The 51,120-nt window shown below is 35.6% G+C and overlaps 3 protein-coding genes across 3 annotated transcripts; 2 read left to right on the top strand and 1 right to left on the bottom strand.

The window, feature by feature from the left end:
- Positions 1 to 15,181: 15,181 nt before the first annotated feature.
- LOC131597877 (uncharacterized) lies at positions 15,182 to 17,172 on the bottom strand. Its single transcript, XM_058870538.1, has 2 exons — positions 16,125 to 17,172; positions 15,182 to 15,921 (listed from the first exon to the last, which is right to left on the bottom strand). Exons 1-2 carry the CDS (start codon positions 17,170 to 17,172, stop codon positions 15,182 to 15,184), a joined length of 1,788 nt encoding a protein of 595 aa, XP_058726521.1.
- Positions 17,173 to 36,754: 19,582 nt separating this feature from the next.
- On the top strand, positions 36,755 to 37,366 carry LOC131597878 (uncharacterized). The gene has a single exon (XM_058870539.1). It carries the CDS (start codon positions 36,755 to 36,757, stop codon positions 37,364 to 37,366), a length of 612 nt encoding a protein of 203 aa, XP_058726522.1.
- Positions 37,367 to 37,432: 66 nt separating this feature from the next.
- LOC131597879 (uncharacterized) lies at positions 37,433 to 39,808 on the top strand. The gene is made up of 3 exons (XM_058870540.1): positions 37,433 to 38,298; positions 38,566 to 39,274; positions 39,356 to 39,808. The coding sequence occupies exons 1-3, from the start codon at positions 37,433 to 37,435 to the stop codon at positions 39,806 to 39,808; spliced, it is 2,028 nt and encodes a 675-aa protein (XP_058726523.1).
- The last annotated feature ends 11,312 nt before the right edge of the window (positions 39,809 to 51,120 follow it).

Consider the following 51,120-nt stretch of genomic DNA (forward strand, 5'->3'; position numbering starts at 1 on the left):
AAAAATCAACCGGCGATATTACAACATTGATTAATATTGATAAGTTCTACTTAACTATTCATATTGTGTGTTTTATTTTTTTCCCTTATATTTTGTAGTAACATAATAATACAATGAATACTCTTATATTATGGAAGATTTTGACATAATAATCGGAAAATATATTTATGCTATAAAACATTCTAGTTTGTAAATAACAATTCTTTTTAATAATTTTTAGTATAAATAATATTTTATTTGCAATTATTACAACTAACTTCCATGTAATAAAATTAATTAACGCATTTTAATTTTTTTTTAATATTATCATTTTTTAACTAATTTTGAACTTAACACAAGAGTTAAATATTCTCAAGTTTACATGCTAATCTCTCATAAATATTTGATAATATTAAATTCTTATAGAAATGCATAAATTAATTTAAGAACTTGAAAGTTAGTTGTAATAATTTCAAAAAACAATTATTTATATTAATAATCATTAAAAAATTGTAATTTACATAGTAGTATATAGTAGAGCATACATATGTTCTCTATTCTAATGTAAAAACATCCCTAAATATAATAGTATTCATCATATTATCATGTCAATACAAAAGATAAGCGAAATAAAATAAAACATAAAATATGAATAGTTAGGGAGAACTTAGCAATGTTAATTCATGTTGTATTATCACCGTTGATTTTTTATGTTATCATTTTTAATATTTACCTTTTAAATTTTTTTGAAACTCATATTGAATCCATCTTGCGTTATAACCTTAAGATGAAAATTGTAACAAATATTTGATTAATTACATGTATATATTGACACAAAATCAAATAAAATAATTATTATATTTTTATTTAAAAATAATTTAAAAATGTTATAATTTAAAACATGGATTATATTATCTATTCAAAAAAAGAAACATGATATTATAAAATTATCTGGATCTGTAGACATTTATATCCATGAATGATAATAAAAGAAGCACATATGTTGTTATCAACATTAATTTGTTTTGTGCCAAATGAATCTCCATATAAATACTAATCTGAATTAGAAAAATTACTTTTTACTAAGAAACAAATTAACATGATAAAGGAGGTTTGCATCAATCTTATAAACTTCTTGATTGTGCGTTTCTTGAAGATATATTATCCTTTATAAAATGCTATGACATTTACAACATTTAAAAGAAGTATATAATTCCAATGAATAGATATTTCACTACTAATGCAGTTGAAATATATAGATGATGGTTCACATGCTTGCGATATATTTAATTCACAATCAAACATTGTTATTATTACTCAAACATCAAGAAATTTTATGTCTTATGACATATGTAGAGTCTACTATATTAAACCATGTAATTAAATATATATATATATATATATATATATATATATATATATATATATAGATATATATATATATATATATATATATATATATATAATATTAACTTAAAGAATCTATAAGTTAAATAAAGAAAGTCAAATACAAGTTTAAAGTGTTTCTGAATGGTGTATCTTAAAAAGAAAAACTTGAATCCTATATATAGTTTTAGGCTCTATTTTCCTTCATAAAAATAAGTGATGTGAGACTTTTTTAACACACACCACACACACACACACACACACACACACACACACACACACACACACACACACATATATATATATATATATATATATATATATATATATATATATATATTAATTATATGGTTTAATATAGTTGACTGTGTGCATGTCATAAAATTTCTCAAAGTTTGAGTGATAATAACAATGCTTGACTTTAACTTCAATTTACGGCAGACACATCAACCATCATCTGTATATTTCAACCGCATTAGTAGTGAAATCTATATTTCATTCTAATTATATACTTTCATTAGTCTTTACCTTTTCAAGAAACATACTGTCCTTGTGTTTATAAAACTGATGCATGTGTCCTTTATCACCTCCTTTATCATGTTAATATATATATTTCTTGATAAAAAGTATTTTTTTTTTCTATTTCAACTGAACCTTTAAGTGAAGATTCCTTTGGCACAAATGAAATTGGTATTGATAATGCAATATGTGTCTCTTCTATTATCATCCATGGATATAAATGTCAAGAGAGTCAGGTAATTTTATAATATTGTATTTTTTTTTTTGTGAGCAGATAATATAATTCATGTTTTAAATTATACCATGTTTAAATTATATATTTATAAAATTTTAATAATTCGTTTTACTTAATTTGGTGTGAATCTATACATGCAATTAATCAAATATTTGTTACGATTTTCATTTTAAGGTTATAACGCAAGATGAATTCCTTTTGAGTTTGTAAAGAATTTTAGAAGATAAAAATGAAATTACAAATGATAAAATAAAAATCAACCGGCGATATTACAACATGGATTAATATTGATAAGTTCTACTTAACTATTCATATTGTGTGTTTTATTTTATTTCCCTTATATTTTGTAGTAACATAATAATACAATGAATACTCTTATATTATGGAAGATTTTGACATAATAATCGGAAAATATATTTATGCTATAAAATATTCTAGTGTGTAAATAACAATTCTTTTTAATAATTTTTAGTATAAATAATATTTTATTTGCAATTATTACAACTAACTTCCATGTAATAAAATTAATTAACGCATTTTAATTTTTTTTTAATATTATCATTTTTTAACTAATTTTGAACTTAACACAAGAGTTAAATATTCTCAAGTTTACATGCTAATCTCTTATAAATATTTGATAATATTAAATTCTTATAGAAATGCATAAATTAATTTAAGAACTTGAAAGTTAGTTGTAATAATTTCAAAAAACTATTATTTATATTAATAATCATTAAAAAACTGTAATTTACATAGTAGTATATTGTAGAGCATACATATGTTCTCTATTCTAATGTAAAAACATCCCTAAATATAATAGTATTCATCATATTATCATGTCAATACAAAAGATAAGCGAAATAAAATAAAACATAAAATATGAATAGTTAGGGAGAACTTAGCAATATTAATTCATGTTGTAATTTCACTGTTGATTTTTTATATTATCATTTTTAATATTTACCTTTTAAATTTTTTTGCAAACTCATATCGAATCCATCTTGCGTTATAACCTTAAGATGAAAATTGTAACAAATATTTGATTAATTACATGTATATATTGACACAAAATTAAATAAAATAATTATTATATTTTTATTTAAAAATAATTTAAAAATGTTATAATTTAAAACATGGATTATATTATCTATTCAAAAAAAGAAACATGATATTATAAAATTATCTGGATCTGTAGACATTTATATCCATGAATGATAATAAAAGAAGCACATATTCTATTATCAACATTAATTTGTTTTGTGCCAAATGAATCTCCATTTAAATACTAATCTGAATTAGAAAAATTACTTTTTACTAAGAAGCATATTAACATGATAAAGGAGGTTTGCATCAATCTTATAAACTTCTTGATTGTGCGTTTCTTGAAGATATATTATCCTTTATAAAATGCTATGACATTTACAACATTTAAAAGAAGTATATAATTCCAATGAATAGATATTTCACTACTAATGCAGTTGAAATATATAGATGATGGTTCACATGCTTGCGATATATTTAATTCACAATCAAACATTGTTATTATTTTTCAAACATCAAGAAATTTTATGTCTTATGACATATGTAGAGTCTACTATATTAAACCATGTAATTAAATATATATATATATATATATATATATATATATATATATATATATATATATATATATATATATATATATATTAACTTAAAGAATCTCTAAGTTAAATAAAGAAAGTCAAATACAAGTTTAAAGTGTTTCTGAATGGTGTATCTTAAAAAGAAAAACTTGAATCCTATATATAGTTTTAGGCTCTATTTTCCTTCATAAAAATAAGTGATGTGAGACTTTTTTAACACACACCACACACACACACACACACACACACACACACATATATATATATATATACATATATATATATATATATATATATATATATATATATATATATATATATATATATATATATTTAATTATATGGTTTAATATAGTTGACTGTGTGCATGTCATAAAATTTCTCAAAGTTTGAGTGATAATAACAATGCTTGACTTTAACTTCAATTTACGGCGGACACATCAACCATCATCTGTATATTTCAACCGCATTAGTAGTGAAATCTATATTTCATTCTAATTATATACTTTCATTAGTCTTTACCTTTTCAAGAAACATACTGTCCTTGTGTTTATAAAACTGATGCATGTGTCCTTTATCACCTCCTTTATCATGTTAATATATATATTTCTTGATAAAAAGTATTTTTTTTTCTATTTCAACTGAACCTTTAAGTGAAGATTCCTTTGGCACAAATGAAATTGGTATTGATAATGCAATATGTGTCTCTTCTATTATCATCCAAGGATATAAATGTCAAGAGAGTCAGGTAATTTTATAATATTGTATTTTTTTTTGTGAGCAGATAATATAATTCATGTTTTAAATTATACCATGTTTAAATTATATATTTATAAAATTTTAATAATTCGTTTTACTTAATTTGGTGTGAATCTTTACATGCAATTAATCAAATATTTGTTACGATTTTCATTTTAAGGTTATAACGCAAGATGAATTCCTTTTGAGTTTGTAAAGAATTTTAGAAGATAAAAATGAAATTACAAATGATAAAATAAAAATCAACCGGCGATATTACAACATGGATTAATATTGATAAGTTCTACTTAACTATTCATATTGTGTGTTTTATTTTATTTCCCTTATATTTTGTAGTAACATAATAATACAATGAATACTCTTATATTATGGAAGATTTTGACATAATAATCGGAAAATATATTTATGCTATAAAATATTCTAGTGTGTAAATAACAATTCTTTTTAATAATTTTTAGTATAAATAATATTTTATTTGCAATTATTACAACTAACTTCCATGTAATAAAATTAATTAACGCATTTTAATTTTTTTTTAATATTATCATTTTTTAACTAATTTTGAACTTAACACAAGAGTTAAATATTCTCAAGTTTACATGCTAATCTCTTATAAATATTTGATAATATTAAATTCTTATAGAAATGCATAAATTAATTTAAGAACTTGAAAGTTAGTTGTAATAATTTCAAAAAACTATTATTTATATTAATAATCATTAATAAACTGTAATTTACATAGTAGTATATTGTAGAGCATACATATGTTCTCTATTCTAATGTAAAAACATCCCTAAATATAATAGTATTCATCATATTATCATGTCAATACAAAAGATAAGCGAAATAAAATAAAACATAAAATATGAATAGTTAGGGAGAACTTAGCAATATTAATTCATGTTGTAATTTCACTGTTGATTTTTTATATTATCATTTTTAATATTTACCTTTTAAATTTTTTTGCAAACTCATATCGAATCCATCTTGCGTTATAACCTTAAGATGAAAATTGTAACAAATATTTGATTAATTACATGTATATATTGACACAAAATTAAATAAAATAATTATTATATTTTTATTTAAAAATAATTTAAAAATGTTATAATTTAAAACATGGATTATATTATCTATTCAAAAAAAGAAACATGATATTATAAAATTATCTGGATCTGTAGACATTTATATCCATGAATGATAATAAAAGAAGCAAATATTCTATTATCAACATTAATTTGTTTTGTGCCAAATGAATCTCCATTTAAATACTAATCTGAATTAGAAAAATTACTTTTTACTAAGAAGCATATTAACATGATAAAGGAGGTTTGCATCAATCTTATAAACTTCTTGATTGTGCGTTTCTTGAAGATATATTGTCCTTTATAAAATGCTATTACATTTACAACTTTTAAAAGAAGTATATAATTCCAATGAATAGATATTTCACTACTAATGCAGTTGAAATATATAGATGATGGTTCACATGCTTGCGATATATTTAATTCACAATCAAGCATTGTTATTATTACTCAAACATCAAGAAATTTTATGTCTTATGACATATGTAGAGTCAACTATATTAAACCATGTAATTAAATATATATATATATATATATATATATATATATATATATAATATTAACTTAAAGAATCTTTAAGTTAAATAAAGAAAGTCAACAACAAGTTTAAAGTGTTTCTGAATGGTGCATCTTAAAAAGAAAAACTTGAATCCTATATATAGTTTTAGGCTCTCTTTTCCTTCACAAAAATAAGCGATGTGAGACTTTTTTAACACACACACAGATATAGTTGACTTTGTGCATGTTATGAAATTTCTTGAAGTTTGAGTGATAATAACAATGCTTGACTGTGACTTCAATTTACGGCGGACACATCAACCATCGTCTGTATATTTCAACCGCATTAGTAGTGAAATCTATATTTCATTCTAATAATATACTTTCATTAGTCTTCACTTTTTCAAGAAACATACTGTCATTGTGTTTATAAAACCGATGCATGTGTCCTTTATCACCTCCTTTATCACGTTAATATATATTTCTTGATAAAAAGTATTTTTTTCTATTTCAGTTGAACCTTTAAGTGAAGATTCCTTTGGCACAAATTAAATTGGTGTTGTTAATGCAATATGTGTCTCTTCTATTATCATCCATGGATATAAATGTCAAGAGAGTCACGTAATTTTATGATATTGTATTTTTTTTTTGTGAGTAGATAATATAATTCATGTTTTAAATTATACCATGTTTAAAATATTTATTTAAAAAATTTTAATAATTCATTTTACTTAATTTGGATAACAAATTTATGCTATAAAATATTCTAGTGTGTAAATAATAATTTTTTTAATGATTTTTAGTATAAATAATTTTTTTTGCAATTATTACAACAAACTTCCATGTTACAAAATTAATTAACGGATTTTAAAAAAAAATTTATATTATCATTTTTTAACTAATTTTGAACTTAACACAAGAGTTAAATATTCTCAAGTTTACATGTTAATCTCTCATAAATATTGTAAAAATATTAAATTCCTATAAAAATGCATAAATTAATTTAAGAACTTGAAAGTTAGTTGTAATAATTTTCAAAAACTATTATTTATATTAAAAATCATTAAAAAATTGTTATTTACATAGTAGAATATTGTAGAGCATAAATATGTTCTCTATTCTAATGTCAAAACATCCCTAAATATAATAGTATTCATCATATTATCATGTCAATACAAAAGATAAGCGAAATAAAATAAAACATAAAATATGAATAGTTAGGGAGAACTTGGCAATATTAATTCAGGTTGTAATATCACCGTTGATTTTTTATTTTATCATTTCTAATATTTACCTTTTAAATTTTTTTGCAAACTCATAACGAATCCATCTTGTGTTATAACCTTAAGATGAAAATTGTAACAAATATTTGATTAATTACATGTATATATTGACACAAAATTAAATAAAATAATTATTATATTTTTATTTAAAAATAATTTTAAAATGTTATAATTTAAAACATGGATTATATTATCTATTCAAAAAAAGAAACACGATACTATAAAACTATCTGGATCTGTTGACATTTATATCCCTGAATGATAATATAATAAGCACATATTCTATTATCAAAATTAATTTGTTTTGTGCCAAATGAATCTCCACTTAAATATTAAACTGAATTAGAAAAATTATTTTTTACTAAGAAACATATTAACATGATAAAGGACGTTTGCATCAATCTTATAAACTTCATGATAGTGCATTTCTTGAAGATATATTATCATTTATAAAATGCTCTTACATTTACAACTTCTGAAAGAAGTATATAATTTGAATGAATAGATATTTCACTACTAATGCAGTTGAAATATATAAATGATGGTTGACATGCCTTCGGTAAATTTAATTCACAATCAAGCATTGTTATTATTACTCAAACATCATGAAATTTTATGACTTATGACATATGTAGAGTCAACTATATTAAACCATGTAATTAAATATATATATATATATATATATATATATATATATATATATATATATATATATATATATGCATAATATTAACTTAAAGAATCTTTAAGTTAAATAAAGAAAGTCAAATACAAGTTAAAAGTGTTTCTGAATGGTGCATCTTAAACAAAAAAAAACTTGAATCCTATATATAGTTTTAGGCTCTATTTTCCTTCACAAAAATAAGCATTGTGAGACTTTTTTAACACACACACACATACACACATATATTTGTTATAAATTAAATAACGCATTTTTTTTTAATATTATTATTTTTTAACTAATTTTGAACTTAACACAAGAGTTAAATATTCTCAAGTTTACTGGGTAATCTCTCATAAGTATTTGATAATATTAAATTCTTATAAAAATGCATAAATTAATTTAAGAACTTGAAACTTAGTTGTAATAATTTCAAAAAACTGTTATTTATATTAAAAATGTAATATCCCATATTATAATCAAGCATGATTATGAAATACTAAGAAGATATTGTGGATTAATTATGCATTAAGAAAGATTAGTTGGAGTAAAAGGAATTTGGTTAGGACCTAATTAAGTGGCAATGGTGTAAATATGATATAGTTACAGGGTATCATGGACTTTAATCTTCACATGCATGGCATTAAGGAAGTTGGTAGAGGCTTACATTTTCAAATCAGAATTTATGTAAGTAAAAGAAGGAGTGTGAGCTAAAGGCATAGAAGAGAAAAGAAGAACTCATGCATCAAATTCCATTTTTCGTATTCCCATGGCAGCCTCCACTAAATTAGGTATAACTCCCTGCTCGTAACTCTAATCGTAACGGTTCTGGTCTCGTTGGAAAGCTAATGAAATTCTCTTCGATTTGATATACTAATTCGTATTCATAGGTGTTGTATTGAAGGAGAAAATCGAGTTTGAAGTTGTGTCAGTCATGCTGAAAGTGTGAAGAGAGGGATTACGGGGTTGTTCTTGTCAGAGAGAAAGTTTTGATCAAGAAGGAAGCTTAATGGCTGCATGATCATCATCTCAACCTCCATTTGATCTAAGGTGAGTCCTTAGATAGAAACTTTGGGGTTTGCATGTTGGGAATACTCTGGGGTTTAGGGATTGTAAGATAATTGATGAATCAATGATGCTAATCATGTTTATATTACCTTAAATCCTTTGCATGTTGATGGTTCTGAATATGTACATATCTAAAATTCGTTGGGATTATGTTAGTGATGCAGAGAATCATTTATAGAGCAATAGGGACTGGTTTAGAACCCTTAAAATTCAGAAAATTGATTCTGCTTCAGGATAATCGGTTACTGGCATTTGGGTAACTGGTTACTCTGTAGAAAATTGCGTTACTGGGCATTTTTCATGCCAGTAACCGGTTACTGGACTCTGGGTAACCGGTTACCCTGGGCAAAAGGGCAAAAATCAGCAAACTTTAGAAATCTGTAACTTTTGCGTCGTAAGTCCGTTTCTCGCAAACTTTATATCGTTGGAAAGCTAGCAACATGTACTTTCTAATTAAATTGGTCCCCAAACCAGAATATTAACTTATCACGAGAATTTATGTCTTTCCGATTGTTATTAATTATTATATCATGCATTAAGTAGAATGTCTATTTCTATTAAGAATATTATATCCATGTTTGAGATGATATGCAACTATGTGATATGCATGAAATCCTGTTGACACCGTCGTTATGGTTAAACGATCGATATTGATTGTATTGTTTGACTTAGCGCTTGTTATGCGTGTGTATGTGTCATACCCCAAAATTTGCCCATACTATTTCTCTTATACAAATTCAAATCAATACATAAAGCTCAAAGACGCATTCTCCTATACAAGGCTCAGAAACTAGGGTTTGGTTCATTCAAAGGAAAATCAGTGAATCAAATGGCTCCAAGACATCCTATGTGGCTCAATACATTTCACATCACCTCTATAACAAGTATCAAGTCTCATCTCAAAGGATTGGTCACTTAATTGTTCAGAAAGTCAAACAGTCGACTAAGTTAACCTAAAAGTCAACTGTGGTCAAAGTAAAGTCAAAACTCCTGATTTTTTGTCAAGATCCTCATATTGAAGTATCCTTCACCATTTGATCAAGAATTGATCATGGTTCATCAAGGAAAGGTCAAAAATCAACAAAACTCAAAATTTCTAAATTAGGGTTTGTATAGGAAAAGTCAACTGAACTTTGACCAGCCATAATTTTCACATGGAACATCCAAAATTTTCCATCCAAAGCTTATTTTGAAGAAAATTGGATTCTATACAAAATTGTCTCTCACATGCCAAGTCTAAAAATGCTTCATTTGAGAGATATGGACTAAAACATTATAGGTCCTTTTCAAAAGTCAACCAAAAGACACTTTTTTTCAGAAAGACACACAAGGAGCATGGAAAATTATTTTGACATGATACCAAAAACACTGGTTAGAGGACTTTTCAAGGTTTCTAAAAAGTCCTAGAACTCCTCCATACCTCAAAAATTGAGGGAGATATGCCTTGTCAAAGTGGGCTAATTTTAAAAGAAAGAGTGTGAAGCAAAAGGCCTTAAAATAAGTTTTTTTACAAAGAGGCCCATGTATTTAAGATCCAATCCCCTTCCTTATGATATTAAGAGCCCACAAACCATTGGCCATGAAATTTTTGATTTTTATTAATTTTATAAGAATTTTTATTCATTTAAAAAATCAATAAAATTGAAAAAAATCAAAGATTTATGAAGGAGATTTGTTTTGAATTTAGTTCTCAATCACATCTAATCAAATAACCTCCATATTTTCTATCAAATTTCATGAAAAAATAAGATTGGCATAATTGAGGGAAAATTTGCTAAAATTAGAAGCTTCTTTAAATCAAATTTGCATAACCTTCAATACCAAGATTCAAGGAGATTTGGCAAAGTTTTTGTAAACCTAAATGATACTATTATATAAAGAGAAACACAGCAAGCCTTGGGGGGGATTTTTGGGCGGCATCAAGGACCCTGAAAAGCCTCACAAAACCTTAAATTCGGAGTGCCATGGCAAATGATTTTTGAGGACAATTCAAGCTCTCACGAGCATCGAACAACGATCCTGGGAGGATTCAGAAGCTAATTACATCATCCCTATCGAATGAGGTGTACATAATCACAAGCATGTATCCACGGTTTGCACTTCTAAAACTTACAATCGATTTTGTTCATTCTTGCATTACAAACATGATTTGAATACATGTATACGTTCGTGACGAGGTTTAGAAGCGATCTGGACAAGTTAATTTGAGTTTGAGTACAGGGACTGTGATATGCCATATCTAGGGTTCATGAAATTCAATTTGGGGCCATACTGATAGAAGTCAAATTGGCCGAAATTGACGAGGTCTTTATGCTCAGGGGGTAACAATCACTCGATCTGGGTTATCTCTTGAGATTTATTCTATTTTTATGGCAAATTTGAAGATGTGCAGGTATTAGCCATGGCAGAAATCCGTAGCTAAAGGGGTCTGCAACCGTGGGTAAAAGTCCAAACATCCACGAGGAAGACGAAGAAGGGAAGGCGTGCGTTTGGTTTGATTTAAAAACGTCACTGGTTTTGTTTCAAATATTGTGTTGGTTATTTGTTTAACAGCGAAAAGAAAATGGCTTGGTGGTAAAGACGTTACAGGAGAATCCAGTGCACATGACCCTAGCGCGTCTCCACGGTGCACCTCACGTCTCCACCCTCGGATCATTCCAATTGCAGATCCACCGTGTGGAAGCTTGAATGACCATCATGGACACTCAGCAGCATCCCTCACCTGATCCAAGCTAAGTTTTTTTAATTTCTTTTTAATTTAATTACATAAACTTCTTTCTTTATATTTTATTTTACTATAATAATAATAATAATTTCTATTTCAAATTAATATTTGTATATTTGTTTCTATAATATTTATTCATATTTAATCGGAAATATATTTTCACCGATTTAATTAATTAACTCGATTTTTATTTAATTTAAACTTAGTCAATTCGTACCCTAATCAGGGTTTACGAATGTCATCCCCTACGCTGAAAAAATATCTCTTTGTGTATTTTCTTTTCAGGGTAATCATCAGACACCTTTCGATTATGCGCCTCGCCTTCCACGAAGCTAAGTCCCGACTTTTATTTCCCTTTATTTTCATTTTAATAACTACTTGCCTTATAAAATTATTATTAGGGTTTCATCCTCAAAAGTCAATGGACTCTTCCTACACTCACTTTCTCTCCTTTGCATTTGACAAACCTTTTCAGGGTTAGCAACAGGATTCTGCCTCCGACTACCAACCATATCATATCAAAGCTAAGTCTTTTTCATATTTAGTTAATTTCTTTTTGCTATCTTTTTATTTTTAGGGTTAGCTATGTTTGCCTCCGAGCCGATAATGCACTCACCCTATTTTGCTTTCCATTTTTTCACTTTTTCTTCAGGGTTTGTCAATTGCCAAAGCTACGAATATCGGTAACCCTAAACCCTGATCTCAATTATTACTTGTTTCAAACCTATTTGCTTTATTTTATCCCGCTGGTTTCAATTCCCCTCTCCTCCTCTGGTTGCAATTTCCTTTCCCCCATTATCACTGTTAATATTAATTATTGTGGTTAGTAATTTAGGGAGTACAACTATGAACTGAATTAGAGTCACTTAATTACAAGATAATATATTCTGAACTGATCACGTGATTGGTGCACACACGCACACTTCTGGGGTAACCTCTCAGTTGCCTGTTGCCTATTGCCTTGTGTTTTTTTGCAGAATAGCCAGTCCCTCGAATACGAGATACCTCAGCCATGTTGCCTCGATTAAGATCATGGTCCCTAATGATGCTGCCTTCGATACACATGATCTCGACCCTCGGAAGTTGCCTACAAAAAGGCTGAGGTATCCTCTGGTTGCCTAAACGAAAGGCTATTCTGGTTCTTCTCTCAGACTACCTTCCTCTCTATGGCATGAGACAGTCTTATGGCGAACGAACTCTCGATGACCCTTCAACCTCCAAATGAAAGGCTTCCTGCCCTCTTATGGCAAGGATAGACCCTTTCACCCTGAAAGACTAAAAGAACTTTTTTTATCAACTATCAAGGTAAATTGCCCTTAATTGCTTTGCCTTGCTCTAAAAATATTTTTCATATTCTTTCTCATAAACCTTCAAAAGGGCTACGCTCATTTACGAGCTAAAGTCCCTATTCTTTTTCTTCTACATTTCTGAAAACAAAGAGCAAATCAATTAAGAGCCCATGGAAAACCATGGATGCAAAGAGTGCCTTACACCTTCCCTTTGCATAATTACCCCCCGAACTCAAAATCTTTCGAAAGGTCTTTCCTGTTCTTTTAGCCTTTCCTAAATTGGATAAAATAAAAGTCGGTGGCGACTCTTGCTATCCGTACATTTCATTCAATAAAGTCAGTTCACCGTATTACAGTATGCTTGAATCGAAGCGGGCCAAGGGCTAGGTTGCGTTATGTCCTGGGCTTTGTGATCAATGGGACAGCCCCGATCGCGTGATCTTGGGCTCACACCTGATCTACCGTTGTAGTGTGCTCGTGAGTGCCGTACGGGGCTTTTTACTCACTTAGCGTTAACACACTTGCGTGCTCGGTATGGTGGCGTTATGCGGCTAAGTAGGCCTACGCATAACAGGTAAACCATCTCTAGTGGTGCCATGTAGGCTACATCACTAGGCTTTCGCCCGATGGACTCATGTGTCAAGATGGCGTATTTGTACACGGCTTTAACACATGTGCGTGAAGATGGTTAATGGGACAATGACGCCAATTAGGCTAAGGTCATCTCGCGGCCATTTAGGCTTGTGCGAACCCGTCTAATCATCTTCTGATGTGCTTGAACAAGTCTCTTGACAATAGGCATGGGCGTTGAAATTCTGGACTCAGACACGCGATGTCGAACAGGATGTCACGACATTACTATCTGAATGCTTTTAAAACAAATGAACAAGAAGTAAACAGAATAACAACACAAGAAAGTTGTTAACCCAGTTCGGTGCAATCACACCTACATCTGGGGGCTACCAAGCCAGGGAGGAAGTCCACTATAAGTAATATCAATTAAAGGTAATACATATCAAGATTACTCCTTTCACTTAATATCTACCCAATGCAACTTCAATCTAAACAACTTGGATCAGAGATCCTACTCACTCCCCCTCAATCACAGCAGTGATGAAAAACAGTTAACGAATAACCAAAGAAGACACACTTCAAAGACACAGCTTGATCTTGCTTAAAAGCTTTTATCAAGTACAATAGTACTCTTGCTTAAAAGCTTTGAGTACTTCTTACAACTCAAATCAAAACACCTAGACCAAGACAATCATCATGATGATTGTTTAGCTTACAAGAAGGCTAGAACGAAAACTTAAAACAAAGAACTCTTAAAGCTTCTCAAACAAAAACCCTAACGTGATCAGCAGCTTCTTCGTAGAATATATAGCCTTCATAAAATACAGCAGCTGGGCCTTGGATCCAAAATATTTTTAACCCTAATAAAACTAATCTCCATAAATCAAGGAACTAAAAATAATAACCATCAAAGACGTCCTTGAATCAGATCAGAATCCAACATTACCAAATAAAGCGCATAGGATCTTATCAGATCACATAACCATAAATAGTAATAGAATAGAACGTAACAGCTTCGAATGTCATGACATCGGCCTTGACATCAGGTAAAGGCCTGCATAAGAAAAACTTCACAACAGTAGAATGCATGTCATGACACCAGATTTGACAAGATAGAAACACAATGAGTTTTACCAAAAATTACAGCCAATCAACAACATCTACAAACTCCCCCTTTGGCAAATTTTTGGCTAAAACACTAATAGATGTAACCAAACAGATATCAGAGCATTCACAGCAGCCAACAACAGAAAAATAAATTCTGTAAGCAAACAACAGCATCTTGATTAATCACCAGAAAACCAGAAAACATCTACTTAATCAACTGTTACAGAAACCACTTGTCATTGTCAGGGAGAACCAGGGAACACCCAAAATAAAGAAAACAACAAAAACAACCATGTCCAAGAAAAACCAAAAGACCACCAAAACAACAAAACAACCACCATTACTCCCCCTTTTTAGCCACAAAAGGAGCCAAAACACAATCAGAATCAGAGCTAATCATCAGACCCATCACTGTCTTCATCACTAGAGCCACCAGGATTGTCATCACTTGAGCTACTAGTCTCTTCAGCAGCATCACTACTCCCACTTTCAGCACCCTCAGCCTCAGCATCCTCAGCCTCTTCCTCAACACCTTTGTCTTCATCCATATTGTCACCATCCCTCTCACCATCAAGGTCATCATCTGTAGACTGCTCAAGACTTTGGATGAGCTTTTCAAGTTTCAGCTTCCTGTTGTCCAACTCTTGACAAGTCTCTTTCAGCTCAGCAATAAGAAGGGCTTTGTTCACAGACTTGCTGGGTTGTGATGTCCCAGCAGATGTCATGTCATCAGACCTCTGCAGCAGCTTGTAGTGAAAAGACAAAGCACTCTCCCTCTTACATACAGAATCTTTACTTTTCAGAATTCCAGGGTGTTGCTTGAGGATTATCCCACATATCAGAGATGGGAAAGCAATGGGAAGCTTGGTAGTAGAGGTTCCAACATGCCTCATAGTTTGATCAAATATGTAAGTCCCATAGTCAAATTTTGTCTTGGTTCCCACAGCATATATGAATCTTCCTAGGCCAACAGCAATGGTAGAAGTGTGATTGGTAGGCACCCAGTTAGCAGCACCAATTTTGTGCAGCAATGCATACCTGACATTAAGAGAACTAGCAGACAGTTTGCTCTTTATGGGCCACTTCTTAACCTTACCACCAGTGATTACCTTGCACACCTCATTATCAGTCACTTCAAGCTCAGGTTGAGCCTCAGCATCTCTACCTAGATATAGGTTGATAACAGCAGGGGAAAATCTATACACTTTCTTCTAACATACACCTTATGAAAATCATCAGTTCTTCCATCACCACAATCTTGAGACAAATTCACAATAAATTCCTTCACAAGCATTTCATAACACTTTGAAAAATGAGTAACAGTTTTAATCAAACCTGCAGACTTGATGAGCTTCATGACCTCTTGACATTCCAGAGCATCATTAGCTAATTCTCTTTCTAGAGCCAGCCTTCTTTGATAAACAGACTTCCACTGGATAGCATTTGAAGCATAGTGCAAGTAAATGTTGTCCAAAGGAACATCACGAACCTTTGTGGAGGATTTTGTGACAGCAATCTTCTTCTTTGATGGGATGTCAGGGACATCACTTAAGACATCGTCTTCAGGGACAGAAACACTTCTTTCCTTCCTCTTCTTCACAGCAACCTTGCTCCCAGTGGTTGAAGGTTCAGCAAGGACCTTCTTGACCTTCTTTATAGTGACCTTCTTTTGAGGAGTAACCTGAGGTTCGGAGAAATCTTGATCACAAGCCTGTTTGCCCTTACGAGTCTTGACTCTATGAGAGATGCTAGAGATGAGCTCATCATCAGCAATGTCAATAGAATCATCGAGATCATCCAGATTCACCACATCATGCACAATAGGGCCTTCATTAAGGGTTTCTTTAGAAGGAGCAACAGGAACCTCTTCAGCTTTCTCAGGTTCAAGAATCTCAGCATCTTTAGTACCAGATGTTTCAACATTGGTAGCTTCAGATGTCTCAACATCTTTGGCACCTGGGGTCTTCTCATCATTGTTATCAGCAGATGTCTCAACATCACCCTGATCTTTGCTAGCATCATCTTGACCATCTTGATCATCTTTGCTGTTCTCAGAGGTAGGAATCTGGGCTAGAGGAACAGATATTCCATCAACCTTGTGCCCTTCATTCAAGATTCTTGTGACAATACCTGCGATCGCATTGTGAACATAAGCAGAACCCTCTCTACCTTGAACAGAGAAGGTTTCAGGAACAGATCCACCAGTTGATTTTCTTGCATGCATCTTTCTTGGTAGACTACGAACAGGATCGGTAGCAGGAACAGAGTTCAATGGCACAACATCCAACATAACATCTTGATCACTCACAACATTGGGTGCCCTAGAACCTGATGCTGTTTCAGAGGAAGGAGAAGATTTCTTTGAGGGAGAACTCTGAGACATGGTGAGAGAAAATGGAAAGCTGGGTAAAGGTTTGTGAATGCAGAAACACAGAGAGATAGCGTGAGTGTGGAGGATAGGTTCTGAGGGAATGGAAACCGTTTGGGCAAATTGTAAAAGGGGGGAAAATACACTTTAATGTGTAATGATATCAAATATTTGGAGAGAGAAATAATGCTGGCCCCACACCCAATTAATTGCTATAATCCTTCACAAAGACAAATGCCCAGTTTACTTCTTAGATTTTCAAATTGATTTGCATCCAAAGCTTTTGTGAAAATGTCAGCTAGTTGAAGATTTGTAGCAACATGTTCCAAGGTAATTATTTTATCCTCAACAAGATCTCTAATGTAATGATGTCTAATATCAATGTGCTTGGTCCTGCTGTGCTGAATGGGATTCTTTGAAATGTTAATGGCACTTAAGTTGTCACAATATAATGTCATGACATCTTGTGTGACATTGTATTCTGTTAACATTTGTTTCATCCAAACAAGCTGAGAGCAACTACTTCCTGCTGCAATGTATTCTGCCTCTGCAGTGGACAAAGATACACAATTTTGTTTCTTGCTGAACCATGAAATAAGATTATTCCCCAAGAAGAAACATCCTCCTGAAGTACTTTTTCTGTCATCAGCACTTCCAGCCCAATCTGCATCACAATATCCAGTGAGAATAGGTTCACACCCATGAGAGTAGAGCATTCCATACTCACAAGTACCATTCACATATTTCAGGATCCTCTTGACTTGATTGATATGACTGATCTTTGGATCTGCTTGATACCTAGCACACACCCCAACAGCAAAAGCAATATCAGGTCTACTGGCTGTGAGATACAGCAGGCTTCCTATCATGCTTCTATATAAACTTTGATCAACACTGGTTCCCTTTTCATCTTTGGACAACTTTAAGTGAGTAGGAGATGGTGTTCTTTTGTGAGTAGCATTTTCCATTCCAAACTTTTTAACAATGTTTTTAGCATACTTACTCTGAGAGAGAAAGATTGAGTCTTCCATCTGTTTAACTTGCAGCCCAAGAAAATAAGTTAATTCTCCAACTAGGCTCATTTCAAATTCTGATTGCATCTGATCAACAAAATGTCTAGTCATCTTGTCTGACATCCCACCAAACACAATATCATCCACATAGATTTGAGCAATCAGGATCTTTCCTCCTTCATCTTTAACAAAAAGTGTTTTATCTATTCCTCTTTTTCTGTACCCATTACCAGTAAGAAACTCAGTTAGTCTCTCATACCAAGCTCTAGGGGCTTGTTTTAGGCCATAAAGAGCTTTTCTTAGTTTGTACACATAGTCAGGATGGTTTGGATCAGCAAAACCTTTAGGTTGCTCCACATAAACTTCCTCACTCAAGTATCCATTCAAGAAAGCACTCTTCACATCCATCTGATATAGTTTGAATTTTAGAATACAAGCAACTCCTAGCAGTAATCTAATTGACTCAAGTCTAGCAACTGGAGCAAAGGTTTCATCAAAGTCAATTCCTTCAACTTGAGTGTATCCTTGAGCAACTAGCCTTGCTTTGTTTCTGACAACAGTTCCCAGTTCATCTGACTTGTTCTTGTAAACCCATTTTGTTCCAATGACATTAGTACCTTTAGGTCTTGGTACCAGCTCCCATACTTCATTCCTTTCAAACTGGCCTAGTTCTTCCTGCATGGCATTAATCCAGAACTCATCTGTTAGTGCTTCCTTGACATTTTTAGGTTCAATTTTTGACACAAAACAAGAGTTTGAAACTACTTCCCTTGACCTTGTAGTAATTCCACTGTTGAGATCTCCTATAATAAGTTCACTAGGATGATTTTTTTGAACTCTTATAGATGGACTCTTGTTAGGGGGTTCAGTCTCAGATTCTGTGATAGTAGGACTGCAATCATCTTCTCTTGTAGATCCTTCAGCTGTAATATCCCAGAATGTTCCGACATCTTCTGTGACATCTGCTTGATTGTGAACATCATCAACCACAACATTTATGGACTCCATTATTATTCTGGTTCTTGAGTTGAACACTCTATAGGCTCTACTGTTTGTAGAGTAGCCCAGAAAGATTCCTTCATCACTCTTGGGATCCATCTTCCTTCTGTGATCTCTATCAGCAAGAATGTAACACTTACTACCAAACACATGGAAGTATTTGACAGTGGGTTTTCTTCCCTTCCAGATCTCATATAGGGTGGTAGAGGTTCCTTTTCTTAAGGTAACTCTATTATGGACATAACAAGCAGTATTCATGGCTTCAGCCCAGAAGTAGATAGGAAGATTCTTAGCATGGATCATGGCTCTGGCTGATTCTTGAATAGTTCTATTTTTTCTTTCAACAACCCCATTTTGCTGTGGAGTAATAGGGGATGAGAATTCATGATGTATTCCTTCAGAGGAGCAGAAATCAGCAAACTTTTGATTCTCAAATTCCTTTCCATGATCACTTCTAATTCTCACAACACCATTTTCTTTTTCTCTTTGAACTCTTTGACATAGGTCCTTGAAAACATCAAACACATCTGACTTTTCTCTGATGAAGTTTACCCAAGTGTATCTGGAGTAGTCATCCACAACCACATAAGCATATTTCTTTCCTCCAAGACTTTCTATTTGCATTGGTCCCATCAAGTCCATATGGAGCAGTTCAAGAACTCTGGAAGTGGTCAGATGTTTAACCTTTGGATGTGACATCCTGGTTTGTTTTCCTACCTGACATTCACCACATATTCTTCCTTCATCAATTTGTAGCTTAGGAATTCCTCTCACAGCTTCCAGAGAAATAATCCTTTTCATACCTCTTAGATGAAGGTGACCAAGTTTTTGGTGCCACAGCTTTGCTTCTTCTTCTTTAGAACATATAGCTGAGTAGCTGGATTCATGAGACACCCACAAGTAGCAGTTATGTTTGGATCTGACTCCCTTCATTACTACTTCCTTTTCTTCATTAGTAACCACACACTCAGCTTTAGTGAAGTTGACTTGGTATCCTTGGTCACAGAGTTGACTGATGCTTATGAGGTTAGCAGTCAGGCCTTTGACCAACAAAACACCTTCTAAATTTGGCACTCCTAAACAGTCTAGTTTTCCAACTCCTTTGATTTCTCCTTTAGCACCATCACCAAAGGTTACATAGCTAGTAGAATGATTCTTGATATCAACAAGCAGATTCTTGATTCCAGTCATGTGTCTGGAACATCCACTGTCAAAATACCAATCTTCTTTGGCTGAAACTCTAAGAGATGTATGGGCTATTAAAGCAATATTTTTAGGTTTCCATTGTTGCTTCTGGATGGGCAGGATCTGCTTAGGTTTGTAGTAAGGAGCTTGATCTGGGTATCCATATAATCTGAAGCAAAAAGGCTTAATGTGCCCAAATCTTCCACAGTAATGACATCTCCATCTTTGAAACTTTCTCTTCATTTCACTTTTCTCGTGATGTTGAGTCACATGTTTAGACATCGGTTTCAACATCTCAGCTTCAGGTTTAGTTCTGCTACTATCTTGGGAATGTTTCTTTGCACCAACAAATCCTATACCAGACATATCTCCTGAACTTTTTCCAATCTGCAAAATCTCCTCCAACATATCCGAGCCACTGTTCAACATTTTTACAGATTTTGACATCTGATCAAGTTTGGATTGTAACATGATAATTTCACTGTTTAGATCAGATATAGTTTTACTAAGCCCTTTGTTATCAGCCTCCAACTGAACTATGTATTTCTTCTGCTTTTCACCTTGTTGACAAACTTCAGCACTTCTGATACACAGCTTTCTGTAGGAGGTTGCCAGTTCTTCAAAGGTTAGCTCATCTTCACTAGAATCTTCATCAGAATTGCAAACCCCAGTAAGGGCTGTGACATGTTTGGCTGATTCTTCTTCAAAATCACTCTCAGAATCTTCATCAGACCAGGAGACTGACAATCCTTTCTTTTGTTTCTTGAGATAAGTAGGACATTCAGCTCTAATATGTCCATACCCTTCACATCCATGACATTGAATCCCTTTGCTGTGATTGTACTTTTCTTCTGGTTTTGCTCTTCTGCCAGAGTCATAAGATCTACTGATGTCAGATGAGATGTTCTTGGCATTAGGTCTTGGCTTCTGATCCATTCTTCTCATAATTTTGTTGAATTGTTTACCAAGCATAGCTATAGATTCAGATAGATTCTCTTCTCTACTTTCCTCTGCTTCTTCTTGAGAGTTGGACACAAAAGCTATGCTTTTGTTCTTCTTTTCAGAATTTTCACTGATCCCCATCTCAAAGGTTTGAAGAGATCCAATTAACTCTTCTACCTTCATTTTGCTGATGTCCTGTGCCTCTTCTATAGCTGTAACTTTCATATCAAATCTCTTAGGTAGGGATCTAAGGATTTTTCTCACCAGCTTTTCATCAGACATTTTCTCTCCCAAAGCTCCTGAGGTATTAGCAATATCAAGTATATTCATATGAAAATCCTTAATACTTTCATCATCTCTCATCTTTAGATTTTCAAACTTCGTAGTTAGCAGTTGAAGTCTTGACATCTTCACTTTGGAGGTGCCCTCATGAGTAGTCTTGAGGGTATCCCAGACATCTTTGGCTAGTTCACACTGGTGAACCAGTCTGAATATATTCCTGTCAATTCCATTAAATAAAGCATTTAAGGCTTTAGAGTTGCCAAGCGCCAATGCCTCTTCATCTTTGTCCCATTCTTCCTCTGGTTTAAGAGTTTTCTTGCCATCTTTATCAGTAATGACAGGATGTTCCCATCCTTTGTTCACAGCTCTCCATGCTTTACTATCCACGAATTTCAGAAAAGCCACCATGCGAGGTTTCCAATAATCATAATTGGAACCATCCAGAATGGGTGGTCTAATCACAAATCCACCACCTTCTTTGTCCATAGTACCAGAAAATATTGTCCCTAGATCTCACCCAGTAAAAACAGGCAGGGTGCCTGCTCTGATGCCAATTGAAATTCTGGACTCAGACACGCGATGTCGAACAGGATGTCACGACATTACTATCTGAATGCTTTTAAAACAAATGAACAAGAAGTAAACAGAATAACAACACAAGAAAGTTGTTAATCCAGTTCGGTGCAATCACACCTACATCTGGGGGCTACCAAGCCAGGGAGGAAGTCCACTATAAGTAATATCAATTAAAGGTAATACATATCAAGATTACTCCTTTCACTTAATATCTACCCAATTCAACTTCAATCTAAACAACTTAGATCAGAGATCCTACTCACTCCCCCTCAATCACAGCAGTGATGAAAAACAGTTAACGAATAACCAAAGAAGACACACTTCAAAGACACAGCTTGATCTTGCTTAAAAGCTTTGATCAAGTACAATAGTACTCTTGCTTAAAAGCTTTGAGTACTTCTTACAACTCAAATCAAAACACCTAGACCAAGACAATCATCATGATGATTGTTTGGCTTACAAGAAGGCTAGAACGAAAACTTAAAACAAAGAACTCTTAAAGCTTCTCAAACAAAAACCCTAACGTGATCAGCAGCTTCTTCGTAGAAGATATAGCCTTCATAAAATACAGCAGCTGGGCCTTGGATCCAAAATATTTTTAACCCTAATAAAACTAATCTCCATAAATCAAGGAACTAAAAATAATAACCATCAAAGACGTCCTTGAATCAGATCAGAATCCAACATTACCAAATAAAGCGCATAGGATCTTATCAGATCACATAACCATAAATAGTAATAGAATAGAACGTAACAGCTTCGAATGTCATGACATCGGCCTTGACATCAGGTAAAGGCCTGCATAAGAAAAACTTCACAACAGTAGAATGCATGTCATGACACCAGATTTGACAAGATAGAAACACAATGAGTTTTACCAAAAATTACAGCCAATCAACAACATCTACAGGCGTGATTCATCGAGGGTGTATTTTATAACCTAGTCGAGGCATTAACGCGTTTCTGGATTCCCCGTACACGGGCATGGGTTTTGGCATACGTGTTTGTATACTTGTGATATGATGAGTCCTATGCGGCTAAGTAGGCCTACGCATAACAGGTAAACCATCTCTAGTGGTGCCATGTAGGCTACATCACTAGGCTTTCGCCCGATGGACTCATGTGTCAAGATGGCGTATTTGTACACGGCTTTAACACATGTGCGTGAAGATGGTTAATGGGACAATGACGCCAATTAGGCTAAGGTCATCTCGCGGCCATTTAGGCTTGTGCGAACCCGTCTAATCATCTTCTGATGTGCTTGAACAAGTCTCTTGACAATAGGCATGGGCGTGATTCATCGAGGGTGTATTTTATAACCTAGTCGAGGCATTAACGCGTTTCTGGATTCCCCGTACACGGGCATGGGTTTTGGCATACGTGTTTGTATACTTGTGATATGATGAGTCCTATGGTGGACAATTCCTTGTGTTCTCCGTACTTGTACCGGATGTGAGGAAAAACCCCGATTCAATGGTGGATTCGGTTTTGATGCATGTACCCTGTAGATCCGAGGTGACCCATAGGATAGGAGGACTCACTGAGATATAGTAATCTCACCCCAATCAACTTATATTTTTTTCAGGTGTAGTTTAGTAGCTTTAGATAGATAGAAGGTTCGGATTGATGGCTTGAAGTGGTGTTGCCTCGAAGACCTCGTTGGTTTTGACATTCTGCTGTGCAAGATCCATTGAAGACTCATGTATTATGCTTCTTAGTAGAATTTCATGTTGTACTCAATATGGATCTTTCTATATCTATAGCTTTTGTATGTACTCAGTATCAATTTTTAACGTTTCATGCATAATATACTAGTCAGTTATGTATGGGGTGTTACAAAAAATTATTAAAAAATTGTTATTTACATAGTAGATTATTGTAGAGCATAAATATGTTCTCTATTCTAATGTCAAAACATCCCTAAATATAATAGTATTCATCATATTATCATGTCAATACAAAAGATAAGCGAAATAAAATAAAACATAAAATATGAATAGTTATGGAGAACTTAGCAATATTAATTCATGTTGTAATATCACAGTTGATTTTTTATTTTATCATTTTTAATATTTATCTTTTAATTTTTTTTGCAAACTCATGACGAATCCATCTTGTGTTATAACCTTTAGATGATAATTGTAACAAATATTTGATTAATTACATGTATATATTCACACCAAATTAAATAAAATAATTATTATATTTTTATTTAAAAATAATTTAAAAATGGTATAATTCAAAACATGGATTATATTATCTAGTCAAAAAAAGAAATACGATACTATAAAACTATCTCGATCTGTTGACATTTATATCCCTGAATGATAATAAAATAAGCACATATTCTATTATCAAAATTAATTTGTTTTGTGCCAAATGAATCTCCACTTAACTATTAAACTGAATTAGAAAAATTACTTTTTACTAAGAAACATATTAACATGATAAAGGAGGTTTGCATCAATCTTATAAACTTCATGATATTGCATTTCTTGAAGATATATTATCATTTATGATCGCGACTTTACGTGTCTATTAGTCGAGATAACTGCAAGTGCACAGTCGTGTCGTGTAGTTTTAAAAGATATCGAATCCACAGGGACTATAAATCGACCTACCGTTATCTAAAGTTACTATGTAAAGCTAAGGCTAATGATATTTGGGTTTTTTTATAAATGGGGAAACTAAAATCTTAAATCTAGGTAAAATATAATAACAAACAGATATCAGTATGTATTTCATCTAACTTAGGTGATCCGAAGTTCCATTGGCCAGATTCTAATTAAATCAAAGATCTTTACTAACTATGTTATTTAAAAGTCCTCCTCTCAAACTCTCGCTCTATTGATTCAGACTACGATCCTAACTCATAATGTACGCTCTCGCCATCCCACCAGATTTAGAAACGCTTTTTGAAAACAACATAGTTAATAAAATGCTTGTTTTATGAAGTCATTATCTACTTAAATCTCCTAATCTCAAACTCTCGCTCTGTTGACTCGGAACATGCTAATATCCCTAACGTACACTTTCGCCATCCCGCGCGGGTTTAAAAACACTTTTTGAAAATAAATAAGTTCTAATTAGTTTTAATACGCTTTCGCCATCCTTAAAACTAATGTCCTATGTCTACTATCCAGTTAAAGATCTCAAACTTTCGCTCTATTGATTTTAACCTTTGACCGTCTTAAGACCTCAAACTTTCGCTCTATTGGTTTTAAGACTTACTAATTAAATTAGACATACAAACCAAAAACAAGTGATATTTAATAAAACATAATTAAGCCAATTTATTTTGGATCCCTACGGTTAAATTACTTTACATACCGACATCTAAATAAATTAGCCAGACATACTTAAAGAAACAAACATGAAATTATAATTATTAAACATGAAATTATAATTATTAAACATAAAATTATAATTACTAACCATGAACATGTGCGTAACTAGATTTGTAATGATAAAACAATATTATAAGAACAAGAAACTAAAATAATTGCAAATAAATAAACCTGGAAGTAAAGCAGACGAAATAAACTTGAATTAAATTGCGAACAAAACAAATCTTGAAACTTGAATGAAGCTTTGAAATAATGTCGGCAAGATTGTGATCCAAGAGTACATAAATTGTAGGCCTAAAACTAATGGTGTGGTAGTTCCTCAATGTGAGAAACTACCACTTTTACAAAGTGATAATTTATGCCTAAAACTATGAACAGCGCTTCCGCGCCTAAAACTTGGATGGTTTCAAATGAATGCTCAGGCTCTATTTATAGTGAATGGCAATGGAAGTTGCTTTCAGCATCATGTGAGAAGTAGTGGAGATCATGCGTGGGAAGTTGAGAAAATATAGGAAGACTTGGAATTGCCCACTAAATTAATGGAGAAAGTGGCGGGGTCCACGTACTTTTGGAGACGGGCGTCTCTTAGTGGGCTTGGAGCTTGGAGACGTGGCAGTGGATGTGGGTGAACTTGGGAGACGGACGTCTCCTTTGATGACGTGGCCCTTGGACTTTGGAGACGGGCGTCTCCATGCAATTGGGCCCTAAGACGGGCGTCTCGGCTTCTTCATAGTGGGAGCTTTAGCTCCTTCGTGGGCTGGGCTTGCACTTTGCACAATTGGGTCTTCTTTGCACCCCTTTCTTACTTCAGCACCCTTTTTTCATCTTTTTGGCATAAATAGCAATGAATTTAGCTCAATTTCTTTCCTTTTCACAAATAGTCTCCAAAACGAACATAAAACCTAAAACAATGAAAATACCAGCATAATACCGACATAAAGCAACATAATTAAGATAAAATAGAGAAATAATATATGTAAATCATGCCAAATATGTGATACATTTTCGTGTTATCAAATACCCCCACACTTAAACCATTGCTTGTCCTCAAGCAATCAACCACACGGTAAAAGAAATAGTTAAGCTCGATTCGAAACAAGGGCATGACACGACTCCTAATAATATTTTTGTTAGGCAAATGTTACATCGATAGGTAATAGATATCAACACCAAGGATACCGTAACGACACAATGTTCAGAAACTCCCTCCTTATACAAACCAATTCGAATTATGCCATTATAGCTCAACCTATATCTCTCGTTTTTCCTTTCACTCTTTTCATTCTAGCGCAATCACATTAAGCCCGTTATCCGTACACGCACATAGTAGGGAAATCGGTTAGCGACTATGATCCTTTTCTTTTCTTTAGCACGGGGTTCTGGTTTTTTAAATGGCGAAGCCCCATCTTTCCCAACTGCGGTTGCGGGGGATCGGACCGTAATCCACCCTACCAAGCCCAGTACCAGTGACCTCTAGGCCAACCAACAGTGGGTGCTAATTATTAAATCTTTATATGCGTAACAACCGTTGGGCTAAATGACCGGGTGAGGGTCACCTAACTTAGAGGGTTATTTTTCAATAAAGTCATTTATTTATTAAAAACAGGATCATTCACTTATATTCATCGACTCCCTACGTAGTTTGTGCTTAAGATGGTGCCGACTGCTAATATAAACTACTTAAGAGCTACTTTAAAAACTTGAGCCTAAGGTCTCGACATAATGGGAATCTAAATTGATATCACATAATGAGAGGGTTTAGGGTGTCAGGATGGTATCGATGTTGTTGAAACATCTCCAAGTCTTTCTAACAATGCCTAAAGTGTGACAACCTCTATACTTTCAGAGTGTGTATGCCATGCGTCAAAATTCAAATTTTTGTTGGAGGTTAAAATTTTCAAATTTTGGGGACATTCGATAACAACAAAAATCATATATAAAGACTTGACAACATAACTAGAAAACAATAAAGCAACAAATGAAAGCGGTAAAGCTTCTCCCCCACACTTAAACCAAACATTGTCCTCAATGTTTCGATCCAAGGTGGAGAAGAAAAGACAGAACCTATATGGATGCTACCGGCGGGCTATCACGACCAAATCCGCTCCGCGTCCGGAGGAAATATCTTCTCCTATCATGCTCATTAATGGTGTCACCACCAGCAGCAACACTCGTAGGAATGTGCGTGGAGACCAACTCATCTTTGAGACGATCGTCTATAGATTTTTCGCCTAGATATGGCCGAGACGTGACAAGAGATCCATATCTTTATTATCTGCAAGTTCAAACGATAAAAGGAAAATATTAAACTGAAAACTTGTGGGTTGCCTCCCACGCAGCGCTTTATTTAACGTCGATAGCTCGACGGCTTAATAGTGCAAGCACTCAAGGTGGTTCTCTCGAGAATGACTCCTCGGTTGAACTTTTAGCAAACCTCGTTTTCCATGGCCACTTATCAAGCCATCTCACATATCCCTCACCTTTTCTTTTCTTTCTTTTGTGGGGTGGTTCATTCTTTTGAAATCGTGGTGGCGGTTCTGGATCTATCCTAAGTATCAGCTTTTCAAACTCGGGCTTAGTGATATCATCCACCACCTCAAAAGTTAACCTTACCCTCTTATCACTAACGATATCCTTAGTTTCATGGTCGTCTAAATTTCTTTTTTTATGCAAGACTTCAAATAAGGGTGCATTAGTGTGGATATTTTCCAATATCTTCACATACATTATGGATTTGGAGTCTACCTTAGCTTCCACAAAACTTTGCGGGAAAGAAATCGGTGGGGTATAGGGAAAAGGAATAATAATAGGTGCTTCCCTCTCTACCTCTTCTACAACCTCCCTTTCAGTTTGTGTTGGTGGATTTTTGTCAATCTCCACTCTTTTCTCACTAGAACTCTTCTCAACCACATCATCAATCTTCTCAATCTCATAATCAATCTCCTCAATCTCATTATCACTCTCCTCAGGAATTTCAATTTGTTCTTCACTAATAGTTGATTCCATATACTCCTCAAGTAAGTGTCCTAGCGACTTTTGTTTAAGTTGGGAGATTTGAGTTTCTAATGCCATGTTGTGAGTCGCGAGGGACTCAACCATAGTGGTCAGTTGCCTAAGGGTTTCATTGTTTTGAAGACTTTGGTTGATAAACTCTTGGTTTTGGACAGTTTGTGTCTCTACAAAGTGCTCCATCATAGCTTCTAATCTAGAGTGAGTTAGCTTCTCGTCGGGATCCTCCATTGATGTTTCTAAGTTAAAATTATGGGATTCTTGAGGTTCTTCAAAGGGAGTTAGCGTTGCGTTTTGCGTTTCCTCAAAGTGCTTCGTCATCATAGATTCTAGCCTAGAGAGAGTTTGTGCTTCAATGAATTCCTCCATTATGATTTCGAGGTTGGATTTAGGATAATCTTTAGACTCCTCAAAATGTTGGGAATGGTGATCGTAGAGGAAATTTTGTTGATGATAAGTTTGCGTTGCATTGGAATCCTCTATTAATTCTTCAAGGTTAGAGTTATAGGATTCTTGTGGTTCCTCGAAGTAGGTTGGCGTAGCATTTTGTGTTTCCACAAAGTGCCTTGTCATCATAGATGTTTCATTAAAATTTTCCATTATTATTTCGAGGTCGGATTTATGGGATTCTGGCGATTCCTCGAAATACTGGGAGTGGGGGTTATAGAAAAAGTTTGGGTGATACATAGTAGTAAATGAAAAGAAAGAAAAAAAATGCCTTAGTCTCTATGGTGTAACAACGAGTTACGATATCGACTTGAATAGTCCCCGGCAACGGTGCCAAAAACTTGATCGCGACTTTACGTGTCTATTAGTCGAGATAACTGCAAGTGCACAGTCGTGTCGTGTAGTTTTAAAAGATATCGAATCCACAGGGACTATAAATCGACCTACCGTTATCTAAAGTTACTATGTAAAGCTAAGGCTAATGATATTTGGGTTTTTTTTATAAATGGGGAAACTAAAATCTTAAATCTAGGTAAAATATAATAACAAACAGATATCAGTATGTATTTCATCTAACTTAGGTGATCCGAAGTTCCATTGGCCAGATTCTAATTAAATCAAAGATCTTTACTAACTATGTTATTTAAAAGTCCTCCTCTCAAACTCTCGCTCTATTGATTCAGACTACGATCCTAACTCATAATGTACGCTCTCGCCATCCCACCAGATTTAGAAACGCTTTTTGAAAACAACATAGTTAATAAAATGCTTGTTTTATGAAGTCATTATCTACTTAAATCTCCTAATCTCAAACTCTCGCTCTGTTGACTCGGAACATGCTAATATCCCTAACGTACGCTTTCGCCATCCCGCGCGGGTTTAAAAACACTTTTTGAAAATAAATAAGTTCTAATTAGTTTTAATACGCTTTCGCCATCCTTAAAACTAATGTCCTATGTCTACTATCCAGTTAAAGATCTCAAACTTTCGCTCTATTGATTTTAACCTTTGACCGTCTTAAGACCTCAAACTTTCGCTCTATTGGTTTTAAGACTTACTAATTAAATTAGACATACAAACCAAAAACAAGTGATATTTAATAAAACATAATTAAGCCAATTTATTTTGGATCCCTACGGTTAAATTACTTTACATACCGACATCTAAATAAATTAGCCAGACATACTTAAAGAAACAAACATGAAATTATAATTATTAAACATGAAATTATAATTATTAAACATAAAATTATAATTACTAACCATGAACATGTGCGTAACTAGATTTGTAATGATAAAACAATATTATAAGAACAAGAAACTAAAATAATTGCAAATAAATAAACCTGGAAGTAAAGCAGACGAAATAAACTTGAATTAAATTGCGAACAAAACAAATCTTGAAACTTGAATGAAGCTTTGAAATAATGTCGGCAAGATTGTGATCCAAGAGTACATAAATTGTAGGCCTAAAACTAATGGTGTGGTAGTTCCTCAATGTGAGAAACTACCACTTTTACAAAGTGATAATTTATGCCTAAAACTATGAACAGCGCTTCCGCGCCTAAAACTTGGATGGTTTCAAATGAATGCTCAGGCTCTATTTATAGTGAATGGCAATGGAAGTTGCTTTCAGCATCATGTGAGAAGTAGTGGAGATCATGCGTGGGAAGTTGAGAAAATATAGGAAGACTTGGAATTGCCCACTAAATTAATGGAGAAAGTGGCGGGGTCCACGTACTTTTGGAGACGGGCGTCTCTTAGTGGGCTTGGAGCTTGGAGACGTGGCAGTGGATGTGGGTGAACTTGGGAGACGGACGTCTCCTTTGATGACGTGGCCCTTGGACTTTGGAGACGGGCGTCTCCATGCAATTGGGCCCTAAGACGGGCGTCTCGGCTTCTTCATAGTGGGAGCTTTAGCTCCTTCGTGGGCTGGGCTTGCACTTTGCACAATTGGGTCTTCTTTGCACCCCTTTCTTACTTCAGCACCCTTTTTTCATCTTTTTGGCATAAATAGCAATGAATTTAGCTCAATTTCTTTCCTTTTCACAAATAGTCTCCAAAACGAACATAAAACCTAAAACAATGAAAATACCAGCATAATACCGACATAAAGCAACATAATTAAGATAAAATAGAGAAATAATATATGTAAATCATGCCAAATATGTGATACATTTTCGTGTTATCAAATACCCCCACACTTAAACCATTGCTTGTCCTCAAGCAATCAACCACACGGTAAAAGAAATAGTTAAGCTCGATTCGAAACAAGGGCATGACACGACTCCTAATAATATTTTTGTTAGGCAAATGTTACATCGATAGGTAATAGATATCAACACCAAGGATACCGTAACGACACAATGTTCAGAAACTCCCTCCTTATACAAACCAATTCGAATTATGCCATTATAGCTCAACCTATATCTCTCGTTTTTCCTTTCACTCTTTTCATTCTAGCGCAATCACATTAAGCCCGTTATCCGTACACGCACATAGTAGGGAAATCGGTTAGCGACTATGATCCTTTTCTTTTCTTTAGCACGGGGTTCTGGTTTTTTAAATGGCGAAGCCCCATCTTTCCCAACTGCGGTTGCGGGGGATCGGACCGTAATCCACCCTACCAAGCCCAGTACCAGTGACCTCTAGGCCAACCAACAGTGGGTGCTAATTATTAAATCTTTATATGCGTAACAACCGTTGGGCTAAATGACCGGGTGAGGGTCACCTAACTTAGAGGGTTATTTTTCAATAAAGTCATTTATTTATTAAAAACAGGATCATTCACTTATATTCATCGACTCCCTACGTAGTTTGTGCTTAAGATGGTGCCGACTGCTAATATAAACTACTTAAGAGCTACTTTAAAAACTTGAGCCTAAGGTCTCGACATAATGGGAATCCAAATTGATATCACATAATGAGGGGGTTTAGGGTGTCAGGATGGTATCGATGTTGTTGAAACATCTCCAAGTCTTTCTAACAATGCCTAAAGTGTGACAACCTCTATACTTTCAGAGTGTGTATGCCATGCGTCAAAATTCAAATTTTTGTTGGAGGTTAAAATTTTCAAATTTTGGGGACATTCGATAACAACAAAAATCATATATAAAGACTTGACAACATAACTAGAAAACAATAAAGCAACAAATGAAAGCGGTAAAGCTTCTCCCCTACACTTAAACCAAACATTGTCCTCAATGTTTCGATCCAAGGTGGAGAAGAAAAGACAGAACCTATATGGATGCTACCGGCGGGCTATCACGACCAAATCCGCTCCGCGTCCGGAGGAAATATCTTCTCCTATCATGCTCATTAATGGTGTCACCACCAGCAGCAACACTCGTAGGAATGTGCGTGGAGACCAACTCATCTTTGAGACGATCGTCTATAGATTTTTCGCCTAGATATGGCCGAGACGTGACAAGAGATCCATATCTTTATTATCTGCAAGTTCAAACGATAAAAGGAAAATATTAAACTGAAAACTCGTGGGTTGCCTCCCACGCAGCGCTTTATTTAACGTCGATAGCTCGACGGCTTAATAGTGCAAGCACTCAAGGTGGTTCTCTCGAGAATGACTCCTCGGTTGAACTTTTAGCAAACCTCGTTTTCCATGGCCACTTATCAAGCCATCTCACATATCCCTCACCTTTTCTTTTCTTTCTTTTGTGGGGTGGTTCATTCTTTTGAAATTGTGGTGGCGGTTCTGGATCTATCCTAAGTATCAGCTTTTGAAACTCGGGCTTAGTGATATCATCCACCACCTCAAAAGTTAACCTTACCCTCTTATCACTAACGATATCCTTAGTTTCATGGTCGTCTAAATTTCTATTTTTATGCAAGACTTCAAATAAGGGTGCATTAGTGTGGATATTTTCCAATATCTTCACATACATTATGGATTTGGAGTCTACCTTAGCTTCCACAAAACTTTGCGGGAAAGAAATCGGTGGGGTATAGGGAAAAGGAATAATAATAGGTGCTTCCCTCTCTACCTCTTCTACAACCTCCCTTTCAGTTTGTGTTGGTGGATTTTTGTCAATCTCCACTCTTTTCTCACTAGAACTCTTCTCAACCACATCATCAATCTTCTCAATCTCATAATCAATCTCCTCAATCTCATTATCACTCTCCTCAGGAATTTCAATTTGTTCTTCACTAATAGTTGATTCCATATACTCCTCAAGTAAGTGTCCTAGCGACTTTTGTTTAAGTTGGGAGATTTGAGTTTCTAATGCCATGTTGTGAGTCGCGAGGGACTCAACCATAGTGGTCAGTTGCCTAAGGGGTTCATTGTTTTGAAGACTTTGGTTGATAAACTCTTGGTTTTGGACAGTTTGTGTCTCTATAATTTGAATGAATAGATATTTCACTACTAATGCAATTGAAATATATAGATGATGGATGACATGCCTGCGGTAAATTTAATTCACAGTCAAGCATTGTTATTATTACTCAAACATCAAAATTTTATGATTTATGACATATGTAGAGTCAACTATATTAAACCATGTAAACCATCATATATATATATATATATATATATATATATATATATATATATATATATAATATTAACTTAAAGAATCTTTAAGTTAAATAAAGAAAGTCAAATACAAGTTTAAAGTGTTTCTGAATGGTGCATCTTAAAAAGAAAAACTTGAATCCTATATATAGTTTTAGGCTCTCTTTTCCATCACAAAAATAAGCGATGTGGGACTTTTTTAACACACATACACATACACATACACATACACACACACACACACACACACACACACACACACACACACACACACACACACACACACACACACACACACACACACACACATATATATATATATATATATATAACCAAACCCAACCTTTTGTGAAAATAAATAATATTATCACACCAAAATACATACACATAAGAAAACATGTTGCATGATCTATATTTGTGTGTGAGTGATATTGTGACTATTTCATTGTTCACCACCTAATAATACTTAAAGACCATTAGTGGATATTCTATCTAGTTTTCATATTAATTAGGTATTTATTAATGTGTCGGTATGTTGCCATCACGTTGAATTATTTCATTTTTCAAATATTGTAATCAATCATTTTTATATTATTGATAATGTTTACAATCCGTTAATTGGTTACAAAATTTGAATTAATGAATTTTCACTCAATAGTTTAAAATAAAATTTTAAAAGAATTAAAATTGAAAAAATTATATATTATTAAAAAACTATTTAATCCAAAAATTCTTTAAATTAATGTTATATATATATATATATATATATATATATATATATATATATATATATATATATATATATATATAATATTCTAATTTTTCATTAAGAGATTAATGATATGAATTTCATTTAGTTGAGATGGAACCAAGTGGCATTATGGTAAATAAAGTTTAGTTGGGGGATACTTTAGTCCTTGCACTCTATTCTAAGTCTTAAGGATTGTTTGGTTTTGGAACAATTCTGATTTTTAGAAGCTAAAAACAGAATTTAGGAGAAGAAGAGAAGAAAACGTGAGAAGAAGAAGAAGAAAGGAGAAGACCCATTCAACTTTCAGCCTTGCATGCACCTTTGATCCATCAACCTTCATCATCTACTTCTGATTTTCAGAGCTTCTTCCTCAGCTTAATCAGGTGAGTCTCATAGATAGAGACTTTGGGGAAACTTTTGGGGTTTATGTCAATGTGAGGGATTATGGGATTGAGAGTATGTGTTCTATAATCCTTATTCATGCTTGTTTAAGACTCTATTCTAGTAGTAATTCGTGTATGAACATTTACCATGTCTTATTGCTCCATCAAGAATGATTGCATGTAAGATTTTGGGGTTTGGGGACCCCAAACGCGTTCTGCATTTTTGCTGATTTTGCAGAGTTCGCTGCAGCGAACTTTCATTCACTGTAGCGAACTGTGTAGCGAATAAACCTGGGAGCTGAATTGATTTATTCGCTGTAGCGAACTTTCCTTCGCTGCAGCGAATCGGGGCTTCGCTGGAGTTCGCTGTAGCGAACTGACCTGGGTTTGAAGAAGTTTAGCTTCTGTTTGAGTTCGCTGTAGCGAACAGAAGTTCGCTGTAGCGAACTAGTCTGATGCAGAATTGATATTTCTCCCATTTGAGTGCAGTTTCGTTTTGTATCGGAATCGAAGGCCTCTTATGACTTGAATGGCATTCTAATATGCGTTTTAATTATATAAGACCATGATTGGACTAAAATCCCTTGGATATGCTTGTATGTGTGAAATACAAATTGTGTGGATTATATTGTGGCATTATTATATTATGATTCGTTTGTTCCGGCTGAACATTCGTATGTGATTGCCTGTGTGATGGCTTATACCGTGTTGTGTGATCTCGGTGTTTTGTGTATGCTTGAACCGGAGTAAGCTTAAGCTACTAGGTGGTAAGTCCTGTTTATGGACTTAGTTCCATCATTACCGTTGCGATGTGCTTGTGAGGGCCTACGGGGCGTATCCCACTCGACGTTAACTCATCTGCATTCTCGGTATGTTTTGCACACCTGAGCTACCATTGCGATATGCTTGTGAGGGCCTACGGGGCGTATCCCACTCGATGTTAACATATCGGCGTGCTTGGTATGGTGGAGAAGTAATGCCACGTAGGTAATATTACTTCCGATTCACCTCTAGTGATGCCACGTAGGCAAGATCACTAGTCTTTCGCCCGGTGGGCTCGTATTGTCAAGATGGCGTATTTGCACTCGATGTTAACTCATCTGCGTATGGACAGTGATGGGGTCGGACGCCATTTAGGCAATGTCACGGCGGTAACTCATCTCGGATGATTTCCATTTAGGAGGAGTATCCGATTAGTCTTGCAATGTGCTTGTGCAAGTCTCTTGATGCGATGTACGGGTGTAACCCACCGAGGGTGTGGTTTGGCAGCCTAGGTAGACAGGCAGATTCTACTCCTGGATTCCTCGTACATGGGTACGGGTCTGCATACTTGTTTGTGATGGCGTTGAGCCTGTTGTTGTTGATGCCTCCTTGGATAGTTATGGGACTTCATTGGTGGTGTACCCTTGTTTGTAATTGTACCTGGCCGTGAGGTAACCCGGATCCTCGGTGGATCCGTTGATTGCATGCTCCCTGTAGAACTGAGTGAACCCGTAAGATAGGGAGACTCACTGGGATTTAGTAATCTCACCCCATTCCAATTATTCTTTTTACAGGTGGTTCGAGGCAGGATCGAGGCAAGGGTAAGATGACTTAGCTTCGAGTTGACGTTTCTTGGCGATGCATTTCGTTGTAGTCTATGATCTTTTGTATCTTCGTCTTTTGTACTATGGATATGTATTTGTACTAGTTGGAACTCATGTATTTTGGCCATGACAGTTTGGGCTTTTGTACTTGTACTTATACATTATCTATTCCGCTGCTTATGTTTATGATTTTCGAGTACCATTTTAATGCCATATACGTATATCCTTGGCAATGTATGTATGGGGTGTTACAGTTGGTATCAGAGCAGGTCGATTCTCGGCTTTGCTACGAAACATCATAAGTCAGCATAATTCTGCCTCATATGTGTAGTGTCGGCATGATTCCTTATGTCTTACTTATGGCATTAAGCCTGATCAACTTGATTCCGTGTGTAGGACAAACAGGAAGATGGCTGAACAACGCAGAGGTCCCGGAAGGCCCAGGACGAGGAATGTGGAGACTGAGCCTGGAACTGAGAATGCGGGTGTGCCTTGGGTGCAGTTAATGCAACAGATGCAACAACAGAATCAGATGATGATGCAGATGATGCAAGGCATGCAAGGGCAACAACCAACCGCTCCTGCTCCTACTCCTCAGGCTGCAGCAGGGCCTGACTTTCGTGCCTTCTTTCGGATGGATCCGCCAGAGTTCTTGGGTGGCTTAGATCCTGTGATTGCGCATGATTGGCTATATGCTAGGGAGATGATATTCCAGGCTATTCAGTGCACAGAAGAAGAGGAGGTGATCTTTGCTGCTCAGAAAATGAAGGGACCAGCAGGTAGATGGTGGAATACGGAGTCTACGTATTTCACTAACCGGGGGATTCCAAAGGATTGGCAACATTTCAAGACAGCTTTCTTGGAGAAGTACTATCCCAACAGTGTGCGTGCTTTGAAGGAGCGTGAATTTCAATCTTTCAAGCAAGGCAACATGTCGGTATCTGAGTATGCTGAGAAGTTTGAGGACATGGCTGCCTATTCCAGACAAGCAGCTTATGCACCAGATGAGTTGTGGAAGATTGATCAGTTCCTCATGGGGCTGAATGCTGATATTGTACACAGTGTGTCTCAAAGGGAGTTTACCACTTATGCTGAATGTCTGAGACAATGCTATGTTGCTGAGAACACATTGAAGAGGGTCCAAGATGAAAGAGAATAAAATAAGCCGGTTCGTAGGGAACAAGGAAGGTCGGGACAGCATTTGAAACCCCGCAATTCTCCAGCTATGAAGAAACAGGTCTATGCAGATCGCTCTACTCAGCCTCCCCGATGTGGTAGATGCAAGGCAAACCACTTTGGAAATTGCAAACCAGATCTTGTGAAATGTTACAAGTGCAATCAGTTGGGACATTTTGCAAGGGAGTGTACAACCCCAGATGTTCTTGAAAAGACTAAAGGCCGTGTTTACACCTTAGACGCTAGGAAGGCTCAAGGAAACACCAATCTTGTTGCTGGTACGTGTTATGTTAATGATCAGCCCTTGTTTGTGCTAGTTGATTGTGGAGCAACACATTCTTTTATTTCTTATCCTTGTGTGCGGAGGCTTGGTTTTGAAACGAGTCTTCTTCCTAATCCTATGATTATCTCGTCGGCTACGGACGATATGGTAGAAGCTCGGGAAATTTGCAAGGAGTGTTCTGTTACCTTCAATGGTCGTAGATTCGTGATTGATCTCATTTGTCTACCTCTTAAGAAGATCGATGTAGTACTCGGTATGGACTGGTTGTCAGCTAACTCGGTGTACATCGGTTGTAAAGAGAAGGCTATCTTCATTCCTGCTGAGGAGACTACACCAACCGATGCCATTGAACATCTTCTTGAAGGTACAGTTAATATGATCAATTACCTTTTTGCTCAAGAGAAGTCTTTCCTTTTGGTTCTTACGTCGGACTCCAAGGATAAGAGGAGTATTTTGGAGATTCCGGTTGTGTGTGAATTTTCCGATGTATTTCCGGAGGATGTTACTTCTCTTCCGCCAAAGAGGGAAGTTGAATTCTCTATTGATCTTGTTCCGGGTACCGCTCCAGTTTCGACCGCCCCTTATAGGATGTCTCCTGCAGAGCTAAGGGAGTTGAAGAGTCAGCTAGAAGAGTTGTTGGCGAAACACTTCATTCGTCCTAGTGTTTCTCCATGGGGAGCTCCAGTTTTGTTAGTGAAGAAGAAGGATGGTAGTATGCGTTTGTGCCTCGACTATCGTCAGCTGAATAAGGTAACCATAAAGAACAAGTACCCTCTACCGCGAATTGATGACCTACTGGATCAATTGAAAGGAGCCTGCGTGTTCTCGAAGATTGACCTCAGGTCGGGATATCATCAGATTCGGGTTAAGAGTTCAGATGTATCGAAGACTGCTTTTAGAACGAGATACGGTCATTACGAGTTTTTGGTTATGCCGTTCGGGGTAACCAATGCTCCTGCTGTCTTTATGGATTACATGAACCGGGTGTTTCAACCATATTTGGACCAGTTCGTGGTAATCTTCATAGATGACATCTTGATCTACTCTCGAACTATTGAACAGCACATGGAACATTTGAGGATTGTGTTGTCGGTTCTTAGAGAAAAGAAGTTGTTTGCGAAGCTTAGCAAATGTGAGTTCTGGATGTCCGAAGTCAAGTTTCTTGGACATGTCATATCTGGCGGTGGCGTAGCTGTAGACCCTTCAAAGGTAGAAGCAGTGATAAATTGGGAACGACCCAAGAATGCAACTGAGGTCCGTAGTTTCCTAGGCTTGGCAGGTTACTATCGGAGGTTCATTATGGGCTTTTCCAAATTGGCATTACCTTTGACCAGGCTTACAAGGAAGGAAGTTTCATTCGAATGGAATTCAGAATGTGAGAAGAGTTTTCAGAAACTCAAGGAAAAGTTAACTACTGCTCCAGTGTTGGTGATCCCAGATCCAAACCGATCTTATGAAGTGTTCTGTAATGCTTCTAAGAAAGGCTTAGGTGGAGTGTTGATGCAAGATGGACAGGTTGTAGCTTATGCATCTAGACAGCTGAGATCTCATGAAGAGAATTATCCTGCACATGACCTTGAACTCGCTGCAATTGTGTTCGCGCTCAAGGTGTGGCGACATTATTTGTATGGGGTTCACTTTGAGATGTTTAGTGATCACAAAAGTTTGAAGTATCTCTTTGATCAAAAGGAACTCAACATGCGTCAGAGGAGATGGATGGAGTATTTGAAGGACTTTGACTTTGATTTAAAGTACCATCCCGGTAAAGCTAATAAGGTAGCTGATGCCTTGAGTAGAAAAGAGATAAAAGTTGCAGAGCTGATGATGTTAGAATTTGGCCTTATGGAGAAGTTCAGAAATTTGGACTTACAGTTTGAGTGGGCACCAACGGGTGTGTTGATAAGTAACTTGTGTATTGAGAATGAACTGCGGGAAAGGATCCGTCAAGCACAGTGGAATGATGTAGAATTGCAGGCTAAAGCAAACCTTCCTGATTTCGTTCGTACATCTGGTGGACTCATTCTTTTTGGACGAAGGATGTGTGTGCCAAATGATGCGGAGTTAAGGAGGTTAATTCTGGACGAGGCTCACAAGACCAAATTCACCATCCATCCCGGTCGACCAAGATGTATCAAGACTTGAAAGGGAATTTTTGGTGGCCTGGTATGAAGAGAGATGTGGCTGATTATGTAGAGCAGTGCGTGATTTGCCAACAAGTGAAGATAGAGCACCAAAGACCCGGTGGTATGTTGCAACCATTGGATATTCCTGTTTGGAAATGGGACAGTATATCCATGGACTTCATTGTGGGACTACCACGGGTATTAGGTGGGCACGACTCGATATGGGTGATAGTGGACCGTTTGACTAAGTCCGCGCATTTCTTGCCGGTTAAGACGACTCACAAGGTTTCTCATCTTGCGAGGCTTTTTGTAGTAGAGATTGTGAGATTGCACGGTGTACCTTCTAGCATTGTGTCGGATAGAGATCCGAAGTTCACTTCCCGATTTTGGAGAGCTTTTCATCAAGAGATGGGTACAAATCTGAATTTGAGCACTTCTAACCACCCTCAGACAGATGGACAAACTGAAAGGACTATTCAGACCATCGAGGATATGCTAAGGGCATGTATCTTGGAAATTGGTGGAAGTTGGAAAGATAACTTACCTTTGATAGAATTTGCATATAACAACAGTTATCATGCGAGTATCGGTATGGCCCCATACGAAGCCTTGTATGGAAGGAAGTGTCGACCACCGTTGTGTTGGTCTGAAGTTGGCGAGAAGGGAATCCTTGGACCGGAGATAATTCAAGAAACCACGGAGAAGGTTAAGATGATTCGAGATAAGATGAAACAAGCTCAAGATCGACAGAAGAGTTATGCGGACAAACGAAGGAGACCGTTGGAGTTTGATGTGGGAGATCATGTGTTTTTGAAGGTGACTCCGAGGTTGAGGTTGAAAGGACCGTTTAAGACGCGCAAACTTAGCCCGAGATACGTAGGACCTTATCAGATCATGAGACGGATAGGTGAAGTCGCATACCAGTTAGCGTTGCCTCCTTCACTATCCGGGCTGCATGACGTTTTCCATGTGTCTCAGTTGCGGAAGTATGTGCCGGATTCATTTCATCCTATCCTACCGGATACAATTGAAGTTGAACCAGATCTTTCTTTTCAACCGAAACCTTGTCGTATCTTGGAGTATGCTAGCAAGTCGTTGAGAAGCAAAGAGATACCTCTTGTGAAGGTGTTGTGGGAAGAGTCGCGTCCTGACGAAGCGACTTGGGAGCTCGAATCAGAGATGCGGGAGTTGTATCCTCACTTATTCTGGTAAGTTTTCGAATTCGAGGACGAATTCTATTTAAGGGGGGGAGAATATAATATTCTAATTTTTCATTAAGAGATTAATGATATGAATTTCATTTAGTTGAGATGGAACCAAGTGGCATTATGGTAAATAAAGTTTAGTTGGGGGATACTTTAGTCCTTGCACTCTATTCTAAGTCTTAAGGATTGTTTGGTTTTGGAACAATTCTGATTTTTAGAAGCTAAAAACAGAATTTAGGAGAAGAAGAGAAGAAAACGTGAGAAGAAGAAGAAGAAAGGAGAAGACCCATTCAACTTTCAGCCTTGCATAAACCTTTGATCCATCAACCTTCATCATCTACTTCTGATTTTCAGAGCTTCTTCCTCAGCTTAATCAGGTGAGTCTCATAGATAGAGACTTTGGGGAAACTTTTGGGGTTTATGTCAATGTGAGGGATTATGGGATTGAGAGTATGTGTTCTATAATCCTTATTCATGCTTGTTTAAGACTCTATTCTAGTAGTAATTCGTGTATGAACATTTACCATGTCTTATTGCTCCATCAAGAATGATTGCATGTAAGATTTTGGGGTTTGGGGACCCCAAACGCGTTCTGCATTTTTGCTGATTTTGCAGAGTTCGCTGCAGCGAACTTTCATTCGCTGTAGCGAATGATTCGCTGTAGCGAACTGTGTAGCGAATAAACCTGGGAGCTGAATTGATTTATTCGCTGTAGCGAACTTTTCTTCGCTGCAGCGAATCGGGGCTTCGCTGGAGTTCGCTGTAGCGAACTGACCTGGGTTTGAAGAAGTTTAGCTTCTGTTTGAGTTCGCTGTAGCGAACAGAAGTTCGCTGTAGCGAACTAGTCTGATGCAGAATTGATATTTCTCCCATTTGAGTGCAGTTTCGTTTTGTATCGGAATCGAAGGCCTCTTATGACTTGAATGGCATTCTAATATGCGTTTTAATTATATAAGACCATGATAGGACTAAAATCCCTTGGATATGCTTGTATGTGTGAAATACAAATTGTGTGGATTATATTGTGGCATTATTATATTATGATTCGTTTGTTCCGGCTGAACATTCGTATGTGATTGCCTGTGTGATGGCTTATACCGTGTTGTGTGATCTCGGTGTTTTGTGTATGCTTGAACCGGAGTAAGCTTAAGCTACTAGGTGGTAAGTCCTGTTTATGGACTTAGTTCCATCATTACCGTTGCGATGTGCTTGTGAGGGCCTACGGGGCGTATCCCACTCGACGTTAACTCATCTGCGTTCTCGGCATGTTTTGCACACCTGAGCTACCATTGCGATATGCTTGTGAGGGCCTGCGGGGCGTATCCCACTCGATGTTAACATATCGGCGTGCTTGGTATCGTGGAGAAGTAATGCCACGTAGGTAATATTACTTCCGATTCACCTCTAGTGATGCCACGTAGGCAAGATCACTAGGCTTTTGCCCGGTGGGCTCGTATTGTCAAGATGGCGTATTTGCACTCGATGTTAACTCATCTGCGTATGGACAGTGATGGGGTCGGACGCCATTTAGGCAATGTCACGGCGGTAACTCATCTCGGATGATTTCCATTTAGGAGGAGTATCCGATTAGTCTTGCGATGTGCTTGTGCAAGTCTCTTGATGCGATGTACGGGTGTAACCCACCAAGGGTGTGGTTTGGCAGCCTAGGTAGACAGGCAGATTCTACTCCTGGATTCCTCGTACATGGGTACGGGTCTGCATACTTGTTTGTGATGGCGTTGAGCCTGTTGTTGTTGATGCCTCCTTGGATAGTTATGGGACTTCCATTGGTGGTGTACCCTTGTTTGTAATTGTACCTGGCCGTGAGGTAACCCGGATCCTCGGTGGATCCGTTGATTGCATGCTCCCTGTAGAACTGAGTGAACCCGTAAGATAGGGAGACTCACTGGGATTTAGTAATCTCACCCCATTCCAATTATTCTTTTTACAGGTGGTTCGAGGCAGGATCGAGGCAAGGGTAAGATGACTTAGCTTCGAGTTGACGTTTCTTGGCGATGCATTTCGTTGTAGTCTATGATCTTTTGTATCTTCGTCTTTTGTACTATGGATATGTATTTGTACTAGTTGGAACTCATGTATTTTGGCCATGACAGTTTGGGCTTTTGTACTTGTACTTATACATTATCTATTCCGCTGCTTATGTTTATGATTTTCGAGTACCATTTTAATGCCATATACGTATATCCTAGGCAATGTATGTATTGGGTTGTGGACCTCCGTTTTTTATCCCGGGCCATACCTCTGTTCTGGAGAGATACGTGAACTGACTCTTTTTTATCGCTTAATGCTTTCGCATTTTTGAAAATTCACAGAGTCGCCACCGACCTTTTATTTTATCCAATTAAGGAAAGGTTTATAAAAGAAACAGAAAAAAGACCTTTAAGAAATTCTGGGTAAGGGGGTAGGTTATACAAAGGGAAGGTGTTAGCACCCTTTGTATCCATGGTTATCCATGGGCTCTTAAGTTTGCTTAGCTCACTTGTTTTTCGATTACTTTTCAATTGCTTTAGAATGCTCATATGTGGTTTCAAATACTTTTGTAAATTGAATTTTGTAATGATCCGTGTGTGGATGTATACAAAATGCTTGTTTATCTTTCGAAAGATGTTTTGAAAAGAACGTTAACTTTGTAATAATCCGTGTTTGGATGTATACAAAGTTTTGTCTTTTTTGAAAGTTTTGTTTTGAAAAACAACAGTGTATGAGAATTTTGTTTGTTTTGATTTGAGCAAGCAAACTAGGAGGTCTACCTTGAGTTGTAAGGTCTTTATCCTATTTCCTTTAAAAATCTATCCTTTCACCGGATATAAACGCAAGGTTCGATTTTGTACTCAAAATAGTAGAATTTTAACTTTGATTTTGAAAAGAATGAGAAGGGATTGCCTTAAGAGGTGCAAGTGTGATTGTGTTTGTATTCAGATATTTTATCTTTGAAGTTAGTGATCTAACGGTTCAATTTTATCTTTGACATACACGCAGTTTATATTTGCTGGAAATTAAAATGCGAAAATGTAAAGTGCGGAAAGTAAATCTACGCTATTACATCGATTGTGCAGGAAATGTAAACTAGCCTATTTACATGAATTTGACATCCTATACATTTATCTAGGAATTTAAATTGCAAGAAAAATAAAAGGCATGTTTTTGGATTTTTTATGATTTATTTTAATTATGATTAATGCATGATTAATTAAATTAAAATGAAGAGAAAAAAAATGAAAATAGATTTAAACCTAGAAATTAAGTTTAAAATATGTACAAAATATTTGTCAATTAATTTTAAAACAAAACTAATTTTTTTGGAATTTTTGGAATTTGATTTGAAATTGATTTAAGCTAATTAAAACATAATTATACAAATAATTAAAACTTAGAGAGAAAATTATTCAAAATATGTACAAAATTAGTTTATAATATATAAACAATATTTTATATAAAGAACAATTTTTTTTATGATTTTTTGATTGGTTAGAATAATTAAAAAGCCAATATATAAATATATACTAATTAATTATGCAAAATATTGAAATTTTGAAGAAAAATAAAATATTTTTATTTCAGAAAATAATATATTATTTTAGAAGTCTAAAAATATTTTTTGTGTATTTTTTGGATTTTTAAAAACTATTTTAATTAATTTAACAAAGAAATTAAAATAAAAATAGAAAATAAAAGGATACTGATCAGGTGTGGTGGGGTTGAGAGTCCATGGTAAGGAGTGCTTTGTCTGGAGCGTTGGATGATGTGACTGGAACGATCATGTGGTCATTGAAACGAGGGAGTATGATGCGTACATAGCCTGCAAAGCACTGAATCATATATTTAAAAAAAAACAAACGCGCGCAGGGCAGCTAATGAGAGGCTGCCACGAGTTCGTCTTCTTCCTCCGTCCGTTGGCTTAGGCCTGCAACTGTCACTAAAGGTTTTAGTGACGGTTTTTTGCTGTAGCTACATGTCCTGCAAAATAACGAATAGGGGTAAACCTAAAAATAAATTTGGCGCGACCCCTCCATTCAATTCGTCTGATCCATACGAACTCAATGGTACCACTTAGAACCTCTAATTTTGCCTATTTCAGAAAGCCCTAATTTTGAAACTATGAACCCTAAAATGGTAGTTTCGTGTATACGTGTTCAAACTTCAATTAAGTTTCCAGAAATGATCTACACATCAAACCAAACTCAACTATATGTCTACATCTTGTTAAACATGCGTGGATAACCAGATACGAATTGATTTAAGTTCGAGCAAATTATGACCTGTATAGCTCGATTTAGTGAGCTTCAAGGCTTGTAATTGATTGGGATACGTTTATTGATGTTCAAAGATGATGTTTGAATGCTTTGTTTGAACTGAAACTAGTTAGAAACTAAAATTCGAATTTTGAATTTCTTTCAAAAAGTTCCAAGTGGTTACAAGTGTATTATGAGTAAGGCTTTGTTTCTGAACTTGTCTCCTTCATTACTGAAGTATGCTAGCCTATTTATAAGCATTGAGGTGCTTAAAATCTAAGCTAGAAAGCAATAAGTGCTTTTGCTAGAATCTTGACTTTTCCACATATGTAGCTTGGCATTTAAGCCACTATGGCTTGATTTTCTTCTCTCCCTCTGCTGTACTTTGCTTTGAGACAGAGTTGAATGAGTCATATTGATGAGTCATGCTTGGAATACAAGCTATCCATTATCCTTTCATTTTTCCTTTTAATTTAATCTTAAAATAAGAAAAAATCAAGCAAAAATGGATGAAAAATGTTATGGGCTTAGTCTTGGTCGTGGGAGGCCCATAATATTATGGAAATGATGTTTGAACCATGAAAACTTGGCCCCATTTGGAAAAAATGCATTTTTGAGCAATGTTGATTTTATGCATTTTCCAAAATTTAGCCAACTTCAACAAGGTGTAAATCCATCAATTTTTGTCATATGAAGGAGATCTTGCACTTTTTGGAAACCTCAAAGAGTCCTCTAACCAATGCCTTTGGTCTCATGTCAAAATGATTTTTGATGCTCCTTGTGTGTCCTTTTGAAAAAAGTGTCTTTTTGTTGACTTTGAAAATGACCTGTAATGTCTTTGATCATATTTTTCAAATGGTGAATCCAATGATCATGGGATCAATGGCATTTGAAAGATAATTGAATTTCCTTCAAAATGAGCTTTGGTTTGAATTTTTTGGATGAAGGATGAGAGAGTTATGATCAGTCAAAGTTGAGTTGACTTTTTAGGCAAAAACCCTAATTTTGAATCTTAGGGTTTTGTTGATTTTTGATCTTTCCTTGATGAATTATGATAATCCAATGATCAAATGATGAATCCTTTGACAAAATATGGACTTTGACAAAAAATTTCATTTTTGACTGTCTGTTGACTTTTTGGGTCAAACGGGTCGTCTGTTGACTGTTTGAGCTGCTGACGGTGCGTCTGAGTGAATTGAAGTTTGAAAATTTGTATGATGGTACTTTGAGATATATGGATGTGTATGAAATCCATTTGAGCTCTCAAAAACTTGTTTCTCCTGTAAAAACAAGAAAACCCTAGTCAGGGACTGTTTATGTAGGAGACAGTTAAGCGTACCTAATTTTTGTGCAGTGTTGAGTCTCTGCTAATCGCATGATATTCAGAAGACTTCTAGAACAAAAATCTTGGAATTTTGAATTGTGAAAGATTGATTTGATTGATGGTACAAAACACTGAGAATTGTACTGCCAGCAGTTTGGCTGTCGACTGACTGTTCAGGTATTGACGTAGCAGTTAGAGTGAAAAAATCAACAGTCAAAGTTAATTTTCTTTTTTTGTTGTTTTTGTTTTATGTGAAAAATGAAAGTTATTTACATGACTTGTTAAAAACACATACATAATAAATAACTAATATTTACTGTATGCGGGCAAAATTACCGATAATAACCCTGAAAATCATTTAATGCACAGAAAAATGAATATTTGACTGGCAGAAAACACACAAAATATTATCTGAGTAATTAAGCAATATTATGACAAATAGTACAACATTTAATACTGACAGTACAAATATTACATACTATATTGAACAGTACGACGAATAAACGGTACATTTAAGAAATAAGAAATACGGCAAATTTTAAGAATGACGATTGATAACCCATGCTACAAATAGTAACATGTAGATGATTGGGAGCATAAGCATCCCAGGTCCACAGTGTTCCGGGCTATGTAGACAGAAGAAAGACATGATCACCGTAGCAATGGTGATGACCATAAGAAAACACGTTTCCCACCGCTTTGCCATTTTGTCGGGAAAGAAGAAAGGATGGATTATGAAGTGGAAATTTGAGAGATGAATTAGAATTTGATGTGAGATTTTATGGAAGAAAATGGGAGGTATTTATAGAATGGAAAGGAGGATAGAGACGTTGGGGAATGATGTGATTCCGTACAAAAGGAAAATTTGAGTGGAAGTAAGATTTGAAAGAAAGTGGAGATAGTGTTGGGAAAAAGAGAGATTTGATTTTTGAAAAAGAGATTTGAAAAGATTTTTGAAAATAATGGAATATAGTACAAAAATTAGTGGGAAACAAAAGATAATAATAATCTACTTGTTACCAGTACAGTCTGAGTTTCCTGATTCTGCGCCTGCAAAAAGATTTAACTCTGTACCAAATGTGTCAGTACTATTTATCTGTAAATAAATAAATAGCATGTGTGAAGTAATAAACAGTATTTGGCGTTTGCGTAAGAATAAATTCAACTGCAAGCCAAATTACTGTATAAGAAAAATTCTAAAAACTAAGTATTTCATATGTCAGGATATTTGTTGAAATAAAAATCCATGATTATATGAGACTCTTAATTTTCAGATTGGAGTTTTCTTGAAAAAAGATGCGGGCAAATTTTGGGGTATAACAGTTGCCCCTATTCAATCTTCTTAAACCTGAAGAGATTGTCTGAAATCTGAAGGTAGAAGATGATTGAATATTTAGATGCCCTGAAAATTTGCACTTACCTTGATCAGAAGAGATGTTGGAAGTTGCATTTGAATGTCGTCTGCGAAATGTTGTTGGCAGATTGGAACATTACCTGAGATGGGCTTTCAGATGCCACCTGGTAAATGGGTTGAGGGTTTGTTCATCAGAATGAATCCATTGATTATATCTTGATGAAGGATTTGAAAGTCTTTGTGTTGACTGTTTCGGAACCGTCCAAGGTTACCGCTTTAAGTCTTGGAGGATGATTGCTACGGAACTTGTCCAAAGTTTTTTCTGCTTTAGATTTTGAAAGTTGATCATTGTGGAACCGTTTGAGGTATCAGCTTTAGATCTTTGATGTTAGATCATTCTTGAACCGTCTGAGGTATCGACTTTAGATCTTCAACGTTAGATCGTTCTGGAACCGTCTGAGGTATCGCTTTAGATCTGCAACGTTAGATCGTTCTGGAACCGTCTGAGGTATCGCTTTAGATCTGTGATGTTAGATCGTTCTGGAACCGTCTGAGGTATCAACTTTAGATCTGCAATATTAGATCGTTTTGGAACCGTCTGAGGTATCAACTTTAGATCTGTGATGTTAGATCGTTCTGGAACCGTCTGAGGTATCAACTTTAGATCTGCAATGTTTGTTTTTGAGTTGGTAAGTGATCAGAATGAATCTTCGGCTTGATTATATCTGAGAGAACCGTTCATGGAATTCAGGTGAACACTGCATGTGATTGAGAACATCTTTGTTGAAGATATCCGTCTACCTGAAAAATCAAGTTAGTGATATGCAATGTTTATGATGCATGTAAATGTGAGATATTCCCGGAGAAATATGCATGTTATGTTGTGTATGAATATGCGCATGATGCATGATGTATGATGTATGATGTATGAATATGTGATGTATGAATGTGAATATGAATGTGATGTCAAGCTTCTATTTGGGAAAATAAATTTCCGCCAGTCATCTGGATATGACTATATTGTGATTGTTGATGATCTTTTGTCTTGTTTGAGTACCCTCGGCTGGGGAAATTCTTTGAGAACCATGGTACTCTGTTGAAGGATCTTTGACTATCACTTGGGAATGAAAGGTAGCTGGAAGTGCTGATGCCCTTTCAAATGGGAATGAGGAAGATGCATAATCCTCCGATGCACTATCTGACCAAGTCCGGGTGCGGGGATCACACCTTCTGAAGATAGCAATCTGGAACAACCCTGCTGGGGGATAAGACCTCTTTTGAAGAGAAAATCTTTTTGAGGAATTTGCTGAGAAATGTGTTTCTCTTGGGGATTTTTCTTCTGATGGGATGATGTCCAGATAATTGGGACATTTCCTGAATGCTATTCCTGTTTTTCCTGGTAAACATCAATCATATTTAAATGCACATGTTCATTCAAAATTATCATTGGGACGTTTACGTATTTAAAACAGAAAAAGTGAAAATAGTGATTTTTGAGCCTAAGCTGCATTGATTTTTGAAAAAGAGCCATGATAGGCTGGTTAGCACAGGGAGACAACAATCCTAGAAGTAGGAAACTGTCAGAAAGTTTTGGAAAATATTTATAAAGATAAATAGCTATGTGAAAACAATCCAGTCAAGTTTCAACTCTGCTATTGCCAATCTGTCTTCGAGCATCTCATCCCTCACTTGTTGGAAGAAAGTGATTGGACTGATCGGTGTCTTTGAGGTGTTGAATCTTGATGGTGAGTAGGCAGCTGAACGGAACATAGTTGTATGCTTCATTCCCTAACTTTTGCCTAGGCTGCCCTTTCAGGTTTTCAGCCTACCGGGATAGTATTTGTTTAGTCTCTAATTTTTTCCTGGACCGCCCTTTCGGGTTTTCAATCCACCGAGACGCTCATTTTTTGCCTAAGTTGCCCTTTCAGGTTTTCAACTTAGCGAGCTGTTTTTTTTTCTTTTTAAGAGAAGTATTTTTTGACTATGTCAGCATTCACAGGGTGTGGGAAATCCTCGCCATCCATGGTGGTAAGCAACATGGCTCCGCCGGAGAATATTTTCTTGATTATGAATGGTCCCTCGTAGGTGGGAGTCCATTTGCCTCTGGGATCACCTTGTGGTAAGATGATGCGTTTGACAACCAAGCCACCAGTTTGGTATGCTTGACTTTTGACTTTTTTGTTGAAGGCTTTGATCATACGCTTTTGGTATAGCTGACCATGACAAATAGCTGCGAGCCTTTTCTCATCAATCAAGTTTATCTGGTCCAACCGTGTTTGAATCCAATCGTCTTCGTCTAGATTGGCTTCTTTCATAATCCTTAGGGAAGGAATCTGAATTTCAATTGGAAGAACTGCCTCTATACCATAGACTAAGGAGAATGGAGTTGCCCCTGTTGAAGTACGCGCAGATGTGCGATAACCATGAAGAGCAAAAGGTAACATCTCATGCCAGTCTTTGTAGGTTACTGTCATTTTTTGTATGATTTTCTTGATGTTCTTGTTGGCAGCTTCCACCGCGCCGTTCATCTTTGGTCGATATGGAGAGGAATTATGATGCTTGATCTTGAACTGTGTGCAAAGTTCAGTAATCATTCTGTTGTTTAGATTTGTGCCATTGTCCGTGATAATCCGTTCAGGGATGCCGTACCGACAAATGAGATTGTATTTGATGAACCGGGCCACCACATTCTTGGTAACAGAAGCAAATGAAGCTGCTTCTCCACTTTGTGAAGTAGTCAATAGCGACCAGGATAAAGCGATGTCCGTTGGAGGCAGTAGGTTTGATTTCTCCAATCATATCAATACCCCACATTGCAAAAGGCCAAGGAGCCGTCAGGACGCTTAATGGAACTGGAGGTACATGTACTTTGTCAGCGTATATCTGGCATTTGTGACATGTTCGGGAGTGATGATGGCAGTTTGTTTCCATGGTAGACCAGTAATAACCCGCTCTCAGGATCTTTTTAGCCATTGTATGTCCACTGGAATGAGTACCGAAGGCACCATTGTGTATTTCTTCCATGATCTGTTCTGCTTCCTTCTTGTTTACACAGCGAAGTAAAGTCGAGTCATGGTTGCGTTTGTATAGGGTTCCATTGCTTAGAAAGAATTTGGCAGCAAATCTCCTTAGAAACTTTCTGTCGTTAATGGATGCCCCTTCAGGGTACTCCTGAGCTTCGAGATATCTTTTTAC

Source organism: Vicia villosa, linkage group LG4, assembly GCF_029867415.1.
Source record: "Vicia villosa cultivar HV-30 ecotype Madison, WI linkage group LG4, Vvil1.0, whole genome shotgun sequence".
Classification (NCBI taxonomy): Eukaryota; Viridiplantae; Streptophyta; class Magnoliopsida; order Fabales; family Fabaceae; genus Vicia; species Vicia villosa.

What these genes read in the sequence shown, in the direction of transcription:
- LOC131597877 (XM_058870538.1), bottom strand. Translation starts at nt 17,172, where the DNA reads ATGTCTCAGAGTTCTCCCTCAAAGAAATCTTCTCCTTCCTCTGAAACA. An exon ending in GAAGCTCATCAAGTCTGCAG is followed by an intron (nt 15,922 to 16,124) that starts GTTTGATTAAAA and finishes CTGAGCTTGAAG; the next exon opens with TGACTGATAATGAGGTGTGC.
- LOC131597878 (XM_058870539.1), top strand. Translation starts at nt 36,755, where the DNA reads ATGCAAGGCATGCAAGGGCAACAACCAACCGCTCCTGCTCCTACTCCT.
- LOC131597879 (XM_058870540.1), top strand. Translation starts at nt 37,433, where the DNA reads ATGAAGAAACAGGTCTATGCAGATCGCTCTACTCAGCCTCCCCGATGT. An exon ending in TTGAAGAGTCAGCTAGAAGA is followed by an intron (nt 38,299 to 38,565) that starts GTTGTTGGCGAA and finishes GACTGCTTTTAG; the next exon opens with AACGAGATACGGTCATTACG. An exon ending in CAATTGTGTTCGCGCTCAAG is followed by an intron (nt 39,275 to 39,355) that starts GTGTGGCGACAT and finishes TTTGATCAAAAG; the next exon opens with GAACTCAACATGCGTCAGAG.